The sequence below is a fragment of the Anolis sagrei genome, chromosome 8 (assembly GCF_037176765.1).
Source record: "Anolis sagrei isolate rAnoSag1 chromosome 8, rAnoSag1.mat, whole genome shotgun sequence".
Lineage (NCBI taxonomy): Eukaryota > Metazoa > Chordata > Lepidosauria > Squamata > Dactyloidae > Anolis > Anolis sagrei.
In genome coordinates this window covers 43,967,335-44,038,184 of record NC_090028.1, presented here as the reverse complement: position 1 = coordinate 44,038,184, position 70,850 = coordinate 43,967,335, and the positions used below count along the sequence as shown (strand labels likewise).

Here is a 70,850-nt window from a genome sequence, read left to right as displayed (position 1 = left end):
CCATGTTAATTTGCACAGATTTTTAGTGAAGTAAACAGGTTTTTGAAGCCAGAGTTTAGATAAGTTACTTTCTGGGCAAAACCTTTCTGAATCATCCAGGTAATGTTCTGACTCAAGTCTTGGATGGTGTTTCGTGCCTCTTTCGACCTGCGTCCTGCGCGAGGCTGGTGCTGTTTGCAGAGCAGATTTTGGTGTGCGCTGGTCGGATCCCGGGCATGTTCTTGGTTTAGGATGAAACTGAGAAGGGTGGCTAACATTGATATGACATGCATTGTTTACTTGATTTTGTTTATGTTTTCCTACTATGTTTTAATCCTCTTCATTAATATAAAGCATTAATAAGCAACCTTCTGTCTCTTCTTGTAAACGATGAATTACTGAGGAGGGGAAATGAAGTCCAGGTCAGAATCAAAAAGACAAGAAATGTGGAAAATGAAGATTTTGTTCTATTTCCTCTTCTGACTTCCTTTCGTTCCTTGGCTTGTTTGTTCGTTCAGATTCAACTGCCAAAAACCATGACATCTCTTCACTCCTTCATGGCCCCCAGAATTCCCTGAGCCCCAGGTTAAGAAGCTCTGCTCCAGACCAAGGGAAAGAGATCATCGGCTCCAAGGCGTATGGCTGCGTCTTTAGCTCTGTTCTAGATGACTTAAGAGGTTTTAAAAATTATTTTTATTGTGTCAGAAGCAACTTGAGAAATTGCAAGTCGCTTCTGGTGTGAGAGAATTGGCCGTCTGCAGAGACGTTGCCCAGGGGACACCAAGATACGTTACTATCCTTTCGGAGTCTTCTCTCATGTCCCCGCATGGAAAGCTGGAGCTGACAGATGGGAGCTCACCCCATCTTGCAGATTCGAAGTGCTGGCCTTCAGGTCAGCAGTTCAGCTGGCACAAGGTTTTAACCCATTGCACCACCACGGCTCCTGATTGAAGATCACATTTGGCTTTAAATCAGAAACAGAGTTCCTAGAAGACCACAAGCTAAACATGTGTGGACAATGTGATTTAGCAGCCCAAAAAAAAGCCAATTTGAGGCTGCATCAACAGGAGTGTAGTGTCCAGACTAAGGGACGTCCTAGTCCCATTCTACTCCGCTTTGGCCAAACCGCACCAGGAATAGTAATCCTGTGTCCAGCTGTGGTCAAAGCAACAGTCCGTGTGATTCTTTTTAGACCACAAGCTGAACATGAGCCAACAGTGTGATACAGGAGCAAAAAACCCAGTGTGAATCTAGGCCAGGCATGGGCTAGCTTGCACCCTCCCTCCCTCCTTCCCGGTGTTTTGGACTTCAACTCCCACAATTCCTAACAACCTGCCTGGAGGGCCCAAGCTTGCCCGTGGCAGAGTTAAAGGGATGGATCTCTTCAGTCCACCTGGCTCTTGTAGGAATAATCACTTCCATTTAGTGCCTGGTAGTATTTGGGGTTCTTCACTAGGCATTATAGGGCCATGTGATCTAATCTTGGAAAGTTTGTTGATAATCTGAATTCTTTCAAAATGTGAATACATGGAATTGAATTATTTCACTGAGATCCTTCATTGATTCCATCTGCGTGTGATTCTTCTTAATGTCAACAAGCAGAAGGCTTCCTCCAACCACTCTCCTTACATCTTAGCAACCCTTCGCTTCCTTTTTCACTTCAAAATTATTTGGAGGTTGGCCTCAGGATATATCTGTTGACGTTCAAGGAGAACAGGAAGAGGTTTCGCAGCTCCACCAGCTGCAAGATCATATGGACAGTGAGTTGATTCAGGTTCAGCTCAAATCTGGGATGATATTCTCAGTTGTGAAGTAAGTTCCCTTTCAGTTGACTACTAGCTGTACCTGCTAGAAAAGGTTGCTATGGCCAACCTTTTCTCCCTCTCTCTCTCCTTTCTTTCTCTCCTTCCTTCCCTTCTTTTCTTTCCTTCTCTCCTTCCTTCCTTCCTTCTCTTCTCTTCTCTTCTCTTCTCTTCCTCTTCTCTTCCTCTTCTCTTCCTTGCCCTTTTCTTTCCCTTCCTCTTTCTCCCTGTTCTTCCTTCTCTACCTATTCTTGAACTGCAACTACCAGCAGTCCTGATCCATCTACCTACCTACCTATCTCTATCTAATCTATCTGGAGGATTGCTGAGAGTTGCGGTCCAGGAATAGGAAATTGGGAATATGCAAGGATTGGGATTCTCTCAAAGAAATCCAAGGAGAAGCAAGATTGCATCTTGGAAGCTGTGCATTTGGATCCTCCTCCTCTCCTAAAAGGCCTGGTCTAGGGGATGCTGGGAGCTGTAGTCCATAAGAGTGTAGATATGCGATTGTATGTTTTGTTTGCTGGGGGAGCCATTTTTGCATATGCGCTGTTGTGTTTTTTTGCTTTTTTGGCTTTTAAAGTCCCTTCCGCTGTGTTTTTCAGTGTTTTAATGAGTGATGGTCACTTGTTGGAGTGATAGGTGTCTTGTGTCCAAGTTTGGTGTCAATTTGTCCAGTGGTTTTTGAGTTATAGTAATCCCACAAATAAACATTACATTTTTATTGATATAGACTAGTCGTCCCCTGCCAGGCGTTGCTGTGGCCCAGTCTGGTGATTTGGAAAATAAAATAACGAGAAATGTTGGGTTCTAATATATGTAATGTCTTGATGCTTGTGGGCAAACAGGCCATCTGTCAGGGGTGATTTGAATGCAACATCCCTGCTTCTTGGCAGAATGCGGTTGGACTGGATGATGGCCCAGGAGGTCTCTTCCCACTCTAGGATTCTAGGATTCTATAATGTCTTGATGCTTGTGGGCAAACAGCCTTTCTTGTTTTTTCTTTGTCAGTGAGATTGTCTGGTTTGCCTCCTCTGGAACATGCAACATAGAGTTGTCCTTCTTTGGGGTCCCTTTCAAATCTATGAGACTATATCTGTGTGTATGTGAATCATATCTCTCTATCTGTGGCTAGGTGGCTCTTTGTCAGGAGGGTTTTGATGACCTTTTTTTGCCCTGGTGAAGGGAGTTGGACTGGTTGGCCTTCAGTATGGGGGTTCTGTGTGGGAAGTTTGCCCCAATTCTGTCGTTGGTGAGGTTCAGAATGCTCTTTGATTGTAGGTGAACTATAAATCCCAGTAACTACAACTCCCAAATGTCAAGGTGTATTTCCCCCACACTCCACCAGTGTTCACATTTGGGCATATGGAGTATCCATGCCAAGTTTGGTCCAGATCCATCGTTGTTTGAGTCCAGAGTGCTCTCTGGAGGTAGGTGAACTACAACTCCCAAACTCAAGGTCAATGCCCATCGATGCCCATGTTGGTCAGGGGAGTCCTGTGTGCCACGTTTGGTTCAATTCCATCATTGGTGGGGTTCAGAATGCTCTCTGATTGTAGGTGAACTATAAATCCCAGTAACTACAACTCCCAAATGTCAAGGGCTATTTCCCCCACACTCCACCAGTGTTCACATTTGGGCATATGGAGTATTCGGGCCAAGTTTGGTCCAGATCTATCATTGTTTGAGTCCAGAGTGCTCTCTGGAGGTAGGTGAACTACAACTCCCAAACTCAAGGTGAACTGTGAATCCCAGTAACTACAACTCCCAAATGTCAAGGTCTATTTCCCCCAAACTCCATCTGTGTTCATATTTGGGCATATTGTGTATTCGTGCCAGGTTTGGTCCTGATTCATCATTGTTTGAATCCACAGTGCTTTCTGGAGGTAGGTGAACTACAACTCCCAAACTCAAGCTCAATGCCCATCGATGCCCATGTTGGTCATGGAAGTCCTGTGTGCCATGTTTGGTTCAGTTCCATCATTGGTGGAGTTCAGAATGCTCTTGGATTGTAGGTGAACTATAAATCCCAGCAACTACAACTCCCAAATGACAAAATCATTTTGTTTTAGTGATGGTCACTCCTTGGGTTTTTAGGTGTGGCCAAATTTGGCGGCAATACGTCCAGTGGTTTTTGAGTTATGTTAATCCCACAATCGAACATGACATTTTTATGTATATAGATGGAGTAGGCAGAATTCATATTACGAATACTAGAAAAATCAGCAAAATTATGGATGTTATCCTTGACGTTTCGCCCTTTCTCCTACTAATTAAACAGATGTGAACTGACACTTGAATATAGTAAGGATTTTATTGAAGAAATACAATAAATAGGGGTAAAAACGGAGGTGCTAAACCAGTGAGTAGCTCCACATCCATCTCAGCGTCGCTATTTGTACTGCGGGGATAGCGGCGGGACGAGATGAGCGGCGCAAACACTGAGCATCTTGTCGATGTCGACTTGAGTGGACTTGTCCACCTCTGGTTTTGGCGCAGTGGCTGAAGTGGCGCTTACGGAGCTTCTCGGTTCTTTGCCTTTGTCATCTGCAACTGCAAAAGTAAATAAGAACCGTATGCATGTGTCTGTCTTATGAGTTAGTCTGTAAACGCAGTTGTGTGCCTTTGGATTTGCCTGATTTCTAGTCCCAACACTTTACACCAGGTGTGGGCAAGCTTGAGCCCTCCAGGTGTTTTGGACTTCAACTCCCACCATTCCTAGCAGCCTCAGGCCCCTTCCTTTTCCCCCTCAGCCGCTTAAGCGGCTGAGGGGGAAAAGGAAAGGGCCTGAGGCTGCTAGGAATGGTGGGAGTTGAAGTCCAAAACACCTGGAGGGAAGGCCCAAGTTTACCCATGTCTGCTATACACCAAGCACTCACTGGTTGCTTTTTCTACTCTGCCCTACTATTGTGTTTGTGTTCATTTCAGACCCAACCCATCATCATTATTATTATTATTATAAAACCAAGGTGCTGTTCCAGCAGTCGCCAGCCAATCCCTCTCCAATGCCAGTAATACAGCTTAATGGTGTCACATTAGAAAATGTGGACCATTTCCGCTCCCTTGGCAGCCACCTCTCCACCAAAGTCAACATCGACGCCGAAATACAATACCGCCTGAGCTCTGCAAGCGCAGCATTTTCCAGAATGAAGCAGAGAGTGTTTGAGGACCGGGACATCCGTAGGGAGACCAAGGTGCTTGTCTACAAAGCTATTCCCCTCCCAACCCTGCTCTATGCCTGTGAGACGTGGACTGTCTACAGATGTCAACATTGACACTGAAATACAACACCGCCTGAGCTCTGCAAGTGCAGCATTTTCCAGAATGAGGCAGAGAGTGTTTGAGGACCGGGACATCCGTAGGGAGACCAAGGGGCTTGTCTATAAAGCTATTCCCCTCCCAACCCTGCTCTATGCCTGTGAGACGTGGACTGTCTACAGATGTCAACATTGACACTGAAATACAACACCGCCTGAGCTCTGCAAGTGCAGCATTTTCCAGAATGAAGCAGAGAGTGTTTGAGGACCGGGACATCCGTAGGGAGACCAAGGTGCTTGTTTATAAAGCTATTCCCCTCCCAACCCTGCTCTATGCCTGTGAGACGTGGACTGTCTACAGATGTCAACATTGACACTGAAATACAACACCGCCTGAGCTCTGCAAGTGCAGCATTTTCCAGAATGAAGCAGAGAGTGTTTGAGGACCGGGACATCCATAGGGAGACCAAGGGGCTTGTCTATAAAGCTATTGTCCTCCCAACCCTGCTCTATGCCTGTGAGACGTGGACTGTCTACAGATGTCAACATTGACACTGAAATACAACACCGCCTGAGCTCTGCAAGTGCAGCATTTTCCAGAATGAAGCAGAGAGTGTTTGAGGACCGGGACATCCGTAGGGATACCAAGGTGCTTGTTTATAAAGCTATTCCCCTCCCAACCCTGCTCTATGCCTGTGAGACGTGGACTGTCTACAGATGTCAACATTGACACTGAAATACAACACCGCCTGAGCTCTGCAAGTGCAGCATTTTCCAGAATGAAGCAGAGAGTGTTTGAGGACCAGGACATCCGTAGGGATACCAAGGTGCTTGTCTATAAAGCTATTCCCCTCCCAACCCTGCTCTATGCCTGTGAGACGTGGACTGTCTACAGATGTCAACATTGACACTGAAATACAACACCGCCTGAGCTCTGCAAGTGCAGCATTTTCCAGAATGAAGCAGAGAGTGTTTGAGGACCGGGACATCCGTAGGGAGACCAAGGGGCTTGTCTATAAAGCTATTCCCCTCCCAACCCTGCTCTATGCCTGTGAGACGTGGACTGTCTACAGATGTCAACATTGACACTGAAATACAACACCGCCTGAGCTCTGCAAGTGCAGCATTTTCCAGAATGAAGCAGAGAGTGTTTGAGGACCGGGACATCCATAGGGAGACCAAGGGGCTTGTCTATAAAGCTATTGTCCTCCCAACCCTGCTCTATGCCTGTGAGACGTGGACTGTCTACAGATGTCAACATTGACACTGAAATACAACACCGCCTGAGCTCTGCAAGTGCAGCATTTTCCAGAATGAAGCAGAGAGTGTTTGAGGACCGGGACATCCATAGGGAGACCAAGGGGCTTGTCTATAAAGCTATTGTCCTCCCAACCCTGCTCTATGCCTGTGAGACGTGGACTGTCTACAGATGTCAACATTGACACTGAAATACAACACCGCCTGAGCTCTGCAAGTGCAGCATTTTCCAGAATGAAGCAGAGAGTGTTTGAGGACCGGGACATCCGTAGGGATACCAAGGTGCTTGTTTATAAAGCTATTGTCCTCCCAACCCTGCTCTATGCCTGTGAGACGTGGACTGTCTACAGATGTCAACATTGACACTGAAATACAACACCGCCTGAGCTCTGCAAGTGCAGCATTTTCCAGAATGAAGCAGAGAGTGTTTGAGGACCGGGACATCCATAGGGAGACCAAGGGGCTTGTCTATAAAGCTATTGTCCTCCCAACCCTCCTCTATGCCTGTGAGACGTGGACTGTCTACAGATGTCAACATTGACACTGAAATACAACACCGCCTGAGCTCTGCAAGTGCAGCATTTTCCAGAATGAAGCAGAGAGTGTTTGAGGACCAGGACATCCGTAGGGAGACCAAGGGGCTTGTCTATAAAGCCATTCCCCTCCCAACCCTGCTCTATGCCTGTGAGACGTGGACTGTCTACAGATGTCAACATTGACACTGAAATACAACACCGCCTGAGCTCTGCAAGTGCAGCATTTTCCAGAATGAAGCAGAGAGTGTTTGAGGACCAGGACATCCGTAGGGAGACCAAGGGGCTTGTCTATAAAGCCATTCCCCTCCCAACCCTGCTCTATGCCTGTGAGACGTGGACTGTCTACAGATGTCAACATTGACACTGAAATACAACACCTCCTGAGCTCTGCAAGTGCAGCATTTTCCAGAATGAAGCAGAGAGTGTTTGAGGACCAGGACATCCGTAGGGATACCAAGGTGCTTGTCTATAAAGCTATTCCCCTCCCAACCCTGCTCTATGCCTGTGAGACGTGGACTGTCTACAGATGTCAACATTGACACTGAAATACAACACCGCCTGAGCTCTGCAAGTGCAGCATTTTCCAGAATGAAGCAGAGAGTGTTTGAGGACCGGGACATCCGTAGGGAGACCAAGGGGCTTGTCTATAAAGCTATTCCCCTCCCAACCCTGCTCTATGCCTGTGAGACGTGGACTGTCTACAGATGTCAACATTGACACTGAAATACAACACCGCCTGAGCTCTGCAAGTGCAGCATTTTCCAGAATGAAGCAGAGAGTGTTTGAGGACCGGGACATCCATAGGGAGACCAAGGGGCTTGTCTATAAAGCTATTGTCCTCCCAACCCTGCTCTATGCCTGTGAGACGTGGACTGTCTACAGATGTCAACATTGACACTGAAATACAACACCGCCTGAGCTCTGCAAGTGCAGCATTTTCCAGAATGAAGCAGAGAGTGTTTGAGGACCGGGACATCCATAGGGAGACCAAGGGGCTTGTCTATAAAGCTATTGTCCTCCCAACCCTGCTCTATGCCTGTGAGACGTGGACTGTCTACAGATGTCAACATTGACACTGAAATACAACACCGCCTGAGCTCTGCAAGTGCAGCATTTTCCAGAATGAAGCAGAGAGTGTTTGAGGACCGGGACATCCGTAGGGATACCAAGGTGCTTGTTTATAAAGCTATTGTCCTCCCAACCCTGCTCTATGCCTGTGAGACGTGGACTGTCTACAGATGTCAACATTGACACTGAAATACAACACCGCCTGAGCTCTGCAAGTGCAGCATTTTCCAGAATGAAGCAGAGAGTGTTTGAGGACCGGGACATCCATAGGGAGACCAAGGGGCTTGTCTATAAAGCTATTGTCCTCCCAACCCTCCTCTATGCCTGTGAGACGTGGACTGTCTACAGATGTCAACATTGACACTGAAATACAACACCGCCTGAGCTCTGCAAGTGCAGCATTTTCCAGAATGAAGCAGAGAGTGTTTGAGGACCAGGACATCCGTAGGGAGACCAAGGGGCTTGTCTATAAAGCCATTCCCCTCCCAACCCTGCTCTATGCCTGTGAGACGTGGACTGTCTACAGATGTCAACATTGACACTGAAATACAACACCGCCTGAGCTCTGCAAGTGCAGCATTTTCCAGAATGAAGCAGAGAGTGTTTGAGGACCAGGACATCCGTAGGGATACCAAGGTGCTTGTCTATAAAGCTATTCCCCTCCCAACCCTGCTCTATGCCTGTGAGACGTGGACTGTCTACAGATGTCAACATTGACACTGAAATACAACACCGCCTGAGCTCTGCAAGTGCAGCATTTTCCAGAATGAAGCAGAGAGTGTTTGAGGACCGGGACATCCGTAGGGAGACCAAGGGGCTTGTCTATAAAGCTATTCCCCTCCCAACCCTGCTCTATGCCTGTGAGACGTGGACTGTCTACAGATGTCAACATTGACACTGAAATACAACACCGCCTGAGCTCTGCAAGTGCAGCATTTTCCAGAATGAAGCAGAGAGTGTTTGAGGACCGGGACATCCATAGGGAGACCAAGGGGCTTGTCTATAAAGCTATTGTCCTCCCAACCCTGCTCTATGCCTGTGAGACGTGGACTGTCTACAGATGTCAACATTGACACTGAAATACAACACCGCCTGAGCTCTGCAAGTGCAGCATTTTCCAGAATGAAGCAGAGAGTGTTTGAGGACCGGGACATCCATAGGGAGACCAAGGGGCTTGTCTATAAAGCTATTGTCCTCCCAACCCTGCTCTATGCCTGTGAGATGTGGACTGTCTACAGATGTCAACATTGACACTGAAATACAACACCGCCTGAGCTCTGCAAGTGCAGCATTTTCCAGAATGAAGCAGAGAGTGTTTGAGGACCGGGACATCCATAGGGAGACCAAGGGGCTTGTCTATAAAGCTATTGTCCTCCCAACCCTGCTCTATGCCTGTGAGACGTGGACTGTCTACAGATGTCAACATTGACACTGAAATACAACACCGCCTGAGCTCTGCAAGTGCAGCATTTTCCAGAATGAAGCAGAGAGTGTTTGAGGACCGGGACATCCGTAGGGATACCAAGGTGCTTGTTTATAAAGCTATTGTCCTCCCAACCCTGCTCTATGCCTGTGAGACGTGGACTGTCTACAGATGTCAACATTGACACTGAAATACAACACCGCCTGAGCTCTGCAAGTGCAGCATTTTCCAGAATGAAGCAGAGAGTGTTTGAGGACCGGGACATCCATAGGGAGACCAAGGGGCTTGTCTATAAAGCTATTGTCCTCCCAACCCTGCTCTATGCCTGTGAGACGTGGACTGTCTACAGATGTCAACATTGACACTGAAATACAACACCGCCTGAGCTCTGCAAGTGCAGCATTTTCCAGAATGAAGCAGAGAGTGTTTGAGGACCGGGACATCCGTAGGGATACCAAGGTGCTTGTTTATAAAGCTATTGTCCTCCCAACCCTGCTCTATGCCTGTGAGACGTGGACTGTCTACAGATGTCAACATTGACACTGAAATACAACACCGCCTGAGCTCTGCAAGTGCAGCATTTTCCAGAATGAAGCAGAGAGTGTTTGAGGACCGGGACATCCATAGGGAGACCAAGGGGCTTGTCTATAAAGCTATTGTCCTCCCAACCCTCCTCTATGCCTGTGAGACGTGGACTGTCTACAGATGTCAACATTGACACTGAAATACAACACCGCCTGAGCTCTGCAAGTGCAGCATTTTCCAGAATGAAGCAGAGAGTGTTTGAGGACCAGGACATCCGTAGGGAGACCAAGGGGCTTGTTTATAAAGCTATTCCCCTCCCAACCCTGCTCTATGCCTGTGAGACGTGGACTGTCTACAGACGTCACATGCAGCTCCTGGAACGTTTCCATCAGCGCTGCCTCCGGAAAATCCTGCAAATCTCCTGGGAAGACAAGCGGACAAACGTCAGTGTGCTGGAAGAAGCAAAGACCACCAGCATTGAAGCGATGGTCCTCCAACATCAACTCCGCTGGGCCGGCCACGTTGTCCAGATGTCCGACCACCGTCTCCCAAAGCAGTTGCTCTACTCCGAACTTAAGAACGGAGAACGGAACGTTGGTGGACAGGAAAAGAGATTGAAAGATGGGCTCAAAGCCAACCTTAAAAACTCTGGCATAGACACTGAGAACTGGGAGGCCCTGGCCCTTGAGCGCTCCAGCTGGAGGTCAGCTGTGACCAGCAGTGCTGCAGAATTTGAGGAGGCACGAGTGGAGGGTGAAAGAGAGAAACGTGCCAGGAGGAAGGCATGTCAAGCCAACCCCGACCGGGACCGCCTTCCACCTGGAAACCAATGCCCTCCTCACTGCGGAAGAAGATGCAGAGCAAGAATAGGGCTCCACAGCCACATACGGACCCACAAGGAAATCCATAATGGAAGACCATCTTACTCGTCCAACGAGGGATCGCCTAAGTAAGTAAGTATTATTATTATTATTATTATTATTAACTTTATTTGTACCCCGCTAGCATCTCCCGAAGGACTCGATGCGGCTTACACAGGCCAAGTCCTCAGTAAAACAATAGCCTAATAAATACACAACTTAAAGCAAATCAAAAGCAATTAAAGCAATATCAGAACAACAAAAACACGACACCATGACACAATAAAACTAGGGCCGGGCCAAATGTAATGGGTACAGATTAAAAAGTGCTGAGTGTGACAGGTAGGATATAGGATTTCAGGGTGAGTGCCATGTGCAGACAATCTTAAATCTCTGATAAAGTGCTTCTGGGACATATTGCGGGAGTTTCCTATTCTGGAAAGGCACACCAGAACAGCCAAGTCTTCAAGCTCTTCCTGAAGACTGCCAACGTGGGTGCCTGTCTGATGTCCTTGGGGAGTGAGTTCCAGAGTCGGGGGGCCACCACAGAAAAGGCCCTGTCCCTCGTCCCCACCAATCGCGCCTGCGACGCAGGTGGAATCGCAAGCAGGGCCTCTCCGGATGAACGAAGAGAACGCGTGGGTTCATAAACGGAGATGTGGTCACACAGGTAGGCAGGTCCCAAACAGTTTAGGGCTTTGTAGGTAAGCACCTGCACCTTGAATTGGGACCGGAAGATGAATGGCAGCCAATGGAGGTCTTTGAACCGGAGGGTTGACCTCTCTTTTTAGGGTTTTAGAGAAGTGCAATGTGCAGACAATCTTAAACTCTAATAAGGTGCTTCTGGGACATATTGCTGCCGATCCAATTCCTGCCAATCCAATTCCGAGCACAATTCAAAGTGCTGGTTTTAACCTACAAAACCCTATACGGTTCCGGCCCAGTGTATTTGTCCGAACGGATCTCCCTCTACGTCCCACCTCGGAGTTTAAGATCATCTGGGGAGGCCCTGCTCTCAACCCCACCTCTATCTCAAGTGAGGCTGGCGGGGACGAGGAGCAGGGCCTTCTCGGTGGTGGCCCCTCACCTGTGGAACTCACTCTCCGGGGAGATCAGATCAGCGACCTCCCTTCTGTCGTTCAGAAAAAAACTGAAGACCTGTATCTGGGACCAAGCTTTTGGACATTCTGGCAGCTAAAATAAGGACCCATTGATGAGCAGGAATTGTTGGAATGAATGGACATTTTGGAACTCTGAATTTCACTGTGCATGAAATTGTTTTATTATATTATGTAGTGATTTGTTTTAATGCTGCTAAATGTATATACTGTTTTATATATGCTGTATATTTTGACAGGCATCGAATTTGTGCCTTTGTTTGTAAGCCGCCCTGAGTCCCCCCCTCGGGGGTGAGAAGGGCGGGGTAGAAGTAACTGCAATAAATAAATAATAATAAATATTGCGGGAGTTTTCCTATTCTGGAAAGGCACATCTGAACAGCCAGGTCTTCAAGTTCTTTCTAAAGACTGCCAACGAAGGGGCCTGTCTGATGTCTTTGGGGAGAGTGTTCCAAAGTCAGGGGGCCACCACAGAAAAGGCCCTGTCTTGCGTCCCCACCAAACGCGCCTGCGACGCAGGTGGAATAGCGAGCAGGGCCTCTCTGGATGAGCGAAGAGAACGCGTGGGTTCATATGATATTCCTATCCTTGTTACGATGTGGATTCTGGAGGGAGAGGTGTGCTGCCTCCCTTCTTGTGTGTACCCAGATGGTTACCTGTGTTTGGAGTGATCCTCAGCTCTAAGAGGCCTGCCTTCTTCTCTAGGAGAGGAGGACCCTCCGCCTGAGGCAGGTCGCTTTCCTGGTCTGGCGGGCTGTTCAGCTCTGGGTTGTCGTAGTTGATGTATTGGTATAAGGGGCGCAAACGCTGAGACTTCCCTAGAAATAAGGAGATGACATGAACTTTGGAAGGCAAGGTAGTCTTCGAGGCAGGCAAGAAGAACTGTAACCAAGGATTCCCCAGCTAGACTTTGAAGCTACAAAGCTATTCAAATACGTTTGGCGGGGGTGAGAGACAGGGCCTTCTCAGTGGTGGCCCCTCGGCTATGGAACGTCCTTCCCAGAGACATTAGATCGGCCCCTTCTCTGCTATATTTCGAACGCCTGGTTGTTTGAGCAGGCGTTCGAAATGGCAGTGTAACACATATTGGAACATGGAACGACTGGAGGACGGGATGACGAGATTGGATCTTGATTTTAACTAAGAGATGCTATGAGTTATGTTGTATTGATTTTGTAATGATTGTATATTGCTGCCATTATGATGTTTAAGCATTGAATTTTTGCAACTTTGAGTCGCCCGAGAGGACTGAGCAAAGCGGTCTATAAATAGAGTAAATAAATAAATATTCAGTGCTAATCAAGGCGGCCAATTGCAGCATTCACACTTGCCTCAAACAGACAAGAGTTCTTTCTCCCACTCTGGACATTATTCCACAGATATAGAAACCCCACTTGCCTCGTTTCCAACAAACCTCATAACCTCTGAGGATGCCTGCCATAGATGTGGGGAAAACGTCAGGAGAGAATGCTTCTGGAACATGGCCATACTGCCCGGAAAACTCGCAGCAACCCAATAGCATTGTCCTTCCCTTTTCTCTGGTGTGTGGGGTGTTCTTCTCCCACCCTGCAATGGTTTCTCTTGAGAGCTACCCCAACAAATATTAGTTTTGCAAGAGCGCAATGGTTCACAAGGGTCATGTTGATGTCTTTTGATGAAGAGAGAACCTCTCCCAACATGCAGCACAAGGACGCTGGAATCAGAATTCTTATGCTGAAATGTCTTATGCTTGAGTGGCCGAGGGGGGAAAGGAAAGGGCCTGAGGCCGTTAGGAATTGTGGGAGTTGAAGTCCAGAACACCTGGAGGGAGGAGGGCCCAAGTTGGCCCAGGTCTGATGTAATATCTAAGCGCAAAAGTCAACATTGACACTGAAACTCAACACCGCCTGAGCTCTGCAAGTGCAGACTTTTTCTGAATGAAGCAGAGAGTAGGTTCTTGTAGGTTTTTTCGGGCTATAGGGCCATGTTCTAGAGCAGGGGTCAGGAACCTTCGGCCCTCCAGGTGTGGTGGACTTCAACTCCCACAATTCCTTGGGCCAAGGTAAGCCTTTGGGGCAAATGCCGAGCCTCAAGGAATTGTGGGAGTTGAAGTCCACCACACCTGGAGGACCGAAGGTTCCCCATGCCTGTTCTAGAGGCATTCTCTCCTGACGTTTCGCCTGCATCTATGGCAAGCATCCTCAGAGGTAGTGAGGTCTGTTGGAATTAGGAAAATGGGTTTATGTATCTGTGGAATGGCTGGGGTGGGGCAAAGAGCTCTCTGCTGAAGCTAGGTGTGAATGTTTCAGCTGACCACCTTCATTAGCATTTGAAGGCCTGGCTGAGCCTGGGAAAATGTTCTGTTGAGAGGTGTTTCCTCTCTGCTGTTTTGCTGTTGTAATTTTAGAGTTTTTTAATACTGGTAGCCAGATTTTGTTCATTTTCATGGTCTCCTCCTCTGAGGATGCTTGCCATAGATGCAGGCGAAACGTCAGGAGAAATGCCTCTAGAACATGGCCCTATAGCCCGAAAAAACCTACAAGAACCTAGTGATTCCAGCTATGAAAGCCTTCGACAATACATTGAAGCAGAGAGTGTTTGAGGACCGGGACATCCGTAGGGAGACCAAGGGGCTTGTCTATAAAGCTATTATCCTCCCAACCCTGCTATATGCCTGCGAAACGTGGACTGTCTACAGATGTCACATGCAACTCCTGGAATGATTCCATCAGCGCTGCCTCCAGAAAATCCTGCAAATCTCTTGGGAAGACAGGCGGAGAAACGTCAGCGTGCTGGAAGAAGAAGCAAAGACCACCAGCATTGAAGCAATGGTCCTCCACCACCAACTCTGCTGGACCGGCCACATTGTCTGGATGCCCGACCACCGTCTCCCAAAGCAGTTGCTCTACTCTGAACTCAAGAACGGAAAACGGAATGTTTAAGGACAGGAAAAGAGATTGAAAGATGGGCTCAAAGCCAACCTCAAAAACTCTGGCATAGACACTGAGAACTTGAGCACTCCAGCTGGAGGTCAGCTGTGACCAGCAGTGCTGTGGAGTTTGAAGAAGCACAAATGGAGGGCAAAAGAAATGTCCCAAGAGGAAGGCGCGTCAAGCCAACCCCGACCGAGACCGCCTCCCACCTGGAAACCAATGCCCTCCTCACTGCGGGAGAAGATGCAGGTCAAGAATAGGGCTCCACAGCCACCTACGAACCCACCGCCAGGACACCGAACTTGGAGGACCATCCTCCTCGGACTATGAGGGATCGCCTAAGTAAGTAAGTAAGCAGTTGTCTTTCCTTCATCAGTTTTTCCACTCACTCCAATACCTGCAGACTCTGGAGCCAGGGCACTTCCCATGTTCACAGAGGGAGACACTGGAATGTCCAGTATGCTGATGCTTTTCCTTTTCTTGGATTTCTTGGGTTGCTTTGGTAAGAGCAGAACTTCAACTTTTGGGTCCTCCGCCTTTGAAGGGGGCTTCTTGAACTCCGGGTGTTGGAAACCAAGTATGTCAGAGTCCGTTCTAGGGGGAAGAAACAAGACCAGACATCAAAGATGAGGGCAGAGGAAGAAGAAAGGAGAGGAGAAATGGTTCCAGAAGACCTATGATGGGCTCTGGGCTGTCATGTCTTTGCAGGCTTTGAAACAGAGGCTGGATGGCCATCTGTCAGGGGTGATCTGAATGCAATATTCCTGCTTCTTGGCAGAATGGGGTTGGACTGGATGATGGCCCAGGAGGTCTCTTCCAACTCTTTGATTCTAGGATTCTGTGTCTTAGATCTGCTACTCTACCTGTTGCTCTCCATTTGTCTTGAATGACAACTCCCATAATTTCAAACTGGTTCAGGCTAAAGGGAGTTGTAGTCCAACCATCTGGTTGAGGGAGAATGCGAGGCAACCCTTCTCTCAAACCTGCATACCCTATTCCCCCCCCCTTTTTTTTTAACTTTTTTTTTTACAATACAGAAAATACATACCTTGCACACACAAAACATTTACAATTCCCACCACCAACATGAGGATTATTATCTTTCACATATTCATTTCTTTTTGAGACAATAATTATTTCTTTATCTTTATACATTTCCATCCTGTATGCTATATAGCATTTGTATCTTATTTCTTATGACCTGATCTCCAGAATGATTCATAATATAGTTCATTACCCTTGTCCATCTATCTTCCATTTCTCTCATTTGATTTTTAAATCATTTAATTTCACATTCATAATTTCAAATTCCATTTGCTCCACCATATAATGGTACCATTTATTTATTGTCCATTTTGATTTATCTTTCCACCCTAATACTATTACTGCTTGTGCACATTCAATTATTGCTTCTTTTATTTCCCGTTTATTTCCCATTTCCTCTCTTTTCCCTAATACCGCTAATTCCTTTGTTATGACCCACTCATTTCCTAATATTTGATTTGCCACATTTTTTATAGTCTGCCAAAAGTCTTGTACATATTCACATTCCCACATCATGTGCATAAAGTGCCCTTTCTGGTGGCATCCATGCCAGCACTGACTACTCCCCTCTTTATAGTAGTATGCTAATTGGCAGGGTGTGCGATACCATTTGTGCAATATTTTCCTCCTCGTTTCTCGTACTTTAGTATTCCTTTCCATCCCTATTATCTCTACCACATTTCTCATTTCTTGTTCCGAGATTTGTAACTCCGTTTCCCACATAGTTTTCAAGTCCTGTATTGTACATCCATCGGCCTCTATTAGCATTGTATATATTTTGCTGGCCTGTGCCTGCATACCCTATTCCCCTTGCTTTTCCTTTCAAACATTTTAAAGCAAATACCTTCACAAACAACAACAACAACAATAATAATAAACTTTATTTATAACCCGCCACCACCTCCTCAGAGGAGACTCAGGGTGGCTAACATGAGGCCAAGTCCAAACCATTTATATTCAAATGGCATCATTTGTAGACCTGATAGGAGCGAGGCAACTCTGCTGCCCGGGAAGGAAGACAAAATGGTACCTTCCTAGTTCTTGGAAACATAGGGCTTGGGGAATACCAGTCATTATAGCTGTTGCACCCCAGCCAGAATTCACCTTGCACTCAACACCAACCAAAAATCCAAAAACAGTAGCAAAACAGTTTATTGAGAAAAACATATGAAAAGGGGAAATCACCCTAGGAAATCATAAAGGCAAAATCCAATAGGTAACGAGGGAAAGCAGCCAACAGGTAATAAGCCAAACCAAACTGGCAATGGGACAAACATTCCAAAGGCAATGACCCAAACCATCTAAAGCTGTTCCATTGAAATGGCAGGGAGAAGGTTTCAGGAAAAGAGACAAAGAGAGGTCCGGAGGTCTCAAAAGCACAGATTTTATTTCCAGCTGGGACCCTGGAGTGGACTATGTCCAAAAGCATCCAGAGCAATGATATAGGCGCGGACTATGCCTTTTATAGCCTCCAAATGCAAGCAAACAAAGAACATGCGTCTACATACATTGACCTCATTCACTATGTCACCTTAGCATCATACGAATATCAAGTTCCACCTTCCAACATGCAAAAGGCATGTCTCTGTCTTTCTAAAGAGCAAGCATGCAGCTTACATTCATCAATCAAGGGGCCTAACTTTGATCTGTCAAGAGGGAGAGAGGGGCTCCTTTTAGAGCCTAGTTGTACCAGCCTGTTGCAACTAGGACAGGCTTATCTCTCTCCTGGAATATGTATAGATAACATGCCCCCCCCCCCCTCTTCAGCCCCTCTCTTGCTGTGCCTGGACAGCAGCTCTCCTTCAGCATTCTCTCTAATACAGAGAGAACTTGAGTTTTCTATACATTTCAGTGCTTGTAAAGTACATACAATTTATACGTAAATAAATATCTATTTTTCCAACATCTCCTCATCACCATGAAACAAGGTACAAGAAAAACCAAAATCAGAACATGAGCATAAATCCAAAACCAAGACTATAAGAACTTCTTAGAAATATGAATCCAAACTGTCAGGATCTTGGACTAAAACATGAACTTGAAACAGGACTTGAGATTCTCACTGTAATGTAGCGTTGCCTGATCTGAATTTTAAAGGAAACTGTTCTCTGATTTAAGGACTACAAGCCATGAAGACGTCTGTGGCCTTGGCTCCCAGAAGGCGGATCTGGCCAGGGTGGTCCATGCCTTAGTCACCTCCAGATTGGATTACTGTAATGCACTCTACGTGGGGCTGCCCTTGAAAATGGGCCGGAAATTCCAACTGGTCCAACGAGCGGCGGCCAGGTTGTTAACTGTGCTCCTTACAGGGAGCGGCCAACCCTCCTGTTCAAGGAGCTCCATTGGCTGCCCTTCATTTTCCGGTCCCAATTCAAGGTGCAGGTTCTTACCTACAAAGCCCTGAACGGTTTGGGACCCACCTACCTGCGTGATCGCATCACTGTGTACGAACCCACACAATCTCTTCGATCATCTGGAGAGGCCCTGCTCGAGCTCCCGCCTCCATCGCAAGCGCGATTGGCGGGGACGAGGGACAGGGCCTTCTCGGTGGTGGCCCCTCAACTCTGGAACTCACTCCCTAAGGACATCAGGCAGGCCCCAAATTTGGCAGTCTTTAGGAGGAGCCTGAAAACGTCGCTGTTTCAGTGTGCCTTCCCAGAATAAGGAAGCGGGGTACAAATAAATTATTGTTATTGTTATTATTATTATTATGCTATAAGAAACACACACAAATCTCGCGTGACCTACTTTGTCATTCTAGCTTTGAAGCCGTAAGTCGCCAGCCAGGCCTGGAGCACAGACACAGATTTCAGGTTCTTGACTTCCGGAAAGAGTTCTTGGTGCCGCTGGATCTCTTCCTCGTACAACTTGGTGTGAAGGAGAATGCCCCTTCCGTCTTCGTGCCACTGTGAGAGGAGAGATCCTGTTATCTGTGCGGAGGAGGCAGCCCCAAGGCTTATGTCTGACTTTATATTGAGGCATTAAAAATATATAAAGCAGCGGCAACAGCGGTTTTAGCAGACGAGAAGCTTCTTGAGCGAGCAGTAGGCAAAGGCACGGTCCCATCCTCTGCTCTGCCCCAGCGCGGAGTGGATTGCATGCAAACTGCTTTTGCACTTTGAAGTCGGTTTAGTTGAATGGAATCAAGCTACAGATAAAGCAGGCCTGGGCCCTCCAGGTGTTTTGGACTTCAACTCCCACCATTCCTAACAGCCTCAGGCCCCTTCCTTTCCCCCCTCAGCCGCTTAAGCGGCTGAGGGGGGAAAGGAAAGGGCCTGAGGCTGTTAGGAATGGTGGGAGTTGAAGTCCAAAACACCTGGAGGGAGGGCCGAAGTTTGCCCAGGTGTGGGATAAAAGCAGGGAATGGGAGGAGGAGAAAGGACATTGGGAGAGTTGGAGGATATGATATCTTGCCCTTCCTTCCTATCCTCTCGTAGATAATGCCCTTTCCTTTCGTTCTGTTGCGCGCTGGGCCTGTAACAGCTGTCTTTTCTATAGGACGTATACTTTAAGCCCAGCGGGAAGCCAGGGGCGCCTCAAAGAGAGGTTCTCAGGGATTTTTCGGAAGTGATGGTCTTTAGAGTCTTTAACGATACAACAAAGTCTTTATTATGGAACAAACAAATCTTCAGTGGTTCAAACAACACTTCAAGGCCTTCTTAGTCTAGTCCTCAATGGGCTGGTACCTGACTTTGATTAACTAAACTTTCTTGGCAGGAAAAACCCTTTTTAACCTCTCCCAGGCTGTTTACTATCTATGCCTCATCGGTGTGGGTCCTACTACCGATTCCAAATGCATCTGGGTATCGAGTAGACCTACCAGTCGAGGTAGATATTTCAGATGGAGTTCCATGGATCTGTAATGCTGTCCTCCCTCAGAGAATTCTTTGAAACTTCAGGGCTGTTTTCCCTCTGTTTACTGTGAGGCTGAGAGGCTGTGATCTCTCACCCAGACCTTTTCCCTGGAATTTCTGTTCCCCTGGATGCTCTGTTCCCCTGGATGCTCTTGGGAAAAGAAGCTTTTCTATGGGATGAGCTGGTCTACGTCCTATAGCTTAGCTTCCTTATGAGAGACTGGCCAAAAAAAATGGCTCCTTTCCCTCCCAGAGCCCTGAACAAGGGGCGGAACCAAAGCTTAATTATGATGGACAGGAGGCCTGCCCTATGACTGCAAGCAGATAACAGAAAGAAAATAAAGTTGGAGCTCCACACCTTTACCTGTAGCGACTTAATAGTGGAATTGTCCAAAGCTGCAGCCAGTTGCAACAGGAAGTGAGAGGGTGAGGCCTTCCCTCCCGATGACTTCTTCTCATTGGGACTCCTTGCAAGGGCCGCCATTGCCTGCAAAGAAGGAGGAGAGGTCTGAAATGGTACAAGATACCAGTAAACAGCGTGTAGATTTTGCATGCTCCAGACAGGCAAGATGGCCAGGGCAAGCCAGGTCGTTTTGCTGAGCTCTGTATTGGTTGTGGAGACTATCAGCAGTCTGTTAAGACGCACAGCAGGGTAATAATAATAATAATAATAATAATAATAATAATACTTTATTTGTACCCCGCTACTGAAAGAGTCTTTGAGTGAAATTTGCAAATGCTAAGCAAGGGGCTTTGAATGAAATTAACAGCAAAAGAGAAACATACCCTTTCTCTGTAGAAAAAAAGAGCAATATGGAAGAAAATGTTTTTAAGAAACAAGATGTGACATGTAGAGGTGGGAAGTTGTTTTGTGGTTAAGTTCAAAAGTTGTGGTTAAGCGCAGAGTCTGCAGGTACAAGAAGGTACTTTCCATTAAAAGATCAAGGGAGGGGGCTGGAAAGAGAGTACTTTCCATGACAAAAAAATGTTCTTGTTTACTTGAGGTTATATATCGGTGGTCAAAAAGCCAAGGGAACGCAGCAGTCACTTGAAGGGTAGCATCTGCGTATGCTACCGGGCTGTCCATCTTCTTCATGAAGAAACTAAAATAAACCTTGTTTTTTATCTCTTTTGGGACTGTCTCCTTCCTTACGTGTTCCCGTGACTGCACGGACCTAAGAAGACTCAGTTTAGGGTTTCTAACACTACCGTCTCCCCAAGGGACTCGGTGCGGCTTACATGAGGCTGAGCCCAAAATACATCAATACAAGTTAACCACCAGTTGCAGTAAATCTTGCCAACCGAAAGGTTGACAGTTCGAAGCCTGGCTCAAGGTGAGCTCCTGACCTTCAGCCCAGCTTAAGCAGCTGGGGGGGGGGGGGAGGAAAGGGCTGAAGCTGTTAGGAATGGTGGGAGTTGGAGTCCAAAACACCTGGAGGGAGGGCCCAAGTTGGCCCAGCCCTGGGTTAAACCAACCCCTTATAAGAGACACAGGCACATAAATAAATTGTAATAATGAAATGTACAGGGACATAACATATCTCATTAAAACCTTATCATTTATATTTTTACAAATATAAACCACATAAGGAAGCCTCGGGTTTGTTGCATGTCCTCCCATTAACCATGGCTTGATATCCACAGAGCATTTGGGGGATCCTTGAATGTTCAGCAAAGGAAGGGGCCCAAGGTAAGAGACCATCACACGGGCAATTTGGGGGCACAACGGAGGGGCTTTATGAAACATCCCACTACTGTCAGAAGCACTGTTGGTGGGGACGAGAGAGAGGGCCTTCTCAGTGGTGGCCCCTGCCTCTGGAACGCCCTTCCAAGGGAAATAAGGCAGGCCCCATATCCCTCCCCTCCTTTCGTAAGAGCTTGAAGACCTGGTGGTTTCAGCAAGCCTTTGAGAATGATCAGTTCTAACTCAGCCCTAATATTATATTGTAATGCAATATATTATTATTATTAATAATAATAATAATAATAATATGGTATAATCACATATTTCTGTTACATGTAATATTATTAATAATAATACGATATAGCGGTATGGTGCAATATAGCAATGTTTAATGCTGATATTGTACTATGCCAACAATATAATATATTGCATGTAATATATACCTTGTAAGCCGCGCCGAGTCCCCTTCGGGGTGAGAAGGGCGGCATAGAAATGTCGTAAATAGATAAATAATTAGGCTCGTTATGTTGAGACCGCAGTCGACACACAGTTTGGAAAGCTCTGCAACACAGCTTTAAAGAGTGGAAGGCAATAGGGGAAAAAAAGGGGGGACCACACTAAGGCAGTCCCTGAGGTACAAACATCTGACTCCTAGTTAAGAACGGGAGTGAGACGACAGGAAGTGAAAGGAATCTCCCCCTTGGAAGAGAAGTTCCGTCCCAAAAGAGTTATTATCCTGGGGAAAAGGAGTCTGCACTAAAGATTTATCACCATCAAAATCCAATTATTACAGGTAGAAACAGCAGAGCAGTGGTTGTCAACCTTCCTAATGCCGTGACCCCTTAATACAGTCCCTCGTGTTGTGACGACCCCCAACCATAATATTGTTTTCGTTGCTACTTGATACTTGTCCTTTTACTACTGTTATAAATCATAATGTAAATATCTGATATGCAGGATCGATTTTCATTCACTGGACTAAATTGAGCACAAATACCCAATATGCCCAATTGTGAATGCTAGTGGGGTTGGGGGGAGGATTGATTTTGTCATTTGGGATTTATAGTTCACTTATAATCAAAGAGCATTCTGAACTCCACCAGCGATGGTTTTAAACTGAACTTGGCACACAGAACTCCCATGGCCAACAGAAAACACTGGAAGGGTTTGGTGGGTGTTGACCTTGAGTTTGGGAGTTATAGTTCACCTATATCCAGAGGAATGCTGTGGATTCATGCAACCATGGTTCTGGACCGAACTTGGCACAAATACTCAATATGCCCAAATGTGAACACTGGTGGAGTCTGGGGAAAATAGACCCTGACATTTGGGAGTTGTAGTTGTTGGGATTTATAGTTCACCTACAATCAAAGAGCATTCTGAACTCCACCAATGATGGAATTGAACCAAACTTGGCAGACAGAATCCCAATGACCAACAGAAAATACTAATTTTCTGATGGTCTTTGGCGACCCCTTTGACACCCCCTCATGACCCCCTCAGGGGTCCTGACCCCCAGGTTGAGAAACACTGCAGTAGAGGAACATCTTCTAAATATGAAAACTAACACCACAGCGGTATTCACCCTTCCCTGTGCTATCTAAAGCTTTAAACTATGTGTATTTCTTGGCTGGAGTTACACTTGAAAATGTCCCTGATCTGACCTACATACAGATTCAACTTAAGAACAAACCTACAGAGCCTATATTGTCTGTAACTCAGGGAGTGTCTGTACAGGGCAGTTGATGACCAGGGGCCTTAGAGCTCTCTCATTCATAACTCAGAGCCGACTTGCTGACCAATAACATGGGAGTGGGATTAGCAACATTTTCCCAAGGTGTATTCAGGCCCATGCCTGAATACTCTCTCTCTCCAAAGACCTGCAGTTCATCCTCACAACAACCTGGAGTTGCCCTCCGTATCAAAGGCTTGAGCTGCCTGGATCTACTCAACAGAAGGAGAGATCCCCACCAAGGCAGGGGGTCCGTCTCCACCAAAGCACGAGGTCCGTCTGGAGACAATGATGGCACCGCCGCCTTCCTGACTCCGGTTGCTAGGCTACGCAAGGACCGCTGCATTCTGTCCACTCTCTCTCAGGTTGGTGGGCCACAGAAGCCAGGGACAATGCACCGGTCGTTGCAGCTTGAACTGAAGGGTATTGTGTTGGATTTAAGACTAGGACCGCAGATAACAGGGACTGTGCCCGGCAGACCCAGGCTAACACCAAATGGGCCAGGCAGAGAGACAGGAAACGCATCCGGGTGAAGACAAGCCGCAGAAGGTTATTCAGTCTGGCCAAAAAGAGAGACAAGGTCAATCATAACATTTTTTTGCAGCATGACAGCTATTCAAACATCCCGCGCCCCTCCCTGACTGGCTAAGAGAGGGGCCAGTCTGGATCCGCACCCTGATTGGTTGAGGACACTGCTGACATCACTGCCTCCAGGCGAGGATTCCCTTTTGCGGGGAAATGGCAGCCTGGGATTCGCTGACCGGAGGGCCAGGCGGCTGGTGGGACGTCCTCTGCAAAGGGATGCCCTTTATCGGAACAATGTCAAAGAGGGTTAGGGTTAGGAAACAATGTCAAAGAGAAGCCATTGAAATCCACAAGAAGCATGTGGACAATTTCAACAGAAAGGAAGAAACCATGAAAATGAACAAGATCTGGCTACCAGTATTAAAAAACTCTAAAATTGCAACAGCAAAAACAGCAGAGAGGAAACCGGCAGGGACATCTAATCACCTTTCAAGAAGAGTTTGCTCCAGGCACAGTCAGCCCATTGTATGCTAATCAAGGTGGTCAGTTGCAAGATTCACACCTAGCCCAACTGACAAGAGCCCTTTGTCTCACCCTGGCCATTCCACAGATATATAAACCCTTTCCCCCCCAGTTCCAGCAGACCTCACTACCTCTGAGGATGCTTGCCAGACATGCAGGCGAAACGTCAGGAGAAATGCCTCTAGAACATGGCTCTATAGCCCGAAAAAACCCACAAGAACTTAATGTCAAAGAGATGATAATGAGTCTTTGATTGACTGACTCAGCATAACAAGTGCTTGAGGCTCCAAAGACCTAAAAGGTGAGGGTGATCTTGACAATTGGAGTTGGGCTCCAAATAAAAAGGTTAAGCAAATGTACGCACGCTGAGCCTCTGTTTCCATGGTCAGCAATCTCTCAGCCCACGAGGGCCATTAAGTTAAACCAATATTTACTGTCTTATCTGGCCTGACGTGGGGAGCTGCCTCTCTCTGCATATATATATTACATATCTATCTATCTATCTATCTATCTATCTATCTATCTATCTCCAGAATGGGTTGTGATGATTACCCTAGCCGGGAACAGCCAGAGAGATTTGCCCACCCTCTCTTGCCCAGGAAAAGCCCCAGCAAGGTTACAAAAGGGTGGTGGTCTTCTGGGCTACGTCTTGTTGCATTTTATATGGAGAACGGGATTAATAATAATAATAACAACACTTTATTTGTACCCCGCTACCATCTCCCCAGGGGACTCGGTGCGGCTTACATGAGGCCGAGCCCAAAATACAGCAATACACGCAATAACAACAACAATACAAGCAATTTAAAAACAACAAAACAATAAAACAATAACATAAGCATTATCACCATCTTCCCAGGGGACTCGGTGCGGCATACATGAGGCCGAGCCCAAAATACAGCAATACACGCAACAACAACAACAACAATACAAGCAATTTAAAAACAATAAAACAATAACATAAGCATTATCAATAGGACAACACACTTTAAAAACTATGGGTAGGCCAAATGTAAAATTAAAATTGAAAGTAATGCTGCAGCATGGGCAAAAAGGCGATAGTGGCATTTGTGAAAAACAGACAAGCAGACCTAAAAATGTAAAGTGCTTTGGAGGATTCTCTATGTATGCACATACCTATACTCTACGTATACAGGTCTGGCAGAAGGTTAGAACAAGTATAGATTTTATTTTAGGGTTGAAGCAATTAAGTCTTTGTGGGCTTTGATGCTGCTCTTGGTCTGTTCCTGATATTCTCTGCAATCATTTGTAATTGAGGAGGAGGAGGAGGAGGAGGAGGAGGAGGAGGGGGTATCGTGTTCAATAACAGTATGATATATTTCATAATAGACTCGTATAACTGCATTACAGGCAGTCTCCAAGTTATGAACAAGATAGCACAGTGAGTATGCCAAAGCCTGTTAGTGTTTGTTTGCCCCAGTGAGAGAGTGCCTCAGTCAGTGCGAGGAGGCTTCCCTGCGAAGGAGGCCTCACAGAATGACAAAGCCCTGGAATGAGAGAAGCTCCCACGTGAAGGCTGCTGCGTGCAATGCTACTGTGTAACAGAGCCTAACGTTGGTTATGGGCCCAGTACTCAGCTTAAGCGGCTGAGGGGGGAAAGGAAGGGGCCCGAGGCGGTTGGGAATGGTGGGAGTTGGAGTCCAAAACACCTGAAGGGAGGGCGGGCCCAGATTTGCCCAGGCCTGGTTTGTTGTTGTTTATTCGTTCAGTGGCTTCTGACTCTTGGTGACCTCCTGGACCACCCCATGCCAGAGCACCCTGTCGGCCGTCACCACCCCCAGCTCCTTCAAGGTTAAGCCAGTCCCTTCAAGGATCCCATCCATCCATCTTGCCCTTGGTCGGCCCCTCTTCCTTTTTCCTTCCTTTTTCCCCAACATCATTCCCTTCTCTAGGCTTTGCTGTCTCCTCATGATGTGGCCAAAGGACTTCCTCTTGGCCTCTACTCTCCTTCCTTCCAGTGAGCAGCCGGGCTTTCTTTCCTGGAGGATGGACTGGTTGGATCTTCTCGCAGTCCAAGGCACTCTCAAGACTTTCCTCCAACACCACAGCTCAAAAGCATCTCTCTTCCTTCGCTCAGCCTTCCCTAAGGTCCAACTCTCACATCCGTAAGTGACTCTGAAGAAAACCATTGCTTTGACTATGTGGATCTTTGTTGCCAGTGTGATGTCTCTACTCCTTACTCTCTTATTAAGCTTGACCATTGCTCTCCTCCCAAGAAGGAAGTGTCTCCTGATTTCCTGGCCACAGTCTGTGTCTGCAGTAATCTTTGCGTCTAGAAATGCAAACCCTGTCACGGCCTCTACCTTTTCTCCCTCTATTTCCCAGTTGTCAATCATTCTTGTTGCCATAATCTTGGTTTTTTTTAATGTTTAACTGCAACCCAGTTTTTGCGCTTTCTTCTTTCACCTTGATTAGAAGGCTCCTCGGCTCCTCCTCGCTTTCGGCCATCAAAGTGGGATCATCTACATATGTAAGGCCTGTTTACCCTCCATTAAGTGGCTGAGGGGGAATAGGAAGGGGCCCGAGGCTGTGAGGAATGGTGGGAGTTGGAGTCCGAAATACCTGGAGGGAGGGAAGGAGGGCCCAAGTTGGCCCAGGCGTGCCATGACCTCTTTCACCATCAGCAAATGCTTAGAAAGCCCAGAAAAAGAGACTTTGAAGACCACCAAAGTCTAGATGGAAGTCAACAATATTATATTTTTTCCTTTTTTAAAAAAAACAAAACATTTTCCCCTTTTTCTCTTCTTATATATATATATATATATATATTCTATTTCCTATATGTTCTGGAACAGCTGTTCCAGGAGCTCCAATTTTATTTCTTTGGGTTAAATGTTGGTTTGCAATCCCAGGCTTGGGATTTTGCAGCAGGGTGGCTTCCTGTTATAATTTGCATTCATAGGACAAGCCACCTGTCAATAACAGTTAGGTTCCCTGGTCCCGCCCTTCTTTGAGTTTTTTGGAGGGAAGGGGCTATTTTTCAGCCAGTCTCAGCAAAGGAAGTCTATGCAGAGGATGTACACAAACGTCCTCCTGTGCAAAGGCTTCGTCTCTTAAGACTTCCCGGGGGAGAACAGTCTTGAGAGCCTCTACAGATTCCCAAAGGGTTCCAGGGAAACAGCTTTACAGCCCTGAGGACTTCCGGAGGGAATAACAGCTCTGCTCATCTCCAGCTAAGTGACTACAGGCCTGCTGGTACGTCTGCTCGGTTCTGAGACGCAGTTCAGCCGGTAGTAGACTCAAATCAGTCAGGTTTAGGTTCACAGCAGCCTGGGAGGCGCTAAAAGGGGGAATTTTCCTTTGAGCAAAGTTTATGAAGATAGTGCCTGTTTCCTGTAAACAAGATTGCAAGAGCTAATAGACCAGCGATTCTCAACCTGGGGGTTGGGACCCCTGGAGTGGTCACGAAGGGGTGTCAGAGGGGTCACCAAAGACCATCAGAAAACACAGTATTTTCTGTTGGTCATGGGAGTTCTGTGTAGAATGTTTGGCCCAATTCTATCATTGGTGTGGTTCAGAATCCTCTTTGATTGTAGGTGAACTATAAATCCCAGCAACTACAACTCCCAAATGTCAAGCTCTATTTCTCCTAAACTCCACCAGTGTTCACATTTGGAAATATTGAGGATCTGTGCCAAGTTTGGTCCAGATCCATCATTGTTTGAGTCCACAGTGCTCTCTGGATTTAGGTGAACTACAACTCCAAAACTCAAGGTCAATGCCCACCAAAACCTTCTCGTATTTTCTGTTGGTCATGGGAGTTCTGAGTGCCAAGTTTAGTTCAATTCCATCATTGGTGGAGTTCAGAATGCTCTTTGATTGTAGGCGAACTATAAATCCCAGCAACTACAACTCCCAAATGGCAACATCAATACATCCCCCCCCCCCCCCCCCCGCAAACTCACCAGGTATTTGTGCCACATTTGGTCCAGTAAATGTAAATACAGTAGCAAAATTACAGTTTTGAAGTAACAATGAAAATAATATTAAGGTTGGGGGTCACCACAACATGAGGAACTGTATTAAGGGGTCGTGGCATTTGGAAGGTGGAGAAACACTGTAATAGACTGTTAAGCCTGTTTGTTCCTTAATAAAGAACTGTTATATTTAAGCTCAAGCCTCATAAAGACTGCTTAATAAGGGAAATTTTCCTAAAGGCTTCTTTTTGGGGCCCTGGCTTCCTGCTGGATGCAAGCCTAACATCCTCTCTTAAAAGCACCTTCAAACTACAAGAAAGGAGATTCCACCTGAACATGAGAGTTGTTCAGCAGTGGAACTCTCTGCCCAGGAGGGAGTGTGGTGGAGGCTCCTTCTTGGGAAGCTTTGAAACAGAGGCTGGATGGCCATCTGTCAGGGGTGATTTGAATGCAATATTCCTGCTTCTTCACAGATTGGGGCTGGACTGGATGGCCCACCAGTTCTCTTCCAACTCTTTGATTCTAGGATTCTATGATTCATTTCGGCTCCAGCGGCGACAGAACACTATATATACATAAAATCCAACCAATGCTCCATTCAGCAAAGGACAAGAGGGATCCTCTCACCTCTGCAGGAGTCTACCATTGTATACCATGCAGCTGTGGACAAGAAGTCTACAGAGGGACCACCACACGCAGCGCCATTGCCCAGACACGGATCAAGGAACACGAAAGACACTGCAGAGTAACTCAACCAGAGAAGTCAGCCATAGCAGAGCACCTGAGGAACCAACCTGAACACAGCAGATTATTTGAGAACACGGAAATGCTGGACCACTCTCACAACCACCATGTCAGACTACACAGAGAAGCCATTGAAATCCACAAGAAGCAGGTGGACAATTTCAACAGAAAGGAAGAGACCATGAAAATGAACAAAATCTGGCTACCAGTATTAAAAAACTCTAAAATTACAACAGCAAAACAACAGAGAGGAAACAACCAGGCACAGCTTAACACCTCCCAGCAACAGATTTTCCCAGGCTCAGGCAGGCCTTCAAATGCTAATGAAGGTGATCAGTTGAAACATTCACACCTAGCTCCAGCAGACAAGAGTCCTTTGCCCCACCCTGGTCATTCCACAGATATATAAACCCATTTTCCTACTTCCAACAGACCTCACTACACTGCCGATTCAGTTCCGAGCACAATTCAAGGTGCTGGTTTTGACCTACAAAACCCTGTACGGTTCCGGTCCAGTGTATCTGTCCAAACGTATCTCCCTTTACGTCCCACCCCGGACTCTGAGATCATCTGGGGAGGCCCTGCTCTCGACCCCACCACTCTCACAAGTGAGGCTGGTGGGGACGAGGAGCAGGGCTTTCTCAGTGGTGGCTCCTCACCTGTGGAACTCACTCCCGGGGGAAATCAGGGCAGCACCATCCCTCCTCGCCTTCAGGAGGAGGGTGAAGACGTGGTTGTGGGACCAGGCCTTTGGGCACCTTGGCAATTAAATCAGACAATCAGGCGAGTAAGACCAGCAGGATTGATGAAATGGAATGTAAAATTAGATCAATGAGCGAAACGCTGACCATGTAAAAGGAGAAATTGGGTTTGTATTTGTTTTTATTGATTTTATTGATTTTATGATAATTAATGCATGCACTTTGTGAATTATATTATGATATGATGTAAGTTTATGTATAATTGTTTCATGATGCAGGCATCGAAGGGTGCCTTTGCTTTTGTAAGGCCGCTCTGAGTCCCCTTCGGGGTGAGAAGGGCGGGGTAAAAGAACCCCAAATAAATAAATACCTCTGAGGATGCTTGCCACAGATGCAGGCGAAACGTCAGGAGAAAATGCCTCTAGAACAGGGCCATATAGCCCGAAAAAACCCCACAAGAACCTAACTATATATACACTTTTTTCCTCTCTTTTTGCCTTTTTTATATACTTGGACCTTGATATTCCTACTTTCCTATCCAAACCAAATATGTTCCCCCACTTTCGAGGTTATATATATATTTTAATCCTCCTAATAAAAACATTTTTTTTTTTAAAAAAAAAAGGGAAATCCTGAGCCAGTGCCTCTTGCTTCCCTCCCTGCCCTTCCCTCCCCCGGCCACAAGGGGCGCTGCGGCGCCGGCCCTCAGGCGAGAAGGGGCGGTGCTAGACTTCCTAGAAGGGCTTTGTTTACCTTCCGCCTATGGAGAGGAAGCGACGGTTGCTTAGCGACGGGAGGAGGAGGAGGAGGCGGGGAGATCCCAACCGCGGCCTGTTCTCGTCCCGAGAGGTGAGCGGAGCCCGGCGTGGGCTTGAGGCGGGCCTTCCCACCCGAGGCTTCCCCAGGGGACGCGCCCCTCTTCTCTGCTTCCCGCTGGGCCCTTCCACACAGCCACATAACCCGGAATATCTGCTTAGAACCGGGTTCCCTGAGTCCACATTGCCACATAATCCGGTTCAAGGCAGATAACGTGGGATTGGATTCACCTGCGTGGAAGGGGCTTCTGTCTTCACGAGAGGAAGTATTCATATAATTATCATTGTTACAAACTTGCAGAATCTTGGCTTGTGGGAGGTTTTGGGGCCATGTTCTAGCAGCATTCTCTCCTGACGTTTCGCCTACATCTATGGCAAGCATCCTCCGGATGCTTGCCATAGATGCAGGCGAAACGTCAGGAGAGAATGCTGCTAGAACATGGCCCTATAGCCCCAAAAACCTACCACAACCCAGTGATTCCAGCCATTTATTTATTTATTTATTTATTTATTTGTCGTGTCAGATCAACCAGTCAATTATATTACATTTCTAACAGAACAAAGCAAACAAACAAACAAAACACAAAGTTTGCAAGCTTGGTAGTTGATTAAATGTCCTTTGACCAGTCTCTGTCCCCTTGGAGTGCTTCTGGTGTTGCCGCAAGGAGGTCCTCCCTTGTGCATCATGTGGCAGGGCTCAGGTTGCATTGCAGCAGGTGGTCAGTGGTTTGCTCTTCTCCCCACTCGCGTGTCGTGGATTCCACTTTGTAGCCCCATTTCTTGAGGTTGGCTCTGCATCTCGCGCAGTGTGTTCAGCACCTTCCAAGTCGCCCAGTCTTCTTCTGTGTGCCCAGGGGGGAGTCTCTCATTTGGTATCAGCCACTGATTGAGGTGCTGCCACTTTTGGACTCTCGCTTGCTGAGGTGTTCCAGCAAGTGTCTCTGCAGATCTTAGAAAACTATTTCTAGATTTAAGTGGTTGATGTGCTGGCTGATACCCAAACAGGGGATGAGCTGGAGATGTCTCTGCCTTGGTCCTTTCACTATTGGCTGCTACTTCCCGGCGGATGTCAGGTGGTGCAATACCGGCTAAGCAGTGTAATTTCTCCAGGGGTGTAGGGCGCAGGCACCCCGTGATAATGCGGCATGTCTCATTCAGAGCCACATCCACTGTTTTAGCGTGGTGAGATGTGTTCCACACTGGGCATGCGTACTCAGCAGCAGAGTAGCATAGTGCAAGGGCAGATGTCTTCACTGTGTCTGGTTGTGATCCCCAGGCTGTTCCAGTCAGCTTTCGTATGACGTTGTTTCTAGCGCCCACTTTTTGCTTGATGTTCAGGAAGTGCTTCTTGTAGGTCAGAGCACAGTCCAGAGTGACTCCTCCCAGGGATTTGGGTGTGCTGCAATGCTCCAGGGGTTCCTTCCCAGGTGATCTTCAGAGCTCAGGATGCTTGTCTGTGTTTTAGATGGGTTGGGGATCATCTGGTTTTCCCTGTCATAGGCAGTAAGGGCACCTAGAGCTTCGGAGAGCTTCTGTTCTACCATCTCAAAGCTCCCTGCTTGAGCAGTAATGGCACGATCATCAGCATAGATGAAACTCTCTGTCCTTTCTGGCAGCCATGAAAGCCTTCCACAATTACAGAATCTTGTACTGTACTGGTTTACTGTACTGGTTACTGGTTACAGCAAACAATGTTGGCTTGCTTACTTAGGTGATCCCTCATAGTCCGAGGAGGATGGTCCTCCAAGTATAGTGTCCTGGCTGTGGGTTCGTAGGTGACTGTGGAGCCCTATTCTTGACCTGCATCTTCTCCCACAGTGAGGGCATTGGATTCCACATGGAAGAAGGTCCCAGTCAGGGTTGGCTTAATGTGCCTCCTTCCTCTTGGCATGTTTCTCTCTTTCACCCTCCATTTGTGCCTCTTTGAATTCTGCAGCACTGCTGGTCACAGCTGACCTCCAGCTGGAGCCCTTAATTATTATTATTATTATTTCCGTCACTTTTACCCCGCCCTTCTCACCCCCGGGGGGGGGGGGGGGGACTCAGGGCGGCTTACAGAGGAAGGCACAATTCGATGCCTTTATCACATATACATACATATATAAACAAATTAAACAATTACAAATTAAAAATTAAAATCATCAATACACATTAATACAATAACACAGCAGTAGGTTAATCCTGAGTTCAGCGTTCGAAGTTTCATAAGTCCATTCCATCTCGACAAGTTCCAGCTCGTCATTAGGTTTTTCTTTAGCTGCCCGGGTGTCCAAATGCCTGGTCCCATATCCAGGTTTTCAATTTTTTCCTAAATGAAAGAAGGGACATTGCCGATCTAATTTCCCCGGGGGGGGGGGGGGAGTTCCACAGGTGGGGGGCCACCACCGAGAAGGCCCTGCTCCTCGTCCCGGCCAACCTCACTTGTGATAAAGGCGGGGTCGAGAGCAGGGCCTCCCCAGAAGATCTTAGGTTCCGAGGTGGGACGTAGAGGGAGATCCGTTCGGACAGATACACTGGGCCGGAACCGTATAGGGTTTTATAGGTCAAAACCAGCACTTTGAATTGTGCTCGGAATTGGATCGGCAGCCAGTGGAGCTGACACAACCGGGGGGTGGTGTGCTCCCTGTATGTCGCTCCGGTGAGCAATCTGGCTGCCTCCCGCTGGACCAGTTGGAGTTTCCGAGCAGTCTTCAAAGGCAGCCCCACGTAGAGTGCGTTGCAGTAATCCAGTCGGGATGTAACAACAGCGTGGACCACCGTGGCCAAGTCCGACTTCCCAAGGTACGGTCGCAGCTGGCGCACAAGTTTTAATTGTGCGAAAGCTCTCCCGGCCACCGCCGAGACCTGGGGTTCCAGGCTCAGCGATGAGTCCAGGATCACTCCCAAGCTGCGAACCTGCGTCTTCAGGGGGAGTGGAACCCCGTCTAACACAGGCTGTAACCCTATGCCCTGGTTGGCCTTACGACTGACCAGTAGGACCTCTGTCTTGTCTGGATTCAATTTCAAGGCTCCCAGTTCTCGGTGTCAATGCCAAAGTTGAGCCCATCTTTCAATCTCTTTTCCTGCCCACCAACATTCCGTTTTCCGTTCGGAGTAGAGCAACTGCTTTGGGAGACGGTAGTCGGGCATCCGGACAACGTGGCCGGTCCAGCGGAGTTGATGGTGGAGGGGCATCGCTTCAATGCTGCTGGTCTTTGCTTCTTCCAGCGTCTGACATTTGTCCACTTGTCTTCCCGGAGTTGATGGTGGAGGACCATCGCTTCAATGCTGCTGGTCTTTGCTTCTTCCAGCATGCTGACGTTTGTCCGCTTGCCTTCCCAAGAGATTTGCAGGATTTTTCAATGGCAATGCTTATAGAATCGTTCCAGGAGTTGCATGTGACATCTGTAGACAGTCCACGTTTCACAGGCATACAACAGGGTTGGGAGGACAATAGCTTTATAAACAAGCCCCTTGGTCTCCCTACGGATGTCCCGGTCCTCAAACACTCTGCTTCATTTGGAAAAATGCTGCACTTGCAGAGCTCAGGCGGTATTGTATTTCGGTGTCAATGTTGACATTTGTGGAGAGGTGGCTGCCAAGGTAGCATTGGCTTAGCTCTCACTACAAACCACCCTTCTCCAAGAACCAGGGACAGTGTGCCCACTCTTTTCTGTTGAGGCCGAGCAGGAGGTGGAATCTGCGGTCAGAGTATCTTTGGAGGAAGCGCAGGGAAGAAGAAAGTCGCTCTTCCTGACTGCTTCTGTGCCAACTTGGTTCTATTGGCAGGTTACTTTTCCAAACTACGACCCACCTAAGGCCCTAAGATCTTTTGGGGAGACCCAACTCATTGTTCCCCCATTGTCGCAATCACGTCTGGTGAGGACAGGGAACGGGGCCTTTTCTGTGGTGGCCCCTCGGCTATGGAACTCCCTCTCAATTGAAATTAGATCTGCTGCATCCCTCTTGACCTTCCGGAAACAAGTGAAATCCTGGCCATGGGATCAGGCCTTGGTAGATTAGGGTGACTTGCTGACTTGACAACTTTTACAGAACTGTCTGACTCCCCCTCGGATGATGATTCAAGCTGACTGTGTGTTTTTATATTGTTGTATACTGTTTTACACTGTGTATTGTTATACTGCTGTTCAATTATATATTTATGTTTCTGGAATGGGCACCATGGGATGCCAATTTGTAAGCCGTCCTGAGTCCCTCTGCGGAGGTTGAGAGAGGGCGGGATAGAAAAGCCCCAAATAAATAAATAAATAAATACATAGGGTGCCTGGCCGCAGAGTCACAGCAGCTGCGGCCTGTTTGTTGCTGGCAGGATTCCCGGGCTTTGTGCCTGGCTCTGCCCGGTGGCAAAGCGCGGGGCGTCACTCCCTTTTGGAAGGCACGCAGGAAACGGCTGAGAGGTTTGGAACCAGAGGGCTACAGAGCTTCTCTTACTACCTGTTTCATTAAGCTCCATTTCAGCCCAATTACATTATTTATTTATGTATTTATTTACTATATTTGTATACCGTCCTCAGCCCTCAGGTGACTCAGAGCGGTTCACAATGGCAACAATTTGATGCCCCAAAACACCATAAACTATTTAAAAACATTAAAGTAAAGGTAAAGGTTGTCCCCTGACATTAAGTCCAGTCATGTCTGACTCTGGGGTGTAGTGCTCATCTCCATTTCTAAGCCGAAGAGCCGGCATTGTCCATAGACATCTCCAAGGTGAGGTGGATCTGTAATTCGTTAAATGGACGAACCCAGAGGGTGCTCACTAATGCTTCCTCTTCATCTTGGAAAGAAGTGACGAGCGGAGTGCCACAAGCAGGGTTCCGTCCTGGGCCCGGTCCTGTTCAGGATCTTCATTCATGACTGAGATGAAGGGCTAGAAGGCAGGATCATCAAGTTTGCAGACGACACCAAATTGGGAGGGATAGCCAAGACTCCAGAGGACAGGAGCAGGATCCAAAACGACAGATTAGAGAGATGGGCCAAAACTAACAAAATGAAGTTCAACAGGGACAAATGCAAGATACTCCACTTTGGCAGGAAAAACGAAATGCAAAGAGACAGAATGGGTGACAATGCTTGGCTCGAGAGCAGTACGTGTGAAAAAGATCTTGGAGTCCTCGTGGACAAGTTAAATATGAGCCACCAATGTGATGTGGTGGCAAAAAAAGCCAATGGGATTTTGGCCTGCCTCAAGAGGAGCCTAGTGTCTAGATCTAGGGAAGTCATGCTCCCCATGCTCTATTCTGCCTTGGTCAGACCACACCTGGAATATTGTGTCCAATTCTGGGCCCCACAATTCAAGAGAGATATTGACTCTAAGCTGGAATGTGTCCAGAGGAGGGCAACTAAAATGATAAAAGGTCTGGAGAACAAGCCCTATGAGGAGCGGTTTAAGGAGCTGGGCATGTTTAGCCTGAAGAAGAGAAGGCTGAGAGGGGATATGATAGCCATGTATAAATATGTGAGAGGAAGCCACAGGGAGGAGGAGGAGGGAGCAAGCTTGTTTTCTGCTTCCTTGGAGACTAGGACGCAATGGAACAATGGCTTCAAACTCCAAGAGAGGAGGTTCCACCTGAACATGAGGAAGAACTTCCTGACTGTGAGAGCCGTTCAGCAGTGGAACTCTCTGCCCCAGAGGGAGTGTGGTGGAAGCTCCTTCTTTGGAAGCTTTTAAACAGAGGCTGGATGGCAATCTGTCAGGGGTGATTTGAATGCAATATTCCTGCTTCTTGGCAGAATGGGGGTGGACTGGATGGCCCATGAGGTCTCTTCCAACTCTTTGATTCTATGATTCTAAAGTCATGTGACAGCATGACAGCCTGGAGCGCCGTTACCTTCCCGCCGGAGCGGTACCTATTGATCTACTCACATTTGCATGTTTTCGAACTGCTAGGTTGGCAGAAGCTAGGGCTGGCAGCAGAAGCTCACGCCGCTCCCCGGAATCAAACCTGTGACCTTTTGGTCAACAAGCTCAGCAGCTCAGCGCTTTAACCCACTGCACCACCGGGGGCTCCTTAAAAACATTAACACATAATATAAAATCATAACAAGAGTATTAAAAACGTAATCCATTTGTGTCTCCTAATCATAACATTGTCCCATCTCGTCATCCAGTTGTTCCAAATTCCTATGTCTTTTACCTTGCATTTTCAAACACTTGCTGAAACAACCAAGTCTTGAGTCTTTTCCAGAATGTTAAGAGGGGGAGGGGGCCGATCGAATGTCCCCAGGAAGGGCGTTGCATAGCCGAGGGGCCACCACTGAGAAGGCCCTGTCTTGGAGATCCGATTGCTTAAAAGTGGCAGCAACAAAATGTCTGCTTTTTACCACCTGAATCCTAAATTTGCATCTGAAATTTAAGAAAAGCTTGGAGTGGCAGCATTACCATGAATATCTTTGCGGATGGTGTATTGGCTCAGTTAGTGTCCGGTATTCAGAATGAATTTTTGGACTCAGAATTCTTTTCAATCTCAGTATATGTTCTTGAGGAGCCTCCGGTGGTGCCGCGAGTTAAACCGCTGAGCTGCTGAACTTGCTGACCAAAAGGTCTCAGGTTCGAATTCAGGGAGCGGGGTGAGATCTCACTGTTAGGCCCAGCTTCTGCCAACCTAGCACTTCGAAAACTTGCAGATGTGAGTAGATCAATAGGTACTGCATCTGCGGGAAGGTAACAGCACTCCATGCAGTCATGCCAGTGGCCACGTGAGCTTGGAGGCATCTGTGGGTGACGCCGTTCTCTCCTGCTTAGAAATGGAGATGAGCACCAGAGTCCCAGAGTCGGACACAACTAGACTGAATGTCAAGGGGAAAGCTTTATCGTGACTTTTATATGTCCTCGGTATCACGATTTGGTTAGTAGAGCTCTCGTGTTTGTAGTAGAGAGGATCCTGGAAGCCTATGATCTTCTCATTTTTGTTCCAGATAGTCAGCATATGGGGGCTGTCATATAATTACATGAGGTCTATCTTGTTCTCATCAAAGTAGTGAGCTGCCCCTTCACTGACCATTTGTGAAGTACTTCCTCATTCATTGCATGCTTGCTGGAGATTTTTATGGCCTCGTAAATTAGTTAAATTTGCCTCCCACATAAGCAGTACCTTAATTTCCTACTTGACAGATGCAACTGTCTTTTGGGCTGCAAAGGTCAACAGTAAGCTACACAAATTGGTCAGACGCGGACTCCGACCTGGGCTGGCTTCGAACTCATGACCTTTCGGTCAGTAGTGATCTTAATGCAGCTGACGCCTAGCCAGCTGCGCCACAGTCAGATAGTCAGCATATGGGGGCTGTCATAGACATTATTATGTGAGGTCTATCTTGTTCTCATCAAAGTACTTTGAGAGCCGTTGTGTCATTGGTTGACTCTGAGCCGGTCCTTCTCTCCCCCGACCGACACGGGGTGGTTGTGAGCAGGGAAAGAACCCTGTGTTCCTCTCTGGAGTTACTGGAAGAAAGGTGGGCTGTCAATGCTGCTAATCAATAAAGAAGAAGGGGTGCACCTTCTTACAACGAATGCCTTTCTGCTCCTCCCAAGGCATTTGCTGCAAGTCCTCCGTGATCGAGACAGGCTTCATCGTTTCAAGACCTCCCAAAAGGAGAGTTTCTGGTTGCTGAGGTGAAGATGGCAGAGGGGCTGTCCCGGATCACAGGTCCCATTCCCCCCGACCCCACCCTGTGCCCGGATTACTACAGGCGCCCTCTCTCCGGTGAGTGTGCTGCACGTTTGCAGAGCGTGTCGTGGGTAATACATTGGGGGCTGCATGCTGTGGTGTGTAGAAGGGGCGCAGAGCTCTACGTGTTGTTCCTTATTTACTGCCCTGGCAATTTCAACAGAGAGGAGAAAACCATGAAATCTGGCTAACAGTATTTAAAAAAATCTACTATCAGGACAATAAATAAAGAAGAGCACGTTGAAAACAGGGGAATTCCAGACATGAAACAGTCAGGGCCAGCTAACAAAGGATTTCCCCAGGCAGGAATCAGCCAGGCCTTAAAGCTGCAAGGCTTTGCAATGCTAATCAAGACAGGCAAGAGTTCATTCTCCCACCACAGATATATAAACCTCCCTTGTCGAGTTCCCAGTGTACCTCACAGCCTCTGAGGATGCCCGCCATAGATGTGGGTGAAATGTCAGGAGAGAATGCTTCTGGAACATGGCCATACAGCCTGGAAAACTCACAGCAACCCAGTGATTCCAGCCAGGAAAGCCTTCAACACAACACATAAGCACACATGTTCTGGGAAAATAAGTTCCTGGAATTTTTCTTCTGTCTCTTAGGAACCTTGGGCTCCTTGCAGGTTGTCTTCTATTGCAGAAGTTGAGGTTCTCCAACCCTATTCCTAGATTATCTGGGGTGCTGATTCAGAAAATTGCATTGGATTAGCTCTTATTTCTTAGATATGGTTGTCATGATTTTCTGTGGCCGAGCAGGGGGTGGCTGGTAGATGCCATATGTTCTGTATCTCAAATCCTAGAGCTGAATGGTGCCTTTTCTGGAATTAGCAGGTCAGATATATCCAGAAACAGGCCTAATTTGGAAGTCCCCAAATGTGTGTTGGCCAGTGTTAGGAAAGGCTGAAAGGACTCTGGCTTAATTCCTGCCAGGAAGGGCTTTAATCCGAGATAGGCTTTGTTTTAACGTGCCTGTTGTGGGAGTGTGGGCTCTGAGAATTTATGTCAAACTACATTTGGCCATTAGGTTCAAAGAATGCCATCTCCCCACACATATTGTCCCCAGATGTCTTGGCCTTCAACTCCCAGAAATCCTAACAGCTGGTAGGCCTCAGTCTGAGAAAGGCCTCAGTGGGAGAAAGGGCTCAGTGTTTGTTTTCCTCAGTGAGAGAGAGCCCTCTGTGTGAGAAGGCCTCACTGAGAGAAGGCCTCGTGTTAGAACACCTCAGTCTGAAAGAGCCCTCAGTCTGAGAGAGCCCTCAGTGGGAAAAAGGCCTTAGTGTGAGAAGGCCTCAGTGTGAGAAGAAGCCCCAGTTTGAACGCCTCATGTGTAAAGCTACAACTATTATGCGGTAGTGACTATTATATGAGGAAATGTGGGTAGTTGCAGTTGAACGAGGCAAGAAGTTGGGAGTTGTAGGCCAGAACACCTGGGGACCCACAGGTGGAGAACCACTGGTCTATATAGTCACACTATTTCCCCTTCCAGCCCCATACTATCTACATCACAGTTGGGGAATGCCGTTATCGTATGGTCAACGACTTCCATGGCCGGAATCAACGTTGCTTAGACCCTTCTATCATTCCTCACCATGGGTTGAGCTGGTTGAGGCTGATGGGGATTGCAATTCCGCAACAGCTAGAGGTTCATGCATTTTTGTGTTTGTTCAGTGTGACAAGTGGTCATTTGCCCATTTTTGGCCTGAGACTTTTTCCTCAATACAGTTGATCTTAATTGAAAAGATAAGAGCTTGAACTTTGGGTCTTTGGGGCAGAGAGCGGTCGCTTGACACAGAGCTGCACTCCCTTTTTTGACACTTATTTTGTGTGTTCAGCCCGAGGGAGACTGGAAGGGAACTCTCTGAAGCTGGACCTGCTTCCCGGACCCATTCCTCCAGAGTGCAGCCTGCACCCGACGTGTTACAGCGCTCGCCTCGCTCACCCTCCTCCCCGGATCAAAGCCAATGGCAAGGACTTTTTGGAGAGGGGTCAGCAGGGGACCGTGAGCGCTTTGCTGCAGCTGGACAGCATCTCCTTCTGTCAGGAGCACACACCTCGACGTAAGTTTTGGGCGGCTGTCTGGAGGGAACTGCTGTCGCTCTACTAGTCCCAGGGTTGCACGAAGGCGGCTGCAATGCTTCCTTTGTCTCGTTACACAGGAAGAGACCACAAGGACCACGAGAAGGAGAACCTGAAGCGCATGAGGGAGATTCAGAAGAAGTATCGAGAGAAAGAGCAGGCTCGGGAGCTCAACCAGCACAAGCCAGTCAAAGCCCTCTGGAAGTCCCAGAAATACGAGAACGTGGAGTCCAAAGTGAAGATGAAGTTGCAGGTACCGCTGAGCCCAATATGCCCTGGGGTACTTCTCACCAACTTCCCGTATTTCATGTCAGAAATATTAAAAATTAACCAAGTACTTTTATATACAAAAATGTGAGTCAAGAACTGAAAGGTTTAAATGGATGCAATAACTCTGCAAAAGCTGCAGTTCAGTATAAGCAGGGGTGCCTGTGGCTTAGTAGGCATCAGTCTGAGAGAGGCCGCAGTGGGAGAAAGGGCTCAGTGTTTGTTTTCCTCAATGTGAGAGAGGCCTTAGTGTGAGAGAGCACTCTGTGTGAGAAGGCCTCAGTGGGAGAAAGGTCTCAGTGTTAGAACACCTCAGTCTGATGCTCATTAGCGAAGGCATTAAGGAATCTAGTAGTTCCTTTAGGACAGTGGTTCTCAACCTGTGGGTCCCAAGATGTTTTGGTCTCCAACTCCCAGAAATCCCAACAGCTGGTAAACTGGCTGAGAAGGCTTCAGTGGGAGAAAGGCCTCAGTGTTAGAACGCCTCAGTCTGAGAGACCCCTCAGTGGGAGAAAGGGTTCAGAGTTTGTTTTCCTCAGTGTGAGAGAGGCCTCAGTGTGAGAGAGCCCTTTGTGTGAGAAGACCTCAGTGGGAGAAAGGCCTCAGTGTTGGAATGCCTCAGTTTGAGAGACCCCTCAGTGAGAAAAAGACCTCAGTGTGAGAAGGCCTCAGTGTGAGAAGAAGCCCCAGGTTGAACACCTCATGTGTAAAGCTACAACTATTATGCAGTAGTGACTATTATATGAGGAAATGTGGATAGTTGCAGTTGAACGAGGCAAGAAAATGTATAGCAGGAAAGATAGTATACTGAGGACGAAGCAGGGGAGAGACTGTGGAAGGCAACTTCAGAGTCTGGGGGCCAGGTTGGCTTCGACTAGCCAGGATTCACCACAGGATGCACTCCTCCCAACAAAATGTGGATTAAAAATAAGCCCCGCCTGATTTGCAACGGCTCCCGTCCTCATTATAGATCAGAAACAAAGTATCAGGAGATGTGTAGTGATGTGAAGCTAAACCGAATTGTCTGCAACCTTCTGTGAGTTGTTTTTGTGCGCTTTCAAATTGCTTTGTGTTCTCTCTCTCATTGATTCTTAAGTTTATCAATATCACTGAGTTGTCCAGTTTAAAGAAATGGAAATGGGATCATCAATAATTTAGGAGTAAACTGATTCCAGTTCAGTTCATTGAGGACATGGTTAGTGATGTTGCCTTGGCATTTCAGTTGAGATGGCTTCCTAGTCACCTTCCTCTCATGCGCTTTTCCTTTTTTGCTTCTTCAGGAAGGTCCTCTTTCTCCGAATCCAGAGGCACAAAAATACCTGAGAGCGTATTCTCGCTGTGGCACAGGAGTCCACCCACGAAGGTCAGTGTCTCCAAACAAGACCCAATCTGTGGGTAGAGCAGCTGCGCCAGAAGCACAAGGTTGTAATGCCAAGGTAGGTGAACCTGGGAGGGATGGGGGGGGGGGAATGGGGGGGGGTGAGGTGGCACATAGATTCAGCAGTCCCAGTGCCATTTGCTTTCTATTTCGAGTCCCCGTTGGGGGAGATGGTGGCGGGGTATACATAAAGCTGTTTTTTATTTTTATTATTATTATTATTATTATTATTATTATTATTATTATTATTATATTTCCTGTCCCTCGTAAATGAGTGGTGTTCCAGCAAATCTTTTAGGGATGCAACAACCACCTGGACTCTGTGACAGGTGAGAAGGGCTTGAGGTTCACGGGGTCTCCTTTTGGTTTATGCTAAAACCTCAAGGTCCAAACGTATGGTGTTGAGAACAAAACAATGCCTTGAGAAGAATGGCAGAACGTGGTGCCCTCAGCACGTTCACACAGTTGCACCAGCATTGACGCTTGCACTTACCGTATATACTCAAATATAAGCTGAGTTTTTGAGCCCTTTTTCAGTCTGAAAAAGCCCCCCTTGGCTTTTACTAGAGTTTTATTTATTATTTGAATTTCTATGCGGCCACTCCCCTGGGGCTCGGAGCGGCTTACAAGAATAGCTAAAATCTAACAAAGTTTAAAAGCAATTTAAAACAATTTAAAAACAACACTATCAAACATTAAAAGCCTGTCGGAACAGGTATGTCTTCCATGCCCTGCGGAAAGCTGGTAAGTCCCGCAAGGCACGGACTTCAGGCGGCAGAGTGTTCCAGAGTGATGGTGCCACTGCTGTGAAGGCTCTGCGCCTGGTTGCTGTTAGACGCAAGGTCTTGACACTGGGGACTTCCAATAGATCTTGGTCCTCAGAACAAAGGGATCTCTGGGGTTGGTAAAAACAACACTATCAAACATCTCTGGGGTTGGTAGGGGGTGAGGGGGTCCCTCAGGTACATCGGCCCCAGACCATGCAAGACCTTCAAGGTGAGTACCATCACTCTGAAAGTGATCCAGTGCTCAATGGGTAACCAATGCAGCTGCAGTCAGATTGGGGTGATGTGGCATCTCATCGGAATTCCCACAAGAAGCCGAGCAGCTGCATTTTGCACCAACTTGAGCTTCCGGATCACCGACAGAGGAAGGCCAATGTAGAGGGTGTTACAGGAGTCCAGTCTTGAGATGACCGTGGCCTGGATCACCGTAGCCAGGTTGTCCCTGGACAGGGAGGGGGCCAGCCGTCTAGCCTGCCGCAGGTGGAAGAAGGCGGTTGTGCTAGTGGCGGACTCCCAGACTCTTGACCAACGAGGACGGGCGTAGTGCCTCGCCATCCAGGGTGGGCAGCTGGATGTCCCCACTTCCCGGTTGACCCAGCCAGAGGATCTCCGTCTTTGCTGGATTCACCCTCAACCTGCTGGCACGCAGCCATCCAGTAACGGCCTTGAGGCACTGATGGAAACAATCGGGGACAGAGTCCGGTCAGCCTTCCATCTTCAGCACCAGCTGAGTGTCATCAGCGTACTGGTCACACTCCAGCCCAAAACCTTGAACCAGCTGAGCAAGTGGTCGCATAGAGATGTTAAACAAGAGAGGGGAGAGAATGGCCCCCTGAGGAGGAACCCCACAAGAGAGAGAGAGGGGGGGACCTCTCAGAGACCAGGCCTCCCCTCTCCACTCGCTGTCCACGGTTGTGAAGGAAGGAGGGGAGCCAGTTCAAAGCTGAAGTTATTTGTTATTTTACCCTGTTGTTGTTATTGTTGTTACATTCATTATTTTACTCTATTAATGTTATTATTACATTTATTATTATTATTATTATTATTATTATTATTATTATTATTATTATTATAATATTGGAGCCCCTGGTGGCGCAGTGGGTTAAACCCCTGTGCCAGCAGGACTGAAAACCGACAGGTCGCAGGTTTGAATCCGGGGAGAGGTGGATGAGCTCCCTCTATCAGCAGGCAACACACAACTGGTTGGAAACCCACTCCAACCTGGGCTGGCTTTGAACTCATGACCTTTTGGTCAGAGTGATCTTAATGCAGCTGACACTCAGACAGCTGTGACACAATCCCGGTGCTTTCGATTTTTATTGCTATCCATTTTTATTTTGAAATTTACCTATAGCAGCTAACGTTCCTAAGCCAAGGTGTACAAGCTCAGGTCTTTGACGCCCTTGTTCCGTTACCTGAGCCATTCCAGCGTCGGAGTCTTGCTGGCCTTTGACCCTCTGCCCTTTCCTCTCTCTTTTTCCGGCCCAGGGAGGCAGCAAGGAGGTGGACTTTGTCAGCCACAATGCCCAAAATGCGAAGCGAGCTCAGTTGCGGCGCTCGCGTTCGTTGCAATCGCTGACCGAAGTGCTGGAGCAGAGGCGCAAGGGGCAGGAGGAGTATGACGCAAAGCAGAAGGGACACGTCCCCCGCTAGTAGGTATTCTTCAAGTGAAGGAGGAGGTGGAAGGAATCTGGGGGGGGGGGGGGTAGCCCTCCAATGAAACCAGAGGTGCCAGGAGGGAAGGGTCATAGCAGGGGACTGGGGAGAACACAGGGCGTCCATTCCTCCCTGAACCAGCTACCTGCCTCCAGTCATGATGGGCGATGCTGTCCCGTCCGCAGTGCTGAAGAGAGATTCAACGGCCAGCTTTTGGACTGGACTCTTGGTCTTCTCTTCAGGCAAAAACATGTCTTGGGCCAGTCCTGATGTACACAAACAAATGCCCCGTACTGGCCCCCCTGATATGCAGCCGCTTAGTCTGAATGCCTATCCCTATCCTGTCCTGGGAGCGATTCCATGGACTGACCGTCAGCTGGACTAGAAGCCTCTCAGGGCCAGGTTGGGGGCTTCAGTCTCAGAACAGGAAGGCAGCTTATAAAGGAAGTAAATAAAAACAAAAAGAATGGCACGGGGCCTACACGTGCTGTTGAATGTGATTCCGTGAGAAAGCGTTGTTTTCCTGATGATACTCCCCGTCCATCTCCGCACCGCAACTCTGCCCGTGATGGAAAACAGAGAACGATGTTCTGGGAGATGTTGCTCTTTATTTATTTATCGTGTCATCAGCAACCGGACATTTGTATTACATTTTTAACAAAAACAAACAAACATATAAAAGACACAGAGGTTGCAAGCTTGGTAGTTGATTAGATGTCCTTTGACCAGTATCTGTCCCCTTGGAGTGTCTCTGTCATTGCTATAAGGAGGTCCTCCATTGTGCATCATGTGGCAGGGCTCAGGGTGCATTGCAGCAGGTGGTCAGTGGTTTGCTCCTCTCCACACTCGCATGTCATGGATTATTCCACTTTGTGGCCCCATTTCCCAAGGTTGGCTCTGCATCTCGTGGTGCCAGAGCGCAGTCTGTTCAGCGCCCTCCAAGTTGCCCTGTCTTCTATGTGCCCAGGGGGGAGTCTCTCATTTGGTATCAGCCATTGATTGAGGTGCTGGGTTTGGGCCTGCCACTTTTGGACTCTCGCTTGCTGGGGTGTTCCAGCGAGTGTCTCTGTAGATCTTAGAAAACTATTTCTTGATTTAAGTCGTTGACGTGCTGACGGATACCCAAACAGGGGATGAGCTGGAGATGTCTCTGCCTTGGTCCTTTCAGTATTGGCTGCTCCTTCCCGGAGGATGTCAGGTGGTGCAATACCGGCTAAGCAGTGTAATTTCTCCAGTAGTGTAGGGCACAGACACCTCGTGATTATGTGGCATGTCTCATTCAGAGCCACATCCACTGTTTGAGCGTGGTGAGATGTGTTCCACACTGGGCATGCATTCTCAGCAGCAGATGTTGCTCTAACTCGGGAGGATTGGGGTTCTTGGGCGCTCCTGGGAAAATGTGACATTTCCCAACTTCCGTAAGCCAGATGTCTTCATGGCTCTCCTCTTCAAAAGTGTTCAGTTACAGCAAGAATAGAGTGTCGTAATGAAGAAGCCTGGCTTATGGAAGTTGGGAAAAGTTACACTTTTGGACCCCAACTCCCATGACTGTTAACTCTGTTGGCCTCAGAGTTCTGGTAGCTGCAGATTTTCGAATGGTCAGAGATGCATAATGGGAGGGATGGTTCTTAAAAATGCCGAGTGTTTGAGTTTCATCCTGCCGCCATAGCTTCTCTGGAGCTGCCAGTCTCCCTCTGAGAGGTTGCCACAAACGCAATATCATCCCAGAGTTATCTGGAAAGTAAGGTTGCAAGATTTTTTTAAAATACAAAGTATGAATATATTTTAATAAAACTCCCATCGTGGATTGTAGCAGAGGGATTACATTATTTTTCCACACAATCACCATTCAGTTCAATACATTTTGTCATGCGTGGGATGAGTTTTGGATGCCTGCGTCATACATAGAAGTTTCCCTCTGCCTTTTCCAGCCAGTTTGTCACTTTGCTTTTCCCTCCTGGTTGTCAGAAAAGCATTTTCCACGCAGGTGTTCCTTCAATTGAGTGAACAGAGGAAGGTCCCTGGGTGCAAGGTCAGGGCTGGGAGAAGGGTGGATTAAAACATCCCAACCCAATGAAGTCCACAACTCTTGTGTTGCATGAGCGGTGTGCAGACACACAATGTCATGGAGGAGACAGACTCCAGCCATCAGCATCCCACGGCATTTGTTGTGGATGTCTCTGCAAAGTGTCTTCATAGTCTCACAATACCCATTTTGTCACATGCTGCCTTAGCATTACATCCCCTCCATAAACTGGAACGATTTTGTGATGAATCACAGCGGCGTTCATGCCCTTAGCATTTAGGTATAGTGTATAACGGCACAAACTTTGCACTTGGAGGGAAACAGAATGAGGACGCTCCTCTCTAACCTTCACAACTGCAGTCGATGAGCTACTGACGGCTGGCACGGCTCTTTTGCTTCCGCTAGCCTCCCACTACACGGCAGTGATGCCAACTTCCCCCACGAAAATTCCCCGTGAGAGCGACGTGCCTTGTAACCTTACTTTCTGGCTAACCCTCGTAGTACCTTTTGCTCTGCGTCCTGCTCCCTCCATAAAAGCCTGATGCCAGCTGAATCTGCTTTCCCAAATCTGGAAAAGAGGAGGTGAAATCCAGGCTTGCTCCTGTCTTTGGGTTCTAGGATGCCGGTCCCTCCTGCATGTCTCTGCCTAGCTCTCTGCGTCCTTGCTGATCCGTTCTTTTCTCCTGTCCTCAGCCTGATTGAGCGGAAAGAGCACTGGCGCAAGGAGGCGGAGGAGTACCAGCGCAGCATGCCCGACCCTGCCATGCCCCCCGGCCACGCCATGATGCCCGAGAGCCAGAGGCTGGACACACTCGACAAGTTGAAACAGAGTAAGATGGGCCGGGAGTGGGGGGCTCCAGCCACTGCGCTGCCTTTGGGAGCTGGTCTCTGGGTGGCCGTTTATCCTCTGGGGCCTTGGGCAAGGGAGAGGGCAGGGGTCACCGCCACCCTTGCCACCATTTGGGCCTTCCTCAGGATTGCTGGGAACCAGCCCACCAAGGCCAGAATCTTGTGGTAGCTCTCTGAGTGGAACTGTGATACGCCTGGCCAGTTCCGACCCCTTGAATGTAATAGTACTGCTGTTACTACTACTTCTTCATTGCCATCTTCTCCTTCTCTCTTACCCGGTTCACCGGACTTGCTAACTCTAATGAACTGGAGGCAAAGGCCTCTGTCTGTATCTCCGTGACTTTCTGTTCTGTCTTGTGGTGCTACTCCGTTCTTGATCCCTCACCTGCAGCAAGAGTTCCCTTGCAACCAAGTGCAACTGGCTAAACCAGTGCTTCCCAATCTGTGGGCCCCTCTCCAGGGGTTTTTGGCCTACAACCCCCAGAGATCCCAGCCAGTTTACCAGCTGTGAGGATTTCTGGAAGGCCGAAACATCCATCTGGGGAGGGACCCACCGGTTGAGGTTGAGGAACAGGGCCATTTAGGGCTTGATAGACCAAAGCCAGCACTTGGTAGCAAACTGGCAGCCAGTGGAGCTGGCATAACATGGGAGTGGTGTGCACCCTGTATGCTGCCCCAGTTAGTAACCTGGCTGCCTCTCCTTGGACTAGTTGAAGCTTCCAAGCAGTCTTCAAAGGCAGCCCCACGTAGAGTGCGTTGCAGTAGTCTATTCAGGATGTAAAAAGAGTGTGGACTACGGTGGCCAAGTCTGACTTCCCAAGGTACAGGTGCAGCTAGTTTTAATTGTGCGAATGCTCCCCTGGCCACTGCTGCAACTTGGGATTCCAGGCTCAGTGATGAATCCAGGAGAACTCCCAAGCTGAGAACCTGCGTCTTCAAGGGGAGTGCGACTCCGTCCAGCACAGGTTGTGACCCTATGCCCTGCTTGGCCTTTTGACTGACCAGGAGAACCTCTGTCTTGTTTGGATTCAACTTCAATTTGCTTGCCCTCATCTGGACTGTCACAGCGGCCAGGCACCGGTTCAGGACTTGGACAGCCTCCTTAGTACTCCTGCTACTACTTCTTCTTCATTGCCATCTTCTCCTTCTCTCTTAACTCGGTTCCCCTGACTTACTAACTCTAATGAACTGGAGGCAAAGGCCTCTGTCCGTATCTCCGTGACTTTCTGTTCTGTCTTGTGGTGCTACTCCGTTCTTGATCCCTCATCTGCAGCAAGAGTTCCCTTGCAACCAAGTGCAACTGGCTAAACCAGTGCTTCCCACCCTGTGGGTCCCTCCCCAGGTGTCTTTGTTTTGGCTTACAACCCCCAGAGATCCCAGCCAGTTTACCAGCTGTGAGGATTTCTGGAAGGCCAAAACATCCATCTGGGGAGGGACCCACTGGTTGTGGACCACTGGGTGGCTAAATCACCCAGATGCCGGAAGCCATGGTTTTGGCTCATTGGCCCACCTCAGATTGCAACCCACCCTTGGCCTTGTCTTGTTTGGGGGCTTGCTGGCTCACAGTAAACAAAGAATCCTAAGGCACCTTGACTAACCTTTTTTCTGTGGATGCAGCTGTTGAAACAAACCCAGATTCAGCCCCATTTGCAGCGTAACCTGTTTGCTTGCTGTTTCCTCCCCCCACGTCCCCCCCCCATTCCCTTGTAGGCCAAGAGCAACTCCTGAAAGATCTCTTGCTGCTTCCCGTGAGAGTCGACACTCTGAGCGTCCAAAACCGACGGGTTGCTCTAGAGAAGAAGCTGTCCCAGATTGAAGAGGCGCTCAAGATCTTCTCCCGGCCCAAAGTCTTCATCAAGCTGGATTCCTAGGCCGGGGCAGAAGGTGATCCCCTTCCTGACCCCCTTTTCTGAGCTGCAGTGGAGAGGAAGGGGGCATCCCCCCCCCCCCCTATTCCTGAACTCAGCTAGAGTCTCTCTTTTACCTGAACTCTCCTCATTCCAGGGACTGAAATGTTGTTTGCTTACACTAGTGGCCGCCTTTTTTTCTAATGCATTGCTCTTGCCAAGGGCTAGGAAGCCACAAATGTCCATCTGTATAGGGGTGAAGAACACCCAAGCTCTCTAGATGGTGTGAGCTCTCCTCAGTGGCAACCAGTGTGGCCACAGTCAGGGACAACAGAGGCAAAACTTCAGAAGCAAATGGGTTAGGCTGACAGAAGCAAGCAAGGGAGTGGGATGGAGACCCAAGGGAGAATGTCCATAGTCTCAGGAATGTGACTCAAAGTTGGGAAAATGTGGTATCCTCAGCTTGACTGCCCGACAGCAGTAGTTTCACTTAGTGCCAAGAAAGATCAGAACCCGTGCCTGGGGAAGCAATTGCCCACATTATTGAAACTCTTGCTTTGAGGCCACGCAAGAGACACCACAGGCAACAACTTGACAAACATCTGGATCTTAGAGGAAGAGTGCCTACAGTTCTAAATTGAGGGGTTGGGTGGTTTTGAATAAAGCAGTTTGTAAGTAAACATGGGTCACGGTGTACTTGCACAAGCGTGAGTGTGGTGTAGTTTTAATGCGTGCTCTGTGCAAGGACCAGTTATCTTTAGTTTGGTTGGGAAGTGCTCCCTATGATCACCAATGACATGCCTTATTTCTCCGAGAAGTCCGAGGGAGGCGCATCTCAGGAGTGCGGCATGTGCTTTGCATGCGGGCGTGCGGTCCCTCTCCATCTCTGTTCCCCTGGATCATGCTCGGGCGGGTCCTTGGTGCCGCCGCCTTGCTCTCCTCTCTGTCCCTGCAGCACACGCCTAAGACTTCTAAGAAGCACACCAGGAACACTTCTTTAAAAAAACACACACCATATTTAATAGTCTGTTGTAATATATTAATCTGGGATGCATGTCTTTGTAAAAACAAACAACTCAAACGAAACACTTCAATGAGAGCCAAGAGCGGGTGAGGCAGAGACGGCAGGCGGTGAGGCGGGCACAACCTCGCTTGGCCTGGAACACGGACGAGTGGAGACAGCACATGGAATAAAACGCCCGCTGTTTTGGATCAACAAACGTGGCCTTCTCCAGGTGGTCATGGTTTCAGGGAATGTGGGCCAGCCCCTCCTGCCCCCCACCCATGGCCACCCTTGCGACGGGGGGGGGGCTTCGGAGCGCCGCCAGCCAAAGGAGGAGGGCCTGTGTCCACTACGCCTCCGGCTCCGGCTCCCTGCCTGGCCAGGAAGGAGGCCTCCCTCCCTTGGTGCCCTTGGTGGCCTTGGTGGGGGTTCCACGTACAAGCGGGGGGGGGGGGGAGGTGCCGGCCGGGGCTATAGCGTGAAGAGCGTGCCGTCCTCCCGGAGGCTTCCGGCCCGGCTGCCCCGCCCGGGGCTCCCGCTGCCGCTGTGACTGTTCAGTGAGGGCAGCGACCCCTGCGAGCTGTAGAGAGACAGGCTGTGCTGCAGGCTCTCCAGGAGACCCCCCCCGTTGGGGCAGCTGGCCGGCAAGTCGCTCTCGATCACCAGGTCGCCGTCCTCGTCGCTCTCCCCCTCGGCCGCGCTGCAGTTGCTCAGGTACTGGGAGGCGGGGCTGGGGGTCTGCTGGCTGGGGGTGCTGTCCGTGGACACGCCCGAGCTGCCCGAGGCTTTGCTGCTGCGGATGACGTTGTTGCGCTGGTTGGCCGGCTTGACGGTGATGATGAGGTTGTGGCTGTTGGCCACCATCATGTCCGTGACCTGGTCCAGCGACTTGCCGGCCACGTCGATGCCGTTGACCTCCAGGATCTCGTCGTTGACCGCCAGAAGGCCCGTGCTCTCGGCCAGGCCGCCCTTGACCAAGCGGGAGATGAAGATGCCGGGCACCTTCTCGACCCCGTGGGGGGCCACCCGCACGCTGACCCCATCCCGGATGTAGAAGCCCAGTGGCTTGTTGGAGCCGTGCTTGTGCAGCCTCACGCGCCGGTGGGTCTCGGGCAGAATGTCCACGTCGATGATGGAGGAGATCTGGCGGAAGTCCTGAGGCATCCCGATCAGCAAGTGGGGCTTGGTCCGCTGGTGCGCGGGCCGGAGGAGCAGACCCTTCTTCTTGCGCTGCAGCGAGTTGGAGGCAAAGACGCTGGTGTCGGCTTCTGCTGCAAGGGAAGAGAGAGCAGAGGTCAAGGGGGGGCACTATGGGCCACCTATGCGCCGCTGATCATCCTCACCGTCCACGACCCTCCCTTCGGCCTCACAGAGGGTGAAAATGTTACTTTAGAGTCCAGGAATCTCTCGTTACTAAGCCCACTCGCCCAACAGTCGCTTCACAGAAGGCTGGTGAGAGAGGAGGGAGAAAGGGGGCAGCAGGGAGACATTGTTTTACATGCCAGATAGGCCTGTGCACGGGGGGGGGGGGGGGGGGCTTTCTTTTACATAGTCCTCCCTTCCAAATTATTTTGGAGCCACATCCAAGAATCATCCTTGGAAGAGACCACACGGGCCATCTAGTCCAGTAAAGGTAAAAGTAAAGGTTGTCCCTTGACATAACGTCTCTGGGACTCCGGTGCTCATCTCCATTGCTAAGCCGAAGAGCCGGCATTGTCTGTAGACACCTCCACGGTGTGGTCAGCATGACTACGTGGAGTGTTTTACCTTCCCGCCAAAGCAGTACCTATTGATCTACTCACATTTGCATGTTTTCAAATTGCTAGGTTGGCAGAAGCTGAGCTCACCCCACTGCCTGGATTTGAACCACCGACCTTTCAGTCAGCAAATTCAGCAGCTCAGCAGTTTAACCCACTGCACCATCAGGGGCCCTCATCTAGTCCACCCCCCAGCGAAATCCAAGCACCCCAGCCTGTTCAAAGGCCTCCCAAAAGGGACTTCCATCAGACTCTGAGGCAGAGAGTCCCACTGTTGAACAGCTCAACAGTCAGGGAGTTCTTCCTAGTGTTCAAGAGACCTGATCCTCTGCCTTTGGGGCACCAGCAGTGACCCTCTCCTAGTGCTGCTGGCAGGGGCTTGGGCTGGCAGCGAGAGGGTTAAGCCCGCAGGCCATGGCTTGAAGTGTGATTAAAACTGAATTATTCATATCCCTTTTAATCCCAGCCTGGCATGTAGTGGGTAATCCCAGAAAAGAAAGCGGGGGGATATCTGGTCCGGGCAGGTGCCACGCATCCCGGTCTGGGTCTGGATCTTGGGCGGAGAAGGGAACGCGGGGGGGGGGGGGAGGGAGGGGGCCAGCGCTTTGACCCCGCTGCCTTTCCTGAGACCCTGTGAACTGGAAGCGTCCCCTCTTTTCCGCCACAGTTAGCATCTGTCAATGAGACCCAAATGACTTCCAGATGCCACCACGGGGCTGGCACAAGGCACACGGCTGCCTGAGGCGAAATACAAGCTTGCGCCACTTCTCAGCTTCTCATGCAGAAGCAAACTAGACCGGCCGGCCAGGAGATGATCTCCTCCGCTGGCCCCGGGCACTCGGCTCAACCGTGTGGCAGACTGGGCTCTGTCCATCCAGCAAGGGGGAGGAATCGAGATGCTCGGGAGAAACCGCTGGAGAGGGGCAGCCAATAATTAGTCAATGGGAGCCCCCTGCTTCCATTTCCAAGGCAGAACCCCCTCTGCTGCCTTGCTGGCAATGCTTTCCTCGGTTGTTGTAGGTTTTTCCGGGCTATATGGCCATGTTCTGGAGGCAATTTTTCTCCTGACGTTTTGCCTACATCTATGGCAAGCATCCTCAGAGGTAGTGAGGTCATCTATGCTTGCCATAGATGCAGGCGAAACGTCATATAGCCCGGAAAAACCTACAACAACCCAGGGATTCCGGCCATGAAAGCCTTCGACAATACAATGCTTTCCTCCCCTGGACCGAGCAGGAGGGAGGATCCACCGGATCCTCTAAAAGGCCAGAGACATCGGGATGGTCCTCAAGACTTGCTGAGCGGAAACAGGTGAGTGCTTTAAAATGCGGGGAACACCTTGGTTCTCAGCACCTCACGTGTTGTGTGTGTGTGTGTTTGGCTCCAGGATCCCAGGAGGCGATGCTGGCATTGCCTTTAAATCCCCTGCACAAGACACCCCGAGGACTGCGACCCATTTCCCCATCTGCTCCATTCAGATTGAGCAACAGCCTCAGCCGCGGCCTCCAAAAATGGCACGGTTCTGCTTATTTATTCCATCATTTTGGCACGGAGTCGGCCTGGGAGTCAGGAATGGGGAACCAAGGCTGACCCTATGGATGGTTTGGCCTCTCGGAGGTCCTTGCTGGCCACAGGCCCTGAGCCTATCTATGTCCAAGCCAGGCGCCCACAACTGAAGAGCCTTTGCTGATTCATCGGAGTTGGTAGTACTACCAGTTGTTATTAGAAAACTCTCTGCGAGGAAGGCGGGTTGCAGGCTTTTCCCAGGTCCCTGGTCCTGAGCAGCACCTCCCTCCTCTCACTGCTCTTCTTCCCAGGCAGAGTTATTAATATCTCCCTCTGGTTTTGGTGCAGAAGCTTATTTTAGCCTCGGAAGCTTTCTGGGGAATGGGAGTCTCCTTGCGCACCCCCCTCCCCCCACCATAATTAATCAAAGCTCGGCTAGATTTGGAATGATGTTGCCGAATCCTCCTTGAGTAGCCCTCAGTCAGGCCTTTGGCTGCCTGCTGGGAGAGGGGCCCCTTGCCCCCCCCCCCACAGAACGGTCACCAACACCCCCCTCTCCCTGAAGCTGCAGGAGAGATTCACAGGCTCTGGACAGGTGTGTTGGGGGGTAGGACTGGTTAAGAGAGCCTGCTCTCAGGAACGGGGCTGTTTCTTCCGGCCTGGAGCTCAGCTGAAGGAATAATTTGCTTGCAACAGCCTCTCTCAACCTGAGGGTCGGAGGGGTCGCCAAAGGCCACCAGAAAACACAGTATGTTCACTTGGTCATGGGGGTTCTGTGTGGGGAGTTTGGCCCAATTCTATCCTTGGTGGGGTTCAGAATGGTCTCTGATTGTAGATGAACTATAAATCCCAGCAACTACCACTCCCAAATGCCAAGGTCTGTTTCCCCCAAACTACACCAGTGTTCACATTTGGGCATATTGAGTACTCGTGCCACATTTGGTCCAGATCCATCATTGTTTGAGTCTACAGTGCTCTTGGATGAAGGTGAACTACAACTTCAAACACAAGGTCAATGCCCACCAAACCCTTCCAGTATTTTCTGTTAGTCATGGGAGTGCCAAGTTTGGTTAAATTCTATCATTGGTGAAGTTCAGAATGCTCCTTGACTGAAAGTTAACTCTAAATCCCAGCAACTACAACTCCCAAATAACAAAATCAACCCCAATAGTATTGAAAGGTAGGCGTATTGAGTATATGTGCACAATTGGGTTTAAGGGGTGAAAACACATCTTGCGTATCAGATATTTACATGACAGTTCATAACAGGAGCAACATTACACTGATGAAGTAGCAACCAAAACAACGTTATGGTTGGGAGTCATCACAACAGGAGGAAGTGTACGAAGGGGTCGCGGCATGAGGAAGGTGGAGAAACAGTGAGTTAGGGTTTCTGGGAGTTGAAGGCCAAAGCATCTGGAGACCCACAGGTAGAGAGGCCCTGCTCTGGACAGTTGTGTTGGGTGGTGACAGGACTGATCAATCAGTTCTGCTCTCAGGACTAAGGCGATTTTTTTCTGGCCTGGCGCTAAGTTTAACTGCCTTTTTATGTGCTTACGATGCCCTACCACAGGGAATGCCTCTCCAGACCTGTGATGGCTCCTTTCCATCTCCTTTATGTCTACATCCCATCTCTCGTGCAATGAGCTTGAATCAACTTCTCATTTTATTTTGGGAACACTCCAGTGAAGCAGGTCAGGCTGAAAGAGAGGAACTCCCAGTAGAAGGGGGCGGACTGAAGGTTCCCCAGAAGCCAGGGTTCCCAGGCTCTGGTCAAGGCAGACCTTCCGGAAGACCCAAATGCTAACAAACAAGCACCATGAGCACACTGAGACAATCTTCTGCTGAACCCTCTTCCTTTGAAAACAGCCTTATTCCCTTTGCCCAGTATTTCGTCTTTTCTATTCTTCTAAGCCAGGTTGGGAAACTAGAGGGTTGGAACCTTCCTCCTAGCCCTCACCTGGAATACAGGTTCTGGCAACCATTTGGCTTGGTTTCCACACTCTCTTTTTTCCTTTAAGGGGAGCTTGAGGGAGCAAATTGTCATTTTCCTGAGCAGTTTGGGGTCTTTGGGACAATTCTCATGGAAACATTCTCCCTCCTCCCAATTTAAAAATGGGGAGAGGCTTCTGGAGTCGCACTTTGGGGTCTCCAGGGCAACGCTTTGCCCATCCTGGTCCTAAGTCATTCCTTCCAACCAGGCAACCATACCTGCCAATCCTATGGTTTACTGTACAGACCAAGGGGTCAAGCCCATTTCCACTGAGGGCCACAGCAGCTTTATAGCTGTCTTCAAAGAGTAAGACTTTTTTTTTGTCGTATCAGGAGCGACTTGAGAAACTGCAAGTCACTTCTGGTGTGAGAGAATTGGCCATCTGTAAGGATGTTGCCCAGGGGACATTGCCCAGATGATTTGATGTTTTTACAATCCTTGTGGGAGGCTTCTCTCATATCCCCCAGCATGAGGAGCTGGAGCTGATAGAGGGAGCTCATCCGCCTCTCCCCGCATTCGAACCTGTCGGTCTTCAGTCCTGCCGGTACAGGGGTTTAATCTACTGCGCCACTGGGGTAAGACTGTATACAAGGAACTCTGTTGCTCTGGCACTGAAAGCCTCTCAGGCCACATAAAATGACGTGGCAGGCCGGATTCAGACCACGGGCATCGTGTTTGGTATGTCAGGCTGAGGACTAAACCAGGTGTGTTGCATTGCTCACTCTCGGGGTGTAGATACAATTGTCAGCTACTCACAGTGGTCCCCAACTTTGGTCCTCCAGTTGTTTTGGGCTTCAGCTTCCAGAAATCCCTGCCAGATTGCCACCTGTTAGAGGAGTTATGGGGGCTGAAGTCCAAGACACCTGAAGGGCCAAAGGTTGGGGGATGAGACTGTGGGCTTTTACACTTTCTCCAGCCATAATTCCAATGGGAAGCCTCCTCCTCCTTCTCCTCCACTGTGTATGATTTACACTGGAAGGAGAACTCCAACTGCCTCTGCTGCATGACCAGTGGTTCTGTGAGGCTGCGCTGGAGGCGCACAGGGCAGGGCCTTTTCAGTAGCAGCAGCACCTGGACCAAGGACCTGTCTGCTGACTCCCTCTCTTGCACCTTTCTGGAAGGCATGGCAGGGGGCTGGACTGGATGGCCCTTGTGGTCTCTCCCAAATCTATGATTCGATGAAACTGTCTGTTAAGGCAGCAGAGCCAACCACCGACTACAGGAAGGAGACACCTCCAGGCAACACATTAGACGCTGCCTTGCTCAGTGTCTCTTCTTGCTATTCCAGCAGGAGGGTTTTCGATTCATTCTCCAAACCTTTTCAAACTCTGGATAAGAGGTCATTTAAAACTGAGATTTGGGGACCAAGCTCTGGCTTGCAGTCTAGTTCAAGATGCTAGTATGGAACCGAGCTCTGGTTTGTAGCCCAGAAGCTCCTGCGACAGAGCCGAATCTGAGCAGATAGGCACAAACTCAGTTGTGGTCTGTAGGGATGGTGATAAGAGTGTCCCAGCCGATAAGAAGGATATCTGGTCTGCCATTTGTTTGGGTCCTGCCCGGTGTGGCCTCAGCCCGGGTCTTGCTGGAAGGCACCCAAATGGGGATTCAATGATCAAGGGTCTGGAGAACAGACCCTTGATAAAATTATCAGGGGTCTGGAGAACAAGCCCTATGAGGAGCAGCTTAAGGAGCTGGGCATGTTTAACCTGAAGAAGAGAAAGCTGAGAGGAGACATGATGAGAGCCATGTATGCATATGTGAGGGGAAGTCACAGGGAGGAGGAGGGAGCAAGCTTGTCTTCTGCTGCCCTGGACACTAGGATGGAGCCATGGCTTCCAACTACATGAACATGAGGAAGAACTTCCTGACTGTGAGAGCCGTTCAGCAGTGGAACTCTCTGCCCCGGGGGAGTGTGGTGGAGGCTCCTTCTTTGGAGGCTTTTAAACAGAGGCTGGGTGGCCATCTGTCAGGGGTGATTTGAATGCAATATTCCTGCTTCTTGGCAGAATGGGGTTGGACTGGATGATGGCCCAGGAGGTCTCTTCCAACTCTTTGATTCTATGAGTCTATGTTCAGCAGTGGAACTCTCTGCCCTGGAGGGAGTGTGGTGGAGGCTCCATCTTTGGAGGCTTTTAAACAGAGGCTGGATGGCCATCTGTCGGGGGTGCTTTGAATGCAATATTCCTGCTTCTTGGCAGAATGGGGTTGGACTGGATGATGGCCCAGGAGGTCTCTTCCAACTCTAGGATTCTAGGATTCCGCCTCTGAGCAAGAGAGAGTTCTGTTCACGGCAACTAATGCTCCCTAGATTGGGATGATCTGCACCTACAGTCCTGTATCTGAAGAACAAAGAGTCACAGGGCACCTTGAAGGCTAGGGATGAATTATAGCATTATAAAAATGATGTTGGGCCCCCTGAACTACTGAACTTGCTGACTGAAAGGTTGGCAGTTCAAATCCGGGAGCAGGGTGAGCTCCCACTGATAGGCCCAGCTTCTGCCTACCTAGTACTTTGAAAACATGCAAATGTGAGTTGATCAATAGGTAATGGTGCTCCATGCAGTCACGCTGGCCACATGACCTTGGAGGCGTCTACGGACAATGCCAGCTCTTCAGCTTAGAAGTGGAGGGGAGCACCAGAGTCCCAGAGTCGGACACGACTAGACTTAATGTCGGGTGAGATCTTTACCTTTACTTATCTGAAGAACAAAAAGTCACGTGACATCTTTAAGGCTCTCCCCCAGGGGTGAGAAAGGTGGTATATAAATACTGTAAACAAAACAAAATAAAATAGGCCAGTGCTGAATTATAGCATTATAATAATTATAATATAATAATGCTATTATATATGGATTTCTTAGTTAAACCCACAGGTAGCTCTGGGACATTTTGTGTTTACAAAAGACCATGTTATTACAAACCCATTTGTCTTGAACATGCCACACAACTCTTGTCTGTTTTGTTCAAAAGACGCAGCAACTATTGGGAAGTAAAATCTCAACCCGTGTTACTTTATATCCAAGATCTTCAACACAAGCCTGAAACTGGGATCTCTTGGGCCTGAGAAAAGGAACATGATGAACATGGTGGCGGGGAAGTGAGTGACCAAGACAGGAAGGCCTGTCCTGGCCAGGGATGAGCAGGTCTGCCTTCTTCCTTTTCCCATCGTGGTCCCTGTGAATCGCACATATGGTATTTCCTGCACCTGCACAGACAGTTCGGAATCTTCTAGAAAACTTCTTAGAGACTTTTAAGTGGTAGCCCCGCCCACTCTCCCCTTGAGAGTATATATAGCCAGTGGGTGGGGCTACTGCTTCAGTTCCTTTCATCCGCCGCTCTCGCAGTCGTTAGGGAATCTTTCTCTCATTTTTATTTGACTAGCTTTTTTGGACTGTGTTTATTTTCTGTTTTGGCTTCACTACGGCAGACACCTTCTTGTTTCTGCTTCGTGGTTCTGGTATGTTACTCACTGCCTTCTGTATGAGGTGTTCCTCATATGAGGGACTGATGCCCGATATGGATGGGCACGCCTGGGAGAAGGCTATGGGGTACAATCCTGCCCCTCTGCCTCTGCTTCCCCCAAGCACATCAGAGCCAGCGTTGGCCTTTTTAAGCTAAACGTCTCAGATGGTGAAGCGTATGGTTGTGGCATCCGGTTTGGACAACAGGTCACATTTCAGGGATGGAGTCAACACCAAAGTTGCACATTTTCTTAGTGTTCTCCCCAAAGGGATGCATTTCGGGGGCATTTCTGCCTAAAACACCCATTTCTGTGAGCTGTCTTTGGGTCAGAGGCTTGCATGCAAAATTCAAGAAAAACCGTGATGGGTAACTCACTGCCATCTGGTTAACTCTATGGGTTAAACCCTTATGCTGGCAGAATGGCTGACCAATAGGTCAGTGGTTAGAATCCAGGAAGAGTGGGTTGAGCTCCCTCTGTCAGCTCCAGCTTCCCATGCAGGGACATGGGAGATGCCTCCCACAAGGTTGGTAAAGCATCAAACATCCAGGCATCCCCCTGCAATGTCCCTGCAGACAGCCAATTCTCGCACACCAGAAGCGATTTGCAGTTTCTTAAGTCACTCCTGACATTTAAAAAATCATCAATTTATGTAGATTCCTGCTATAACGTGAACCAAATGAATTCCAGCATCCTCTTGAGCCATGGAAGGGAATTCTGATTTGTTTTGCTTTCGTTTTTAGTCACTATTGTTAAACTACAAAGACAAGAAATCCTTTTATAAACCACCGAGTGATCTGCCAGGGAACACCGCTACCGTCCCAGAAACCCTCAGGTGAAGGGCAGGAAACAAACAAGAATTCAGCCTGATATGTGAAGAGAAGCGTCAGCAGAGGCACATTCGTCCTTACCTCGCTTCTGGATGATGATCCGGAGCAGAGGATTGGCCGAGGACAGGGCCTTGTGGTAGTTGTCATCGTTGTTGATGGGAAGCAGGTCGCCATGGATGTCTGTGTACCCAAGGAGGACATCCACACAAGGGATCTGGTGGACCCTCTGGATCAACTGGTAGAATTCCTGGAAACCTCCCACAGCCGAGCGTTTCATGGCAAAGCGGCGGAACTCGGCATCAAACTAGGCGAGAAAGGAGAGAACAAAGGGTCAGCCTTGCAGCTCCACAAAGACACGTATGCCGCATTTCAGGTCAAGGTAAAGGCTTCCCCTGGCATTACGTCTAGTTGTGTCCGACTCTGGGGGGTGGCGCTCATCTCCATTTCTAAGCCGGGGAGCCGGCGTTGTCCATAGACACCTCCAAGGTCATGTGGCCAGCATGGCTGCATGGAGTGCCATCACCTTCCTATTGATCTACTCACATTTGCATGTGTTTGAACTGCTAGGTTGGCAGTTCCAAGCATATCAGCATGATATGGAAAATGCTGAGGATGCTCTACGCCCTGCAGTATTGATTTACTATTGACTATATTGATACCCTGCCCTCTCTCACACCCTGAAGGGGACTCAGAGCAGCTTACAAGGAGGCAGAGCCGCTTATCAAACCTTGCCCCTTGGCGCTGGGAGTCCCTGCCTGCTCCCTGCTGTCCTTTCCATCCTGTCCTGTCATGCTTGGTTAAACTGGGTTAAACTGGGCCAGAGGTTGCCATGAAGTGTTTTAGGGGTATTGTCCAAGGAACCTCACAACCTCTGAGGATGCTTGCCATAGATGCAGGCAAAACGTCAGAAGAGAATGCCTCTAGACCATGGCCATATAGCCCAAAAAAACCTACAACAACACAGTGATTCTGGCCATGAAAGCCTTCGACAATACAAGGTGGCCAGTTGAACCATTCACACTTAGCTCCAACAGACAAGAGTGCTTTGACCCACCCTGGTCATTCCACAGATATATAAACCCTTTTTCCTAGTTCCAACAGACCTCACTACCTCTGAGGATGCTTGCCATAGATGCAGGCAAAACGTCAGGAGAGAATGCCTCTAGACCATGGCCATATAGCCCAAAAAACGTACAACAACCCACTGTTTTAGGGGTGTTCATTAGTTTGTAGTCCTAAGGGATTCAGATCATTTTTATCCTGTTCCTCAATCACAAAGGCATTCATAGAGGCTTACAAAATATTAAGTTACCCCCAGGCTTAAAATGTACACTCTAATATATAATTAATACTAATATAATACAAAGTAATAGTAGGAGTAGGAGTAGTAATAATAATAATATAAAATAATAAGTAATATTTTAATAAGTTGAAAAATATTCGCCCCCCTCCCCCCGGTGGTGCAGTGAGCTGTTGAACTTGCTGATCGAATTCAGGGAGTTGGGTGAGCTCCCACTGTTAGCCCCAGCTTCTGCCAACCTAGCAATTTGAAAACATGCAAATGTGAGTAGATCAATAAGTATCACTCCAGCGGGAAGGTAACAGCACTCCATACAGTCATGCTGGCCACATGACCTTGGAGGCGTCTATGGACAACGCCAGCTCTTCGGCTTAGAAATGGAGATGCTTTGGTTAGACCACACCTGGAATATTGTGTCCAATTCTGGGCGCCACAATTGAAGAGAGATATTGACAAGCTGGAATGTGTCCAGAGGAAGAGGGCGTCTAAAATGATCAATAGAGACAAAGTTGAAGTACTTTGGCCACATCATGAGGAGACAGGAAAGCCTAGAGAAGACAATTATGCTGGGGAAAGTGGAAGGCAAAAGGAAGAGGGGCCGACCAAGGGCAAGATGGATGGATGGCATCCTTGAAGTGACTGGACTGACCTTGAGGGAGCTGGGGGTGGTAACGGCCGACAGGGAGCTCTGGCGTGGGCTGGTCCATGAGGTCACGAAGAGTCGGAGACGACTGAACGAATGAACAACAACAAAATGATCAAGGGCCTGGAGAACAAGCCCTATGAGGAGCGGCTTAAGGAGCTGGGTGTGTTTAGCCTGAAGAAGAGAAGGCTGAGAGGAGACATGATGAGGGCCATGGATCAGGAGGTGAGAGGAAGCCACAGGGAGGAGGAGGGAGCAAGCTTGTTTTCTGCTTCCTTGGAGACTAGGACGCAATGGAGCAATAGCTTCAAACTACAAGAAAGGAGATTCCATCTGAACATGAGGAAGAACTTCCTGGCTGTGAGAGCTGTTCAGCAGTGGAACTCTCTGCCCCGGAGTGTGGTGGAGGCTCCGTCTTTGGAAGCATTTAAGCAGAGGCTGGATGGCCATCTGTCAGGGGTGATTTGAATGCAATATTCCTGCTTCCTGGCAGAATGGGGTTGGACTGGATGATGGCCCAGGAGGTCTCTTCCAACTCTTGGATTCTAGGATTCTATGAGCACCAATCCCCAGAGTTGGACAAGACTAGGGTGCTCATCTTCATTTCTAAGCTGAAGAGCCGGCATTGTCCGTAGACGCTTCCAAGGTCATGTGGCCACTGGCATGTCTGCATGGAGCACCATTACCTTGCTGCCGAAGCAGTACCTATTAATATACTCACATCTGCATGTTTTTGAACTGCTAGTTTGGCAGAAGCTGGGACTAACAGCAGGAGCTCACCCTGCTCCCTGGATTCGAACCACCAACCATTTGGTCAGCAAGTTCAGCAGCTCAGCAGTTTAACCCACTGCACCACCAGGAGGCCATTACTATATTGCAATATTCTTACTACATATTGTAATATTGTATTATTATTAGTATCATATTGTATTACATTATAATATTATTATAAATATTATATCTATATACAATATATGATATTATTAGCATAGCTCAATACTAATGTTATATATTACTATATTGCACTACACCACTATACTGCAAATAATTATTAGTAAGATGACCTGTAATACATAATATACAATTGTATTATATTAATATATTGTACTATATTATTATAATAGCAATATAATATGAAATAATAGGAATAAGATAATATAAAGTATTAATATATACTGAATACACAATAGACTAATAATATTAACAAAATAATCATAAATTTATTTATTTATTTTATTTACAGTATGTATATCCTGCCTTTCTCACCCCTGGGGGGCCTCAAAGCGATTTACACATAAATAATGGCAAGTTTCAATGCCTTACATCGGCACCGATACGATGCCAATACAAACAATTACAATAGTAAAACCACAATTAAACATCAATCAAAGTTAAAACAATACATCAACAAGCATTAAAACAATAAAACAGTCTTGTCAGTCGAATTGCTGTTCCAGTCAATGTCCTCTAAAATATATAAATAAATATAAATATATAAATAAATATAAATAAATAATATGATTCATGTGAAATTATATATATGTATATGTATATATATGTGTGTGTTTATAATACTAATATCAAATAATATATAATAATATGGCAACAAAATAATATAAAATAACTATATGTACATACAATAATACTATAATAATAATAAATTATATGAAATAAAATAATATATAATAATATTAATATCAAATAATATATAATAATTAGCAACAAAATAATATAAAATAACTATATATATGCACATACAATAATACTATAATAATAATAAATTATATGAAATAAAACAATATATAATAATACTATTATAAAATAACATACAATGGCAACAAAATAATATAAAATAACAATGTGTTTATATATACACATACAATAATACTATAAAATAATACATGTAATAATATAATGTCAACAAAATAATATAAACAATATATATATGCATACAATAATACTATAATAATAATAATAATAAACAGAGATAAAATTATTTATATATATATATATATATATATAGTAATATAAAATAATAATATAATGGCAATAAAATATTGAAAAATAACTCTTTCTCTCTCTCTCTCTCTCTCTATACACACACACACAGAGAGATACACAATAGTACCAGTGCTCTAAAATAATGCTCCTGATGGGAAGGCAATGGGAAGCCGGAGCATCCTCTCTCACCAATGGCTGTGCCTGGGAAGGAAGGAAGGAAGGAAGGAAGGAGGAAGGAGCCCCCCCCCCCTCCGGAGGCCTCCCTCCCTCCCTCCCCAGCCGGTCTCCTCCTGGTTGCATAATCCCTGCTGGGAGGGCGCCTGGGGGGCGGGGGGGGGGCGTAGGAGGCGGAGGCGCCGAGACCCCCACCATCCATCCCGGGGTGGGGGGGGGAGAGGGAGGGCACCTGCTGCGGACTACTGCTCACCTTGCTCTTGACCTCGATGACGGGCTCGGAGGCGCGCGCCGGCGTCCGGTGGGGCTTGGCCATGCTGGGGGGACCCACCGGGACAGGAGGAAAGGGAGAGCAGAGGAGAGGAGGGGGCTAGCCCGGCTCCCCCTCTGCCTCCGCCTCCTCCTCCTCCTCTGCAGGCAGGCAGGCGGACCCGGGGATCTCGCCCCCGCCACCACCACCGCCGCCGCCGCCGCCGCCGCCGCCGCGCCTGACGTCACCGGCCCCGCAGGTTGGTTGCGGGAGAGTGAGGCGCGCCATTGGCCGCAGAAGCGCCGCCGAAAAGGGGCGGGACGAGCAGGACGCCCCCCCCCCCCGGGGAAGGAGGGAGGGAGGCCCACAACGTCGCCTTGGCAACCGGGGCGCACCCCCCCCCCCGCAACCCCGCAACCCCCACCCCGCCTCGCCAGGGACCTGCCCCGCTGCCATCCCGGTTGTGGGTCCAGCACCTGAGTCGGGAGCAGCATCACGGCTGGGGAGGGGGGGGGGCAGAAACAGAAGGGAGGGAGGGAGGAAGGAAAGGAAAGGAAAGAAAGAAGGAAGGAAGGTGGGAAAGGAAAGGAAAGAGGAAAGGAAAAAAGGTAGGAAAGAAAGAAGGAAAGAAAGAAGGAAAGGAAGGAAAGGGAAAAGGTAGGAAAGGAAGGAAGGGGAGAAAGAAAGACAAGGAAAAAAGGAAGAAGGGAAGGAAAGACAGAAAAAATAAAGGAAGGAAGGAAAGAAAAAAGATAGAAAGGAAAGACGGAAGGGAAGACTGAAATGGAAGGAAAGGGGAAAAGGCAAGAAAGAAAGAAGGAAGAGGAGAAAGAAAGACAAGGAAAAAAGGCAGGAGAGAAGGAAAGACAGAAAAAATAAAGGAAAGAAGGAAAGAAAAAAGAAAGGAAGGGAAGACGGAAGGGAAGACTGAAATGGAAGGAAAGAAGGAAGGAGGGAAATAAGGAAGGGGAGAAAGAAAGACAGAAAAGGAAGGAAAGGAAAAAAAGGCAGGAAAGAAAGAAGGAAGAGGCGAAAGAAAGACAAGGAAAAAGGAAGGAGGGAAGGAAAGAAAAAAGATAGAAAGGAAGGAAAGCAGGAAGGGAAGACTGAAATGGAAGGAAAGAAGGAAGGAGGGAAAGAACAGACAATACATCAATCAGGCCACGGAGTGACCATCACTTATAAAAACACTGAAAAACACAGCAGACAAGACTTAAAAAGCCAAAAAAAAAAAAAAACCCACACTACAATGCACGCACATAACCACATTGTTCCACTGACATTAAGTCCAGTTGTCTCCGATTCGGGGTGTGTGTGTGTTGGTGCTCATCTCCATTTCTAAGCCCAAGAGCCGGCGTTGTCCACAGACACCTCCAAAGTCATGTGGCCTGCATGACTGCATGGAGCACCCTTACCTTCCCGCCAGAGAGGTACCTATTGATCTGCTCACACATTTGCATGTTTTCGAATTTTATTTATTTATTTATTTATTTATTTATTTATTTGAGGTTCTTGTACCCCGCCCTACTCACCTCGTAGGGGACCCAGGGCGGCTTACAACAGCAAAGGCACGCTTAGATGCCTGCCACACAAAACAATCATCACAGAAGTACAACAATTCATAGTTAGCACAATTCAAGCCATTATCCCAATAAAAACAATTAAAATCGATAAAATCAATAAAATCAATACAAACCTAATTCTTCCTCCTACCCTATCAGTGTACACTAACTCATAGATCTGTTTTTGATTCCACTTCAACAATCCTGCTGATCTTGCACATCTGATTGTCTTATTTAATTGTCTTATTTAATTGCCTGGTTGCCCAAAGGCCTGGTTCCACAACCATGTCTTCACCCTCCTCCTGAAGGAGAGGAGGGATGGTGATGCTCTAATTTCCCCCGGGAGTGAGTTCCACAGGTGAGGGGTCACCACTGAGAAGGCCCTGCTTCTCGTCCCCACCAGCCTCACTTGTGACAGTGGTGGGGTCGAGAGCAGGGCCTCCCCAGATGATCTCAAACTCCGAGGTGGGACGTAAAGGGAGATACGTTCAGACAGATACACTGGACCAGAACCGCACAGGGTTTTGTAGGTTAAAACCAGCACCTTGAATTGTGCTCGGAATTGAACTGGCAGCCAGTGGAGCTGGCATAGCAGGGGGGTGGTGTGCTCCCTGTATGTCGCTCCAGTGAGCAATCTGGCTGCCACTCGCTGGACTAGTTGAAGTTTCCGAACAGTCTTCAAGGGCAACCCCACGTAGAGCGCGTTGCAGTAGTCTATTCGGGATGTAACAAGAGCATGGATCATCATGGCCAGATCAGACTTCCCAAGGTATGGGTGCAACTGGTGCACAAGTTTTAATTGCGCAAAAGCTCTCCCGGCCACCGCCAAGACCTGGGGTTCCAGGCTCAGCGATGAGTCCAGGATCACTCCCAAGCTAGGTTGGCAGAAGCTGGGGCTAATAGAGGGAGCTCACTCCACTCCCCGGATTCGAACCTACGACCTTTCCATTAGCAAGTTTAACAGTTTAACCCACTGTGGGTTTTGGCATAACCACATGTGTATTTATGCATAAACACATACACACACACATATACACATACATACACAAACAAAACTCATATACACAGACTGGGTCACAGCAACGTGTGGCAGGGGATGGCTAGTCTATATAAATAAAAATGTAATGTTTGTTTGTGGGATTAATGAAACTGAAAAACCACTGGACGAATGGACACCAAATTTGGACCAAGACCCCTCTCAGGCCAATGAGTGACCATCACTCAGAAAAACACTGGAAAACACAGCAGAAGGGACTTAAAAGCCTAAAAAAGAACAACATTCCAATGCATGTGCAAAACCACACACATATATATGCAAACACACATATATACGCACATGCACAAATATATATTTATGCATAAACACATACACAGACACATATACACATATATACACGCACAAAACACATATACACAGACTGGGCCACAGCAATGCGTGGCAGGGGATGGCTAGTAGTTCTTAAACCCAGGAATGGGCTGAAGCTGCCCGTGACAAGTCTTCAAAGGCTCCACAACAGACCGGCCTCTCTCCAGCCGCACAAGTCTGTTTCAACATCATGAATTTTAGACTTGAAATAAAAACTGGGGAAAACACTTGACGCTCTTCCTTTATTTATTTTTGGATCAAAGCCTTTAGATCTTTTTGCTGTCACCCTGACGGTTGCCAAGTTTTCCTGCCACTGGGGGGGTTTGAAACGGGGTTTTTTGGACATGAAAGAGATTTTTCTCCCAGTTTAATAGCATGCTTTTGTTGTTGTTGTTGTTGTTTTTAATTTGATTTTACACTTTGAAAGGATCTCTCGGCTTGGCTAGAGATGGAATACATTGGGTAAGAGTTGGCAACAGCCGTGCTGCCAAGCTGGGTTTCTTTCTTTCTTCCTTTCTTTCTCCTTGTTTACATATCAGTTTGGAAAGTGTGCCGTCGTCGTGCGCTTTGCCATATCTTATCTCCTTGATCATGAAAAGTAAGAAACATAAGACGATCCGTTCTGGTGCGCATTTTGGGACAAAGCACGGCCTGTTCTGAAACTGTTGCCAATACATTTCTTTTAGAGGCTCTAAGGTTTAAATGACACTGAAAGGGAAAATCCAATTTCTCGACACTAGGCATGTTTTCCTTCTCTCGCAGTAGCCGTTCCCTTTCTGAACCCAAAAGGCCTCTCCTTTGGTAAGCTGCAATTCGCTCTATGTGGAAGGGATGATGATGCCTTTGGTGCTGAAAGATGTTGCCTCTACCGACTTGTCACAGTGTAGCTCAGACGTTCAGCCTCTCATCCACTGCTAGACTACTCTGGAATATGGCTGGCAGAGGTCTCTCTGCACAGCCTTAACCTTGGCTGCACATTGATGCATAACCATCTTATGTGCGGGTTATCATGGGTGGGATGCATATTTTGCATTGTTGTAGGATTTCAGGGGGTTTGTCTCTTTTGAGGTTTTTCTGCTGCAGTGGGACTTGCGACCTCATCACGCTAGAGAATGAATCCACTCTAAATCCAGATTCTGCCTCCTGCAGAATTCTGGGGTTTGTAGTTTAGAGGGGAGCTTTTAACAGCCTCATTAAACTACAAACCCCAGAATTCTGCAGGAGGCAGAATCTGGACTTAAAGTGGATTCATTCTCTAGTGTGATTAAGTAATCGCTTGTCCTGAGCTCCCCACTAAAGTTTTGCACTACATGCTGCTATTTATTTATTTATCGTGTCATCAGTAACCATTGTATTGCAATTCTAACAGAGCAAAACAAACACACCGATTAAAAAGAAAAAGGAAAAAAAAAACACACAGATTTTGCAAATTTGGTATTTGGTTAAATGTCCTTTGACCAGTATCTGGCCACTTGGAGTGCCTCTGGGGTTGCCGCAAGGAGATCCTCCATTGTGCATGTGGCAGGGCTCAGGGTGCATTGCAGCAGGTGGTCAGTGGTTTGCTCTTCTCCGCACTCGCATGCCGTGGATTCCACCCTGTAGCCCCATTTCTTAAGATTGGCTCTGCATCTCGTGGTGCCAGAGCGCAGTCTGTTCAGCGCCTTCCAAGTCACCCAGTCTTCTGTGTGCCCAGGGGGGAGTTTCTCATCTGGTATCACCCACGAATTGAGGTGCTGGGTTTGGGCCTGCCACTTTTGGACTCTCGCTTGCTGGGGTGTTCCAGCGAGTGTCTCTGTAGATCTAAGAAAACTATGTCTTGATTTAAGTCGTTGACGTGCTGGCTGATACCCAAACAGGGGATGAGCTGGAGATGTCACTGCCTTGGTCCTTTCACTATTGGCTGCTATTTGCCGTCAGATGTCTCATGGTGCAATACCGGCTAAGCAGTGTCATTTCTCCAGTGGTGTGGGGCACAGACACCCTGTGATAATGCGGCATGTCTCATTAAGAGCCACATCTACTGTTTTAGTGTGGTGAGATGTGTTCCACACTGGGCATGCATACTCAGCAGCATGCCCAGTGTGGGACATGAGAGAAGCCTCCTCGCAGGATTGCAAGACATCCGGGCGTCCCCTGGGCAACGTCTTCGTAGACGGCCGATTCTCTCGATCCAGAAGCAACCAGAGACGACTTACATGCTGCTTACAGCCTGAGAACAGTTTTACCCACTGAGCCAGGCACAGGCATCATCATCATCATCATCATCATCACCTAGGGGCAAACCAAGAATGGGCAACCTGGAAGTCCCGGAACAGAAGTGGACAGATCAAAAGACAACCTGGCAAAATGGCACAATCTAAAAGAATCCCACACCTTGTGTGACTGTGGAGCAGAACAGACAACTCCACATCTGTATGCTTGTCCATTATGCTCTGCCTCATGTACAGAGGAGGAATTGTCAGACGCTACAGACAACGCCGTTGCTGTTGCCCGTTTTTGGTCAAAAGATATTTAGCCACTTGAACTTCTTCTATTTTTATCAGTTTTATACTAACTAATAAAAGCAATGCTTTTGATACGAAATAAAATAAATCATCCTCATTGTCTACTTTATTTCTCCCCCGTGGGGACTCAACATTGTGAAGGCAATTCCTTCTTGGCTCCTTGCTGTGTGCCTTATCACTTCTGCCCAGAAGGCAAGTGTCAGAAGCCCTGAGCTCTCTTTCCTGGACAGGATGGTGCGGCACTTGCCTGTCTCTGCCTGAAGTCAGCAAGGAAGACTCTTGCTGTATTATTGCCTTGTGTGCTGGACAGGCAGTACGGCAAAAACAGAGCCCCTTGGTGACAGATGTCCAACTACAGTTAGATGGCAGGCTTCGCTCTGTGACAGGTTGGGCTTCCTGGTACTGCAGACCCAGGAAACATCAGAGCTGCCCCTTATCCTCAGGTTTGAAATAGGGGCGTTTCCCTCTTCATTTGTGATCAACAGACCACTTGCATTGTTACTTTTGTCACACTTCTAAAGCTTAAACAGTGTCAATGATGAATGCTACCCAGTTTGCAGATGACACAAAATTGGGAGGGATAGTGAATATTGCAGAAAGCGGGATGAGAATTCAAAACTACCTTCACAGATTAGAGAGCATGTTTCACCTGCATCTATGGCAGGCATCCTCAGAGGTTGTGAAGTCTTTTGGAAACTAGGCAAGTGGGGTTTAGATATCTGTGGAATAATGTCCAGGGTGGGAGAAAGAACTCTTGTCTGTTGGAGATAAGTGTGACTGTTGCAATTGGCCACCTTGATTAGCATTGAATAGCCTGGCAGCTTCAAAGCCTGGCTGCTTCCTACCTGGGGGAATGCTTTCTCAGGAAGTGATTAGCTGGCCCTGATGGTTTCCTGTCTGGAATTCCCCTGTTTTTTGAGTGTTGCTCTTTATTTACCGTTCCAATTTTAATTTTTTTTTTTAAAATACTCCAGCCACCAGATTTTGTTCATTTTCATGGTTTCCTCCTTTCTGATGAAATTGTCCACACGCTTCTTGTGGATTTCAGTGGCTTCACACTTGCTTCCAATAGACAAGAGTTCTTTCTTTCTCCCACCCTGGACATTATTCCACAGATATATCACCCCCACTTGCCTAGTTTCCAACAGACCTCACAATCTCTGAGGATGCCTGCCATAGATGTGGGTGAAATGTCAGGAAAGAATGTTTCTGGAACATGGCCAGACAGCAAGGAAAACTCACAGTGACCCAGGGCCCTTCCACACAGCCCTGTATCTCAGGATAGCAAGGCAGAACATCCCGCGTTATCAGATAGCCCAGTTCCAAGCAGATATTGTGGGATTTCCTTCCTTGCTCTCCTGGAATACAGGGCTGTGTAGAAGGGTCCCCAAAGCCTTTGAGCACACCTTGCATTGTTGTACTGCTGGGCTTGGCCTTATGTTAGGCGCCCCGAGTCCCCTTGGGGAGATGTTGGTGGGGTATAAATAAAGTGTTGTTGTTGTTGTTGTTGTTGTTGTTATTTGAAACACCACAAGATGAGTCCGCAGCAGACACTCTGCTGGCTGTTGTATTGGATCACATGCTGGACCCTTCCCAAGTGTCTAGGACTGTGTGATGTTTTGGCGATCCCAGATCCCAGTCAGGTGGCCTTT

At 48.1% G+C, this 70,850-nt stretch overlaps 3 protein-coding genes across 4 annotated transcripts in view; 2 read left to right on the top strand and 1 right to left on the bottom strand.

Moving 5' to 3' along the window:
• The window catches only part of GFOD2 (Gfo/Idh/MocA-like oxidoreductase domain containing 2), a 12,052-nt gene extending 11,706 nt beyond the window's left edge, over positions 1 to 346 (top strand). Inside the window, exon 4 of the mRNA XM_067471150.1 lies at positions 1 to 346. This exon is cut by the window's left edge and continues 1,372 nt beyond it. The gene's annotated coding sequence lies outside the window, so the exon portion shown is untranslated.
• Positions 347 to 30,254: 29,908 nt separating this feature from the next.
• ENKD1 (enkurin domain containing 1) lies at positions 30,255 to 49,529 on the top strand. The gene is made up of 8 exons (XM_060788391.2): positions 30,255 to 30,330; positions 37,825 to 37,996; positions 39,798 to 40,022; positions 40,122 to 40,294; positions 41,589 to 41,744; positions 43,960 to 44,123; positions 46,847 to 46,983; positions 48,713 to 49,529. The coding sequence occupies exons 2-8, from the start codon at positions 37,912 to 37,914 to the stop codon at positions 48,871 to 48,873; spliced, it is 1,101 nt and encodes a 366-aa protein (XP_060644374.2). The 5' UTR covers positions 30,255 to 30,330; positions 37,825 to 37,911; the 3' UTR covers positions 48,874 to 49,529.
• Positions 49,530 to 49,842: 313 nt separating this feature from the next.
• Positions 49,843 to 63,903, bottom strand: PARD6A (par-6 family cell polarity regulator alpha). Of its 2 annotated transcripts, none has more exons than XM_060788393.2 (3): positions 63,770 to 63,903; positions 59,480 to 59,702; positions 49,843 to 51,123 (listed from the first exon to the last, which is right to left on the bottom strand). In XM_060788393.2, exons 1-3 carry the CDS (start codon positions 63,830 to 63,832, stop codon positions 50,324 to 50,326), a joined length of 1,086 nt encoding a protein of 361 aa, XP_060644376.2. In that variant the 5' UTR covers positions 63,833 to 63,903; the 3' UTR covers positions 49,843 to 50,323. The 2 variants fall into 2 exon arrangements, with proteins under 2 accessions (XP_060644376.2, XP_060644377.2); XM_060788394.2 differs by having other exon boundaries at positions 49,843 to 51,120.
• Between the last annotated feature and the right edge of the window lie 6,947 nt (positions 63,904 to 70,850).

Coding starts and splice junctions, on each gene's coding strand:
- PARD6A (XM_060788393.2), bottom strand. CDS start 63,832: ATGGCCAAGCCCCACCGGACGCCGGCGCGCGCCTCCGAGCCCGTCATC. Junction 59,703..63,769: donor TCATCGAGGTCAAGAGCAAG/GTGAGCAGTAGT, acceptor TTTCTCGCCTAG/TTTGATGCCGAGTTCCGCCG. Junction 51,124..59,479: donor GATCATCATCCAGAAGCGAG/GTAAGGACGAAT, acceptor CTTCCCTTGCAG/CAGAAGCCGACACCAGCGTC.
- ENKD1 (XM_060788391.2), top strand. CDS start 37,912: ATGGCAGAGGGGCTGTCCCGGATCACAGGTCCCATTCCCCCCGACCCC. Junction 41,745..43,959: donor CACAAGGTTGTAATGCCAAG/GTAGGTGAACCT, acceptor TTTCCGGCCCAG/GGAGGCAGCAAGGAGGTGGA. Junction 44,124..46,846: donor AAGGGACACGTCCCCCGCTA/GTAGGTATTCTT, acceptor TCCTGTCCTCAG/CCTGATTGAGCGGAAAGAGC.